At 34.6% G+C, this 72089-nt stretch overlaps 1 protein-coding gene and 2 long non-coding RNA genes across 3 annotated transcripts; 2 read left to right on the top strand and 1 right to left on the bottom strand.

Annotated features, from left to right (window-relative positions):
* Window positions 1-13041: 13041 nt before the first annotated feature.
* Window positions 13042-15876, bottom strand: LOC120084902 (small ribosomal subunit protein uS13z/uS13y/uS13x). The gene is made up of 4 exons (XM_039040712.2): window positions 15683-15876; window positions 15372-15532; window positions 13554-13742; window positions 13042-13368 (listed from the first exon to the last, which is right to left on the bottom strand). The coding sequence occupies exons 1-4, from the start codon at window positions 15683-15685 to the stop codon at window positions 13263-13265; spliced, it is 459 nt and encodes a 152-aa protein (XP_038896640.1). The 5' UTR covers window positions 15686-15876; the 3' UTR covers window positions 13042-13262.
* Window positions 15877-18300: 2424 nt separating this feature from the next.
* LOC120087297 (uncharacterized) lies at window positions 18301-65853 on the top strand. Its single transcript, XR_005484470.2, has 2 exons — window positions 18301-18520; window positions 65398-65853. It is a non-coding gene; the product is annotated as an uncharacterized LOC120087297 (long non-coding RNA).
* On the top strand, window positions 27902-36265 carry LOC150033836 (uncharacterized). The gene is made up of 2 exons (XR_016532541.1): window positions 27902-35509; window positions 35720-36265. It is a non-coding gene; the product is annotated as an uncharacterized LOC150033836 (long non-coding RNA).
* Window positions 65854-72089: the final 6236 nt, after the last annotated feature.

Below are 72089 nucleotides of genomic sequence, written 5' to 3'. Positions count from 1 at the left end.
ACGTCTTTCCATTCCTTAGGTTTCATTATCTTTCGTTACCGATGACCCTAGTAATGATAGAAATCAAACTATAATTGTAACTCTACCTATTTGTCACTCAAATAAAGAATTTTTTCATTACGAATCCCAACATAGATGGAAAAAACATACAACTCATGCATTGAAAAGACTAATCCTATTAGATTTGGTGTCCTAAATCTCATATATCTTGTAGTTTGTAAAAATAAATTATTTAATAAAATAAGAGGTATTTTATTAAAATTTAGATTGTATTAATTCAATCCAATAAACTAAGATCCAGGGTTATTTTATATAACTTAAAACATGTATGTGGTCGACATACAGGTAGATCATGTTTAAGTAATAACCTAAATGGTCTGTAGTAGATGGATAAGGCTAGGTACCTTATCCTGGTGACACTACAAATACAACCCATTTTGTAGCTATTACAATTGTTGTAAAGTGCTACAAATGATCTGATCATTCGTGTGGAGACATGTGAGCAGGAGTATTCTATACAAAGAGTTTTTATAAGATCAGATCACGAAATGAATACTCTCTCTATATAACACCGTTACTAGAAGAGACTTACATTTCATTAGGATGACCATAGATGACTTGGCATTAATCCTGAGTGAGTTATGAACTCCTGTTTATGAGGGCAATCCTCTGATTTGTACAAGTGAGAGTGGTCATGTTAGCCAACTCAACAAGCCTACAATTTTAGGGATTTGTCCGAGTAGGGAGCTAGGAACTCAACTACGCAAGATGGAATTTACTCCTTCTAGACCTTAGGGAAAGTAGATAAATTGCTCCTTTAATAGCTGGTTCTGAGTCTTGAACAATGAGGCCTCGACCTCTCACTGGCTCGAGAGATGTCAATTTATAGTTGGACTATAAACTGTTTGTTCATTAGAGAAATCAATGGTACTTAAGAAGTTAGATGTAACTATAGGGGTAAAACGATAATTTGGCCCAACTGTAACTATAAGCTGTCGGAATGTATCAACACGAAGCGGAAGTAACGAGGATCATTAAGCACTCTAATTCATTAATTTTGGCAGAATATAAAGCATGCTCTTGCAGAAATAAATGGGTTTCAAGTCATACCTTTGTAGTCATATTGAAATCTCGATTTTCAGCTGCAAATCTCTCCAAATCTCATTGTAGACCACCACAAGATCTTTCTCAATATTCTCTTGGTACTCTAGATTGAATTGTGGGACACAAAATAAGCTTGAATCAAGGGAACTTGGAAGATAACTCACAACAGCAACCCACTTGAAGAACTCCTTCAACCGAATTTTTAAGCAAAAATTCTATCGATTGCATACCCCAAATTCACTCCAATCTTCTCAATATATTGCAAACCATCATGCAAGAAAGATAGCTGCATGAGATGTAGCTCATGCTTGGAGTTGAAGCTTAAAGATGGTAGTTATGGATGAGCTACTTGAAGATGATAATGGAAAAACCATTTTTCCATTTTGTATATTTTTCTATTTTGAAAATCCAAATTTGATTTTAGAAAAACAGTTTGATTTCAAAAATCAAAATTATTAATTTCATAAATTAATTTTTCTAATAAAATTAATAAATAATTATTTAGACAATTTAAATAATTCTAATTAATTTGATATCAAATATTAAATTAATTTTACACAAATCCACCTTCATAGGAGGTTGGATTACAATGGTGGGCAAGGATTTATCAAGTCCACTATAGGTATGCCAAGATGACGACAAATATAGTAGAATGCCTCAATGGAATGTTGAAAGATGCCCGAGAACTTCCAATAACAAAGCTATTAGAGCATATCTGGGAGTGGCTACAAAGTTGGTTCTATATTCGACGTACACACGCAATGGCATGCACAAACATTGTAACTGATTACGCAATGAGTATTCTTAAGGAATCAGAATTGACGTCTAGAACATATCGTGTTTCTCTGATGGATATGCATAATTAATGTGGACGATGGATATTTGGGGGGGTTGGTTGATCTTCGTTCACGGACATGTACGTGTACGGAGTTTAATTTCCTCGAGATCCCATACTCCCATACAATATCTACAACGACCCTGAGAAACATTAATGTTCAAACATTATGTGCAAAATGGTTTATGGTTGAGTGTGTGTTTGCTGCTTAAGCCGGACCAATCTTCCCAGTCAGACACAGTTAAGAATGGGTTAGAGATTTTGAACCAATTCTACCACCGCAAAAGGTAGTAAATGTAGGTCGACGTCAAACCATCAGGATACCTTCAATTGGAGAGGAGCCACGACAAATATACAGGTGTACACAATGTGGTCAGACAAGACATAAGAAGAAAACGTGCAGACAAATGTTGATAACACCTGGTACTGGCCCATCTAGACTAAACAATATGTAATTTTTGCTTTCGCTTCAATTTTTTTATACAACACCAATTATACTATACAATATGTAATTTTAGCACCAATTATATTCTGTAGAACACCAATTATACTGTACAATATGTAATTTTAGCACAAATTTATCTAAACGATCGCTTATTTATTTATTTGCTTAGTTAAATGTACAACACCAATTGTATTCTACAAATTTAGCATGAATTTATCTAAACGAAAACTAAACGATTGTGTAACAGTTAGCTAAAAAATCGCTTAGAATTATCTAAACGATCGCATAACAAAACCTAAATGATTGCTTAGTATTATCTAAACTATCGCTTAACAAAACCTAAATGATCTCTTAGTATTAGCCAAACGATCGCTTCATAAATTACTACACGATCGCGTAATGGATATCTAAATGATCGCGTAACAGTTAGCTAAACGATCGCTTAGTATTATCTAAATGATCGCATAACAAAACCTAAACGATCGCATAATATTAGCCAAACGATCGCATAATGGATATCTAAACGATCGCGGAACAGTTAGCTAAACGATCGCTTAGTATTCTTTAAACGATCATTTAATAAAAACTATAGTGGATAGCTAAACGATCGCTTAGTATTCTCTACATGATCGTGTAACATTTAGCTAAATGATCTCTTAGTAATATCTATTTGATCACTTAGTAATATCTCTTTGATCGCTTAGTAATATCTCTCTGATCGCTTAGTAATATGTCTCCAATCGCTTAGTTATTTATCCGATCGTTTAGTAATATCTCTCTGATCGCTTAGTAATATTTATTTGATCGCTTAAAGTATTAGTAGAGATGCATTCACCATGCGGTTTGAAGGCTTTTTAAAAACTGAGGGTAATTTTAAAATTTCACATGGGCAAAAGGTCAGTGGTAGAAAAGTTTTTAGGAAGAGATTATTGGTAGAAAAGTTTTTGGGTTTCGAGTCATTTCGTGAAATTTTTCCCAGTAGCAGCTGACTTCCAATTTGGTTCTACCCATGGAAAAAAAGGGCTAAAAGAGCGAGGGGGCCTGCACGTGTGAGGACGAGGGATTTCCTTTTTTTTTTTTTTTTGTCTTCTTTCTTTTAGTTACAGTATATATATATATATATATATATCATTGACATCCCTTTACTTCTCCTACAAAATTAAATCTCAAATTTCCAAATCTTATCAATCCAATCCATATATTAAACCTTTCACCATTAAAATTTCATATTTCTCTTATCAATAATTAACTATTTTCTCAAATTTGGTTTCAAAATCCAAAATTAAAGAACCATAAAATCCAAACAATTTAAGATAAGCAAATTAAATTCACCTGAGATTTGGGATGTTACATTTTTCCCTCCTTTAAAAACTTTTGTTCTCAGAAGGTCTAATCTTGAACGAGCTCTAGGTACTCTGTCCTCATCTCATCCTCTCATTCCCAAGTTGTCTCTGCAAACTATGTATTTTTCCATAGAGCTTTTACTAATGTCATCTCCCAATTGCGCAAAGTTTTCACTTCTCTTGCAAGAATCTGCTTAGTCTTTGCTTCATAACTTTGGTTCTCATGCAAATACAAGGACTCAAAGTCCACCATATGAAATTGATTTAACAGCCACCTATTTGACATAGGAACAAAGAAAACACTGTAAACTGTAAAAAGTGACACTAACAATATATCCTAAAGCCCACTTGCTCTAATATTTCAAATGGCTCAATGAAAATATAGGCTTAGCTCCCTTTCTTTCCAAACCCAAAACACCCTTCATATGTACTACTTTTAAGAACACTTAAACCACTTACTTCAAACTCCAAGTCTCTGCATCTCATACCAACGTAACTTTTATGATTGCTTCGTGTTGTTTGCATTTTGGTTTTATTCTTTTGGATAGGATCATTGGTACTATATACTAACTCAGGTCCCAACAATTTCTGCTCCCCAACTTCATCCCACTAAACAGGAAACCTTCAACTCTTCCATAAAAAGCCTCAAAATGGCATCATGCCAAAACCACTTTGATAACTATTAGGGGTCGTTTGGTTTAAGGTTTTATATATGCCTAGGAATTAAGGATGCCTGGGAATAATAAGCCTGAGAATAAGATTGATGGGAATGAATGATGACTGTGCTTGGTTGTACATGGGAATGTTATCAAGATTTTATGGGAATAATTTTTTTGGTACTTAATTTGTAAAATTAATCATGAAAACTCTCTAAAATTTTAATAGATTTATTGATAAACAACAAATTCAATTCAAAATTTTGAGAAAATTAATTATTTAACAATCAAATAATAATATTAATTAAATTATTAATTACAAGTATTTGTAAAATGAAAAATTTACAATTAAAGCTACTTGATTACATAACTTGATAGGATCGATTTGATGAATCTATATAATTATGATGTATTAATTAAAGAAACAACAAATGATATTATATTTATCCTAATGATCATTAACTAACTATAAATATAACTAATTAGTTAATTGATTGATAATATTATTGCTTCAGTTCTTGACAATTTATTGAAAAATAAGAATAGGTATATATGTGTGTATATATAAACTAGTTTATTAAACTAAAATAAAAATTATAAATGTTAAATTTTTGTAATATATATATATATATATATATTAATTTATTTATTAAATAGTAGTAGTTAAATTCATACACAATAATTTTAAATTTAATATAATTTTATAAAATATAAATTTAATTTTCATATAATAAATAATTTAAATTAATCAGTTTTAATAATATATAAAAATAAAAGAATAAATAAATGTATTAAAAGAGAAGAGAGTAGGAATGAAGACAACTCACCTTTTTGGATGGGTGTCATTCAAGGGTATAAATGATGCATGGAAAAAGCATATTCTCATGCCTAAAGCTTCAAAACTTGTACCAAACAAGGGGATGGGTATCCCTTGCCCATATCCACACTTATTTTCATTCTAATTCCCTCAATTCAAACACCCCCTTAATGTACTCAAACTCCATAGGATACAAGTGAAAGTCCCTACTTCCTACCAAACTAACGCCACAACTACATAACATACCTCCTAGAATTTGGTTCAAATACTCTACTTGACCATCAGTCTATGGGTGAAAACCATTATAAAACTTAAGCTACTAACAATCGTCAGTACTTTAACACATTCACTCAAAAAACTGTCATACTGGCATATAGAGATTTCCATACATGTGACCATGCAATCACCAATACTAACATATGATGTAATCTCTAGATACCTAGTAGAGCGAATCTAGTCAACTAAAAATGGTTTGTACTCTAGTAGGGTCGACTGTAGTGCCTTCTTAATAGCTACATGCCTGAGGAACAACTTTGTCCAATTAAGTCTCGTACTCGTTAGAAACTCGACATGAGGCTTCCTATGGCTAAAGACTATTGGGGAAAAAAAACCTTGCTTGGGACAATCCATCTGTTACTCTTTAGTCCGAAAACAATCGGTTAAGCCCTGGATTCTTCCTACCCTTCTCCCAATTCGAAATCAAGGTAAATAAGATAAGGGATAGAAACAATGGCAATCAACAAACTCTTCAACTCTTTATTTATCAACTTATCAACAATCCTCTCGGTCCAGAATTATAGAGGAAATAAGAAATAAAACTAAACAAGAGAGCAATTAAAAATACTCAATGGAAAAACTAGAAATGCAGAACAGTATTCTCCAGCCTCAAATTCGAGAGGTGTTGGACCCCCTCCTGAAGGACGAAACGTCTTTCACCCAAAATCTTCTCTGCCTCTTCCTCTCTTTCTTTTTCTATTTGTTTAGCCCCCTGTGGTCCCACCCCCAACGAATTTCTCAACAGATTTTCCCTTTTCCCCCATATTTTCATACTTCACTATCCCTCTAACTAACTCTTGTGATGTTTTTCCCTTTTTGTCCCTCCTCTTGTATGTGAATATAATGGGAAGTTTTACATTACCGCTCCTCTCAAAATGCACCTTGTCCTCAAGGTGGAAGGATGGAAATTGTTGCTTGATATTCATTACCGACTCCCAAGTGGCCTCAATATCCGAAAGGCCCTTCCATCTAATAAGCCATTCTTGTATGTTTAGTTCTCCATTCCACCTTACTCCAAGCACCACTTCAGGGGCAACCTGTAGCTCAAATTTTTCAGTTAGCATAGGAGGTAATGGCTGTATATATTACGACTTACCCAATTTTTTCTTAAGTTGAGACACATAAAATACATCATGTATAACTGCCTCTGGTGGCAAATTCAGTCGATATGCCACTTCTTCTATCTTTTCAGTTATTTGATACGGACCATAGAACCTTGGAGATAATTTCTCAATTTTCCTTTTTTCTAGAGACCTTTGTCTGTAGGGTCTTAGTTTGAGGAAAACTTCATCTCCTACCTCAAATTTCAGCTCACGTCTATGTTGGTCAGCCTGCTTCTTCATTCTATTTTGTGCAATTTCCATATTCTTCTTAAGTGCATTCAAAGCCAAATCATTTCTTGATTTTATTTCCCCATAATGGATCAACAGCAGGGGAGTCCTTCCATAGATAGCTTGGAATGGGGTGGTCCTTATTGACGCATGAAAGGTGGTGTTATACCAATACTCTGCCCAAGCCAGCCATTTATTCCATCTATTAGGTTGCTCATTGCAGAAACACCTTAAGTAAGTCTCCAAGCACCGATTTACTCGCTCAGTTTGTCCATCAGTTTGAGGATGGAAGTTCATACTTCTCCTTAATTTAGTTCCCAAAGTTGCAAAGACTTCTCTCCAGAAATCACTCAAAAAGATCTTATCCTTATCCGTGGTAATCGACTTGGGAATGCCATGAAGCTTGATAATCTCTTGTATGAAGATTTCTGCTACTTGCTTTGCTGAAAATGGATGCTTTAGAGGAATAAAATGCCCACATTTGCTCAATCTATCAACCACTACTAAGATGGAATCAAAGCCCCCTGCCCTAGGAAGGCCTTCAACAAAATCCATGGTCCACTCTTCCAAGGTTAGCTCGGGAATAGGTAACGATTGTAGTAGTTCTGCAGGGATTAGAGATTCTGTTTTGTTTCTTTGGCAAATATCACAACCTGCCACATATTGTTTGATATCACTCTTCATTCCCAGCCAATATAACTCCCCACTCATGTGTTTGTAGGTCCTTAAGAACCTCGAATGCCCTCCAAGTATGGAATCATGGTAAGTGTGCAGTAAGGAGGGAATCAAAGTCGATTGTTTAGGAATTACTAACCTTCCCTTATAGAGTAGCCTTCCATTTGTCCATTTGTAGTTAGGTTTGCCCTTCGGATTATCTTTCAATAAGGCAATGATTTGTTGTAGTTTCTCATATTCCCCCACCTCCTTTAGTATGAGTTCCACATCTACCACGGCTGATGAGTACAAGCTAATAAGTTCAGACGGTAATTGTACTCTAGACAGGGCATCTGCTGCCTTGTTCATCAATCCAGGCTGGTAAAGTATTTCAAAATCATATCCAAGAAGCTTGGTTAACCATCGTTGAAATTGTGGTTGTACTTCCCTCTGTTCCACCAAGAATTTCAAGGCTTTTTTTATCTGAAATCACAGTGAATCTTCCTCCTAACAAGTAATGACGCCACCTTTGGACAGCCAACACGACTGCCATTAATTCCCTTTCATATATGGACTTGTTTTGAGCACGCTGTGAGAGCTTTAGGCTGAAAAAGGCTATTGGTTTGTTTCCTTGAGTCAAAACAACCCCCACCCCTATTGCCGAGGCATCTGTTTCTATAATGAAAGGTTGGTTGAAGTCTGGTAATGCTAGAACCGGACAAGACACCATCTGCTGCTTCAAGTCTTCAAATGCTTGAGTGGCAGCCTCATCCCATTTGAAACTATTTTTCTTAGCAAACATGTTAGTAGGGCTGCCTTGATACTGTAACCTTGCACAAAACGCTGGTAATATCCGGTTAAACCCAAGAAACCCCTCAATTCAGAACATTTGTGGGGCATGGCCAGTTGACCATAGCTTGGATCTTTTCCCCCATCAGCTTCAACCCCTTGGTGTGATATCCAGTGCCCCAAATATTGAATCTTTTCCCGGCAGAACACACATTTCTTTTGGTTAGCAAAGAGTTGGTTGTCTCTTAGAATGTTGAACACCAACCCTAAGTGAGTCTCATGAGTGGAAACATCTAGACTATAAACCAAAATATCATCAAAAAACACAAGTATAAAGCGACGTAGAAATGGTTTAAAAACTTGGTTCATAAGTGATTGGAAAGTTGCAGGTGCATTTGTGAGCCTAAAAGGCATGACTAAGAATTCGTAATGCCCTTCGTGGGTTCTAAATACTGTCTTCTCGATGTCTTCCTCTCTCATGCAGATTTGGTGGTAACCTGATTTTAAATCAAGCTTGGAGAATACAACAGCCAGGTGTAACTCATCAAGTAACTCCTCAATGACCGGAATAGGAAATTTATCAGCTATTGTAGCTTGATTCAGCCTTCTTTAGTCTACACAAAATCGCCAACCCCCATCCTTCTTCTTCACCAGCAAAACCGGGCTTGAATAAGTACTTCTACTAGGTCTAATGAAACCAGCTTGCAACATTTCATGAACTAGTTTCTCTATCTCCTCCTTCTGCACATATCCATACTTGTAGGGCCTGACATTGATTGGATTGGTACCATCCTTAATGGTTATTTGGTGGTCGACTGCCCTTCCAGGGGGAAATGAAGAAGGTAAGCTGAAAACATCTTGGTTTTGATCTAATAATTCTTAAATTATGACAGGTAATGCTGGTTGGCCTTCTTCCTTCCTTCCTTCCTCCGTGCCATCAAGGTCTTCAAACTCAAGATGCTGGAAATCTACCAAGAAGCCCATATCATCATCATTCCACTGCTTACTCAGCATTTTAAAAGAAACTTCAACCTTAGTGAGGGAGGGATCCCCTTTCAACATGATAGGTGCTCCATTCGACCAAAAAGCCATTGTTAATGAATGCCAGTAGATTCCCATGAACTCGGTGGTATATAGCCATGGCATTCCAAGAACCACATTCATCCTTCCTAACTCCATAGCCAAGAAATCAGCCTTCACCATTAAATTTGGGAGTGTGAGCTCTACCCCCCTGCAAATACATTTTCCCTCAATTTCACTTCCATTTCCTATCACCACCCCGAACCTTTTCTGTTGTTCCAATGGTAATTCCAGCTCCCTTACCGTTTCTTGATGGATAAAGTTGTGAGTAACTCCCGAGTCAATGAGGACTACCACTTCCTTGCCTCTGATTTTTCCCTTGAGTTTCATTGTTCCCTTTGCTGAGAAACCAAGTAAGAAGTTCAATGATAGTTCAACCTTCTCTTACACTTCCACATTCTTCAATTCAACTAGTTCTTCTCCTTCGACTAACTCTTTTTCCTCCATTTCCTCCTTTTCATTAGCTATAAATAACATTAGTTGTCTATTTTCCTTGAACTTACAGCGGTGTCCCAGTGCGTACTTTTCATTACAACGGAAGTCAATTCGTTCTCTGAACTCAAGGTCATTTAGTCTCTTCATTGGGGCCTCCTTCTTGATGGGAGGATTTTGTTTTGCAGGAATGGGAACTAACGACTTCACAGGCAATGCAATTTGTTTCATGGTTGGTTTGTCCATAGGCCTCCCCTGACTTTTATCACTTAATTCCCCTTTGTCATTTTGGCCCATCTTCTAGTTCAGCCCATTTCGGCCCAACTCCTTCAAGGCCAGCCTGAGTGCGATGTTCCGGTCATTCACTAACTGGGCTTCCTTCATACACTCGTCAAGAGTTTTGGGATTCCGACTAACCACCTCAGCTTGCAGCTCCGGTTCCAATCCGTTCAAGAATGCATCCTTCAGTACTTCATCTGATAAGTCCGTCAATGGCGCAGAATAGTTGACGAATTTCTTCACATATTCTTGGTATGAACCTTCTTGACAGATTTTTAATAACCTCATGCATAAGCTTCCTTCTCCAACCCTCCGGTAGGGCTCAAACAACCTGCGTTTTAGCTCTTCCCAGGTAGTAATGGCTCTCCGGTTGTTACTCCACCGGAACCAATCGACTTCATCAGGGGCGAAGCTAATCATAGCAACCTTCACCTTCTCAGCATCAGAGAGCTCATGAATTTCAAAGAAATTCTCTGCTCGATAGACCCACGATTCCGGATTGTCACCTGTAAACAAGGGCATTTCCAAACGTTTATACTTACCTTTGTCCAAGCTGCCTCCACTGGAAGTATGAGAAGATTCAGCTTCCTCTGCCTTCCCTTTCGATTTGAGATTACTCCCTTCGGTTAGTATCGACTCTTCCTTCTTTCGAGCCACGTTGTTCTCTCTCACCTCCTCGGTCAGCTTCTCCAGGTTCTTGCACAAGCCAAACAAAAGATCCTTCAGCCCTACCATTTCCTTCTCCGTAGCCTCAATTCTCTCTTCCAATTGTTTTTGTGCCATGGCGCGCGTTTTCCCCAAGGTAGCGGCTCTGATACCAAAGTGTTAAGCCCCGGATTCTTCCTACCCTTCTCCCAATTCGAAATCAAGGTAAATAAGATAAGGGATAGAAACAATGGCAATCAACAAACTCTTCCACCCTTTATTTATCAACTTATCAGCAATCCTCTCAATCCAGAATTACAGAGGAAATAAGAAATAAAACTAAACAAGAGAGCAATTAAAAATACTCAATGGAAAAACTAGAAATGCAGAACGGTATCCTCCAGCCTCAAATTCGAGAGGTGCTGGACCCCCTCCTAAAGGATGAAACGTCTTTCACCCAAAATCTTCTCCACCTCTTCCTCTCTTTCTCTTCCTATTTGTTTAGCCCCCTGTGGTCCCACCCCCAACGGATTTCTCAACAGATTTTCCCTTTTCCCCCATATTTTCATACTCCACTATCCCTCTAACTAACTCTTGTGGTGTTTTTCCCTTTTTGTCCCTCCTCTTCCCTCCTCTTGTATGTGAATATAATGGGAGGTTTTACACAATCACATATCACTATTTCGACCTTGCTACAAATGAGAAATCCCTCTAATAGTGAGGTTCCTAAATTCCCTGGATACTAGAGCATCAGTCAATTAAAACATATTAGTATAAACTCACAATAACTGTAACTGATCTGACATCATTTTTTTATAAAAAAAGATGCAAACCTTCCTAATTCGTACATCTATCTTGAGAATGTCCATAATCCTTAGAGTTAATTAACTCGTTGTCCATACAAGAGAAAACTTATCATCCCTCTCATAATGTCTCAAGCCCAGGATTTGGATCAGGATTTGAAATTCGGATTCGGCAACTGATGGCCCCTCACCTGCATCCCTGCGACCTGGCTACACTACCATACTCAACTCGTAAAAGTTGACACATAAATGCATGGATTTCATCTCTCTTCTTAACAAAATCGGTGTGCTCCAAGGCGAAATATTAAGGCATATGAAGAAGTTTGCTGAATAGTTCATGTTTCTATGACTTGAGCTACTCCATCCCATCTATAGCAACTTTTTGCTATCAACTTAGCTATGTTATTAAGTCTATCTCTTGTGTCAATGGTGATCCTAGAAGATCTAACTTTCTTACTTTAACATTTGTTCAACTTTCCGTCTACTTCAAGCCAAAGCATTTTCCTTTTTCCATTAAATTAATAGCTTTGCTAGTTTATGTTTTCAACTTGCACACCAAGTCGAAATCTCTTGAGTTTTGCTAGCACTTTCCATGATTTACCTTTTTACTGGTAAAACTTCAACTTTTCTACTTCAATAGTTTTCCAAAAAACTATTATCACTAACAATTCTACTTTAGATTCTCTCTCTTAACCTTTTATTTTGGAAGAAAATTCACATGTTAAAGTTGAACTTCACAATCAACCCTTTAAGTAGCTTCCCTTTTTTTATAAAGTTTTTAGTTTTAGATTAGTTTGAGTGATTTTTTAAGATGGACGCGGGAATGTTAAAAGATGTTAAATATTAGGATAATTATCATGGTGGTACTTTTAGGACTAATAATTAAGTGTATAAACCTCCTATTAACCACACTCTCACTAATGTAGCTCTTATGTCACCCTAATTTAAACTCATTTATGTTAACTCCCTTTTAATCTAATACAAAACCACTTAATTCTTGTTTGCTAGTTGACTGTCAAGTCTGTCATGTAAAAGATGAATCCACCACACTTATGACCTTAATCCGTTAAGCTATTTGAGAACATATCAAATATGATGTCTAATTAGCTATTTACAAGACAACTAAATTAAGGTTCAAAACACCTTTTAAAATTGAGATTACAAGAATTAAGTTCGATAACCTATTGAAAAATTGTTTAGACTTCACCAATTAGATTAGGCAACCTTGAAATTTGAAATTTTGAACTTATAATTAGACCTGTTTATTTTTAAAAAAAGAATTACCTCTTTACATATAAATTTTTCTTCATTTTCTAATCTGTGCCTTTAGCAACCAATTTCATGTTGCTCCCTAAAACAGTATCATTGGCGCCTGAACTTACCTAGAGTTTATAAATTCAATTAATTTAAAAAACAAACAAACAAACAAACATTTTTCTGAAAATCAACAAAATGAAGACGATTATCAACCCAATTAATTAAATTGCACCCTGGTTTCAAGCAAAACCTGATTGCGCCAAACAAGATTTCTATAAATAAAATCTTTCGACACTTTTTCACACCAAAAAGATCAATATGGATGGATTCATAAGCTTTACTATTTGTCATTCTCAACCTTCCTTTTCTAGCCTAAAAGACAATAGCAAAAAGGGGGAAAACTTAAACAAAAATACCACATCCTGAAATAAAAATTCCAAAAAGAAAGTACAGCTCAAATGTTCAACTAGAAGGCCAAAGAACTTGATTTGCCCAACCACAACATACTTGACTCGATCAACGCTTCTTGGAGACACCAACAGTTTTCCCTCGGCGACCAGTGGTCTTAGTGTGCTGACCACGGACTCGGAGGCCCCAGTAATGCCTTAGACCTCGGTGGTTCCTGCATTCAACATGCCGAAGATTAATCAGTGAACTACGAATTTTCGTAATGCAACGTGTGGTGTTCGATATCCAGAATTATTCCAAGAAAAAAAATATATATCAGCCATTAGCAGAAACGCTTCAAGAATATTATTAGAGTCAACATAATGCATAGAATGATATGACACCAAAAACAGATGTTACCTAATCTTCTTCAACCGCTCCAAATCATCTCTCAACTTCATGTCCAATGCATTTGAAACTACTTGAGAATACTTCCCGTCCTTGTAGTCTTTCTGCCGATTCAAAAACCAGTCGGGAATTTTAAATTGTCGTGGATTGGCAACAACCACCATGAGATTGTCCAACTCAGCAGCAGTTAGTTCACCAGCCCTGTTTTGCAAAAATAACAAATGAAAACAAAGATGTAAATTAGACAAGCCATATGAGTTTTTCCCCAAACCCTGAATTGTAACATCCTCTAAGATGATAATAAAAGGAACAATTATTCAAAACCAAATTCATTTGAGGTCAATAAACAAATAACAAAGAACAGATTAAAATCTACTAGGTTAGATGTGCTAAAAAAACATACTCCAAAACCATGTACTTTCTAAATGAACTACTCCAGCAAGCAACAAATGAGAGTTAATTGCTCCTACCCCGGTCTCTCATGAGAAATTACAAATACCAACAATACAGTTGCACCAGTATCTCTCATACTAAAAGAAAACCCTAAGGCTAAGCTACAAATCTAATTTCTTCAAAGTCTTTGTGAAGGATTATCATCAAATAAATGGTTCAAATTCAAATTGTCTAGTACTTATCAGTTTTTGACAAATTTCTAGAGGAGTTGATAAAGATCATCATAAAAACAGGATCTTAACAAATAGGTGTTTCAGTTGCCTGCAAAAGTCGATGTTGAAGAGGAAGAATTGTGTTTGGCCTCAGTCATGGACTCATGAATTCCTGATTATTGGCAATATCCATCAAGTCTTCACTAAGATTTTGGCCTCATTTCATTCAGTGCACTAGAGGCACTTGGTTTATTTCTCAGTTTGCAGTAATCTTTAAGACAATATTTATATTAAGCTGTATTTAGGTGCTCAGTCCCTATGATCATTCAGCGTGGGGTTAGCGAGTTTGTATTTGGGTTACTGTCAGTTTTGTTATTAGAAGAAACACATTTACTCTCATGAAAGCTACACATCAAAATAGAATTGCAGGGATATTTGCATATAGAAATATATGTCAATAAATCATATCAAAGAAGGAAGAAACAAAGCTGCAGCAGATAACTCCAGCAACCGGAAATTTAGGTGCAGTTCATATTTCTGTTCCTTTTTCTTCCTCTTATAACTTAAATCAGATTATAGTCTTTTTTCGTCAACAAGACCCAGTTGTCAGAAAAGTTAACTAATATTTTGACATCCTTATCCTGGCAAAGGTTTTTCCTAAGTGAAGACTCATGATTGAAGGTCCTGTACTCCACCTGTTGTTTTCATTGTATTTTTTCTTGTTCTTCCCAACAATAACCTACATACTACTTTCATATTTCAGCTGCAGACATGAATCAACTTCTAGAAAAACCCTAAATCTTACAATAATATTGACCAAAAGAGGACGTTAGAAATACTGCAGAAAACATGTTCTACAGTAGTTGACGTGATCATGCAGAAAAATACCATACCAGTATACTAAAGTGTTACTGTTGTAACACAAATAAGCTCCTTCAAATATTTTAAAATTTTCAACGATTCAACCAAAAGGAATACCCTGTTAAATTCCCACATCTTCCCAAATATCTCACACACAACTTGAGTTTTCTTATGTAGAACTTAAAGCTTAAATTTATTAACAAATACTAAGGAACGGGTACACTAAACCAGTAGCAGGCAGAAAGAAAAACAACGGACAAAACCCATTTAACAAATCTAATGGTCGAATTTTTCCATCAAACTAGATAGACGACAAACGGCAAAAAGGGGAAATTAAAAAAGGGAAAGATAAAGCAATGGGTACCTCTTGTTCATGTCGACATCAGCCTTCTTGCAGACGATGTTAGCAAAACGCCTTCCAATACCTTTAATTGAAGTGAGAGCAAACATAATCTTCTGCTTCCCATCCACGTTGGTGTTGAGAACACGCAGAATGTGCTGAAAATCCTCGTTTGCTACCAGCGACTAGATGCAAAATAAAAATAAAAAATCCCCAAATCAACAAAAATCGATTATTCGGAGAAGAATATGAAACCCTAACGAATAAATTAGGGTATTCAAGAACCGAAAATAGAAGAACAAGTGGGAGAACAGGAAAGAAGAAAGTGCAGTTACCATGGCGAATGTAGATATAGAAGCAAGGAGTTGGTAGAATTCCCGGCGGCAGCAAAGGCAGGAGAAAACCAGAGGAGATCGTTGGGTAGTGAGTAGAGAAGGATTTTATATATTGTCAATCAGATTCTAGGGTTTCCGACTATACCAAATTGACCATTATACCCTCCTCAAACCTTAATTTTCTCTTCGTTGTGTGGACAATTTTAGAGAAACAAAAGTACTAAAGTTTATAGGTATGTTTTCGAAAATTTGTTTAGAAGGATAAAACTACTAAAAAAAAACTTATAAATATTGGAAAAATGTCACTTTCTATCGACATTTATTAGTGTTTATCACTATTAATAATAATATTTTATTATATTTATAAATATTTTGATTCATTTTACAAAGTATCAATTTTTTTTTTTACAATAACTTTGAGGTTAATCGTACAAATATTATGTCATATAGCGGTTGACTTATATCAATTTTAACCATTTATAGGAAATTGTATTCTATAATGATATTAATTCACAATTTATATAATGAATTAGTGTGTGTTTACGCGTTACTGAGTGTGATGAAATGAGTTGAATGGTTTATTGGTGGTGTTTAATTCTTTATACTTATTTGTTTTTTATTTTATTTGGTAATAGAACTTTTATTTAACAAAATTTAATATCTAAACGAGTAAAACTGTATAATTTAAGAAAATAGTAATTATTTTAAATTTTGCTAATCTAATTAAAATTTTAATTTGGTTGTAGATTTATTCTCAGAATTATATTGATATGAACATTTCTAACATATATTATTTTTTGTTTAAAAAATAACAACAATCTCATTTTGCATTCTTAAATTATATCGAGAAGTATACGTATGGTTTAAAAAAAAAGTATCATTTGTAAACGTGTCTGGTTTTGGCTACAAACAAAAGTTAGAGCGAACAAGAGCGAGATCAAACATGAGTGGAGCAAGATGGAGAGCGAGAGAAGAATTGATTGATGAAATTGCAAATCAACTAGAACTCGTACTTAAGATTGGAAGCCCAAACTTCATGGTTTTTTATGGGTTTGTTAATGGTGTTCAAATCGTGCATGACCATAACCTCATTCTTGTGATGTGATCCAAAAATTAAATTAGTAGTTAGTGTTGATGTGGAATTTGGATGGTAAAGATGTCAGGTTTTATGCCCTAAATGCATAGTTTTAAAGAAATAAACTATTTATTGATTATTTTTAAAATAATTTGTTATTTTATTTTGTATTTTAGAGTTGTATAACTCTATCCAATAGAGAAAAATCCAAGGTTATTTATATGAGGCTTGAACAGTATATAGTTGACACATAATAGATTATGTTTAAGTAATAACCTAAAGGGTCTATAGTATATGGATAAGGTTCAGTGTCTTATCCTAGTAACACTATGAATACGGCTCACTTTATAGATGTTACAAACAAAGACTAGACTACAAAATAATTAATCTCTCTTTATAAATTCGTTAATTGAAGAGATTAATATTTTATAAAATGATTATAAGTAACTCAATCTTAATCCTAAGTGAATTATAAACTCTTGTATGTGAGGGCTCATCCTTAATTTGATTTGCATGGGTGAAAGTGGCCTAAGTCGTCGACTCAAATATGCCTATCATTTTGGGGACTTGACCGAATAAAGAGCTAGGAACGTAATTTCACAATATGGAATTCACTCATTCCCATATAAAGTAAGTAGATGAGTAATTCTCTTAAATGCTGACTCTAGAACTTGAACAATGGGGATGCACCCTCTCATTGGCTCGAGAAGAACTTGGTTTATGATTGGACCACAAACAAATTGTTCATTAGAGGATCAGTGGTACTTAAGGATATAGGGGTAATTACAAGGGTAAAACAGACATTTGATCCAGTTGTAATTACAAACGACTCAGGAAGGATTGACTTACGTGTAACGATTATATCCAGGGACGCACATATGTCCTATAGTGCACAAGAGTGCAATTATAGATCTATAGTGGTTTACCATATAGTTAATGAATGTTAGTTAATTAATTAAAGAGTTTAAGTAATATCTCGGATCATTAGAGCTTATAATATGTAGGTCCATTATGTCCCCTTGCTATCCACAACGAATTAACAATAACTAGAGCTTTGAAAGAATAATTTGAAGTGTTCAAATTAGTTTAGGAAAACATATATTAATTGTATATGATATGGAATTTATATAGATACATTATTAAGCTAATAATGAATAGGATTCAAATTTAAACTATATAATATGGGAGGTTATATATATATATATTATTCAAATCATAAATTAATATGAATGAGATTTATATTAAGATTATAAACTAAAAATTAGTATGAATGAGATTCATTTTAAAACTATATGTTAAAAAATAAATATGCATTTGAATATGATTCAAATATTTATTTAATTAAATATGATATATTTAATAAAATAAATATGTAAATATAAGATATTTAATTTGATTTAAATAATTAATTAATTAACTTATTTAATCAATTGATTAATTAATGAAAATAATTAACTCCCACCAAGGGAGTGGGGTAATGGGAAGTTATCTCTTTCCTTCTTAGTTAAATACAGAAGCTTTTGCTCTGTGTAGGAGTGTTGAAGTATATATATATATATATTTCTCCTTTTACTCTGCACCACAAGAAAAAGATAAGAGAATTGTTATTTGCATCTTCAAATTCTTCCTCTCAATTCCGTAACCCTTTCAAAAGAACACACTAATGGATTCTTGCCCAGAGTCATAGTCAAGGAGAAGACTTTTTTGGAGGAGATTCGAATAGGAAAGTACTACTGAAAATTGATGGAAGAGAGTCTTCAAAGGTAATTTTTCTTTACTTTTAATTCATGCTTAGCCTAAATAATTCACACATGATGATGTCTATAATTTAGTTCATTTTTTATGTATTTTCTTTTATCTAAACAAAAATCAAAACATAAAAGGCGATCAAACGCTTCCACTGGAACTTAATCTCTTCAAAAAAGATAGAAGAAGGAGTAGTTTAGTGTAAGGATTGAAAAGGAAGAAAATGGTGGATTCATGGAAAATGTCAGGATGAAGAGAAAAATTCATATAGAGTTTGAAAAATCTTGGTTTTTTTGGTACTCAAATTGAGAGAGAGTTGTGTGTTCCTAGTTTTCTTGGAAAAGAGAGAGTAAAGAGAGAGTGAGTTTGGTTGAAAAAATTGGTACGAAAGAGGGGAAGAGTGAAAGCGAGAAAGGGAGAGGGGAAGTGTGAGAATGGAAGGAGAAGCAAGAGGGAGAGTAGGGTTGGCAAAATTCTCCGCGAGATCGGGTCCCCATGGGGTCCCACCCCGATCGGGACGGGGAATCCCCGATTTGATCGGAGACAGGGCGGGGATGGGAGGTATCCCTGCCTCAATTAGATTTTTAAATATATATATATATATATATATTAGGTATTTAACTTTTTGCATTTAGCCTAGTTTTTAATTTAGCCCAATTTAAGCCTAATTAAAGTGTCCAAACCTAAACCAAAGAGAATTTTAGGGAAAAAATAGAAAGAAAAAAAAAAGAAAAAGAAAAGAAAAGTCCCCATGAGGAATCGAAAGGGAAAACGGGGGACCCGTTTCCCCGATGGAGGCAGGGATGGGGAAAAATCCTCCAACGGGAACGGGAATGGGGAACCCACCCTCGTCTCACCCTGACCCCATTGCCAACCTTAAGGGAGAGGTCAAATAATGATAAATAATTAAAAAAAAAAAACCAATTGAGAGAGAAAGGGTAACCATTGTAAAGTTAACAAAAATATATGGTGTGTGTCCCAAGTAATCTATAATCATAATATAAGAATATCACCCATCTTGGGATGAATCAGATCATGTGATTTGGTATATTTAAAAATAATGGTGAGAATCGGTCAGATGGATTAGTTTTCCATGAAAATCGACCCCAAAATCAACCATATTGGTTTTTAAAAAAATGATATCGAGCTTCCTACACCCTAAGACTAAACTGAACACCCGTCAATCTAGCGGGGCAGTCAATTTCAGCGCAAACCGACCAGCTCGTTTTTTTTTTTTTTTTTTTTTTTTGCTACTTTTAGATTCAACAGTTTTGCGATTTGTGTGATTTTTTAATATTATTTCATAATTTGGGAGTCTTAAATTCAATTTTAAAGTTACTTGGCAAAATTAATTAATAGCACATAGTTAGTTGGCAAAATTAATTAATAGCACATAAAATTGACTGACTCGGTTACTCAATATACTTGCTACTCCACTTTTGTTTTAATTCCTTCTTTCCCCTTATTTTAGTTAGTTTAATCAAATATTCAAACAAGTATCCATGGAATAATACTTGAACTAAACTAGTCATACAAATTATAAAATCCCAACATAATTAATAATTAATAGAGAGTTCCAAAGCAAAGCTCCAAAATAATTCATAATTAATAAGTAGTGTTCACTATCTAATTAATGTCTTGATAACATAATCCATATAGATTTGAAAGTTCCAAAACAAATAAACATAATTCATCTAGGTTTAAACATAATACAAAATTTTCCTATCCCATATTTTCGACGTCGTTTTCTCCATCCATGAAATAGCTCAAAATCTTATAAAATTAGAATTTAATAAAATCATAATTTGAAAAGAAGAAATAAAAAATAAATTGAATACCTTCTTCAAATTCTAAATCTTGTTCCAAGTCTTCATTTTGAAGGTCAAGATTGATTGCGTTTGAATTTAACCAATTATGAGTACATATAAGAGCCGTCACCATTCTTGGAGCCAATGAGCAATGATTTGAATTTACCACACGTCCTCTAGTACTAAAAACTGACTCAGACACTATAATAAATATTGTAATAGCCAAAATGTCTCTAACAATATGTCTAAGAATCACAAATTGATGCTCAATCTGCTTCCAGCAATAAAGAATATCAAAACTACTATTAGCACACTCCTCAAGGAATTCCAACAAGTATACATCAATCTTTAACTCTCCACCAAAAGTTGTAGTCTCAACAGTTCGAAACTCATATTGTTGGTGTTGACAATCAACAAGCGGAAGCAATTTAGATCTTAAACACTCTAATTTCATCAATTTTAGCAATCAAGTAAGCATGTACGTATTGAAGAAATAGGGCTTTTAGAATTCATACCTTTGAAGAATCCTCCACAATTCAATAACTCCTTGCTCGAATTTTCTCTTCAGTGGCTTGTAGACTACCACTTGATTTTTCTTACTATCCTCTAAAGCTATTGGATTGTAGGATCCAAAATGAGTTAGAATTTTTAAGAGAATAATGGAGGATTTCAGTTTTTGTGTAGCATTGAAAAGGAACCTTTATTCTTCATAATTCCAGCATGCAACCACACTCCATTCTCCAAACTTCATCTATTTTAATACTTCCCTACATGCAATCATATTGCATAAGGAATTGCCGCAAAGCAATCAAAATTGTAAGTGGTATTTTGAGGTGGAATAAGAGGTGTTCAATGTAAAAAAAAAAAAAAAAAAAAAAAAAAAAAACCCACTAAATATGTTTTTTTTTTTTTCATTTTAAATTGATTTAAAATCAATTTTCAAATTTGAAATTTTAATTTCAGATTAATGGATTCTTTACTAAAATCAATTTAAAATCCAATTTAAAAAAAAAAATTGGAAAATTTTATAAAATTATTTTAACCAAAATTAGTTCCAATAATTAATTTTTAATAAAATTAATTCCTAATAATTAATAAAACCATTTAATCAAAAATTGATATCAAATATCAAAGTATTAAACCACCAATTCCTAATACATGAATCCCCATTTATATAATTAATATTTAAATCACATTTAAGTATTTTTCAATTCTCTAATTTCGTTTAATTCGATAATTAAACGTCTAATTATATCACATATAATTAATAATTCCCTTAATTCGAATTTGAGCATTTCAAATTTTCTCATCACTTTATTCTAAGGTCTAATCTATTTGTGAGCTAATAGGGGGCCTAATGGACCTACAAATCATGAGCTCCAACGATCTAAGATTAATTGGCTAGACTCTTTAAACCGAATTAATCAATATTTGTTAACTACTGGGTCACTTCACTAAAGCCCAATAGTTGCATTCCCCTCACTGTAGATATATTTCTGTCTATTCGATATAACCATAATCAGTAAGTCAACCCTTTACAGGTTATTCGTAATAACGGTTGGGTCAAAAGCTGTTTTACCCCTAAGATTATATCTTACTCCTTAAGTTTCACTGACCCTCTAATGAATAATTGGTTTGTGATCCTATCATCAAACCGAGTCTATCTCGAGCCAATGAGAGGGTGAGCCCCTTGTTCAAGACCCAGAGTCAGCACTTAAGGGAACAACCTCTCTACTATCCCTAAAAGCGGGTAGGAGTGAATTCTATCTTGTACCCTATGTCCCCAACTATCTACCCAATTTTACCCCTAAAATGGGGAATTTATTGAGCCGACGATGTTGAGCCAACTACCGCCCATGAAAAACTAAGGATAATTTAGAATAAACAGGAGTTTATAGTTAACTCAGGATTAAGGTTAAGTTACCTAGGTCTTCGCTTTGAAATTGCCAGTCTTATACAACAAATAACATTATAAAGTAAGAGTGACATATTTATTGGCCCAGTCTTATACAAACTCTTTGCACAGAACGCCTTCACTTGTATGTCTCCACATGAACAATTCAGGATCACATCATTTGTACTAAATATAAAGTGGGCCGCATCTGATAGTATTTCCAGAATAAGGTACCCAGTCTTATCTGTATATCATTTTGGCCATCTACTCGAACTTGATCCACTCTTATGTCTTCACATAAAGTTCAAGTACTCATGTAATAGCCATGGATCTTAGTTTTTTGGATTTAGGTTCTTTCTAAAATTAAATGAGCAATTTATACATTCAATAACAACTTTGTTGAATAAACCTCAATAACAACTTTATTGATAACAAAATAAGTTTAATTGTTTACAAACCACAAGTTTTAGGATATAAAACCCAACAAATCCCACTTGGACTAAAACTTCATTGGGTTTACATATATACAAATATATACAAATATATACAATGTCGAGTATGAGAGAATAGATACAATAAACTAGGGCATCGGATACCCATTAGTTCTCCAGATTTATCTGTCTCTAGTCCTAGTCTGATTAGGTGGTCGTGAGGACCTTTGTAAATGAACCAGCTAAATTGTCTTCTGAGGCTATCTGCATGACGATCATGTCTCATCGATGTACGATCTCCCTGATGAGATGGTACTTGCACTCGATGTGTTTCCCACGCTTATGGCTTCTCGGTTCTTTGGAATTTGCAAGTGTTCCATTGTTATCACAATAGAATGTGATTGACAGATGTATATTTGGAACTACTTCTAAATCGGTCAAGAACTTTCTAAGCCATACTGCTTTCTTGGCTACTTTACATGCAGCTATATACTCCGCTTCCATAGTAGAGTCAGCAATACAGCTTTGCTTTATGTTCCTCCATATTATAGCTCCTCCATTTAGAGTGAATACTGATCCCGAAGTTGATTTCCTAGAATCCACATCGTTTTGAAAATCAGAATCAATGTATCCAATAAAGATCAAATCCTTAGCACCATACACGAGCATATAGTCTCCCATTCTCTGAAGATACTTGAGAATGTTCTTAACAATAGTCCAATGATCATATCCAGGATTGGACTGATATCTGCTGACTATTCCAACTACATAGCATATGTCTGGGCGTATACACAATATGACATACATCAAACTTCCAACTGCTAATGCATAGGGAATTCGTTTCATAACCTCAACCTCTTGAGGTGTCTTAGGACATTGTTCCTTAGATAAATGAATTCCATGCCTTAAAGGTAACATACCTCTCTTGGAATTTTGTATTTTATATCTAAATAACATCTTGTCTATATAAGATGCCTAAGATAATGCTAGTGTTCTGTTCTTGTGATTTCAAACTATATGGATTCATCTCCCAAATCTTTCATTTCGAATAGCAAAACTAACCATCTCTTAACGTCAGCTAGGAATTCTACTTTATTTCCAATAAGTAGAATATCATTAACATATAAAACTAGAAAAGCTACAGTCATGTTGACAATCTTCTTGGAAACACTAGATTCGTTAACGTTCTGTTCAAAGCCACAAGATTTGACTGTAGTGTCAAATCTCATATTTCAGGATCGAGATGATTGTTTCAACCCATAAACGGATCTTTTAAGCTTGCAAACCTTTTGCTCTTGATCCTATTCTATAAACCCCTCTGGTTGAGACATATAGATACTCTTTTCAAGATAGTCATTCAGAAATATTGTCTTGGCATCCATTTACCATATTTCATAATCATAAAAAGCAACAATGGATAAGAGTATTCTAATGGACTTGATCATAGCAATTGAAGAGAAGGTTTCTTCATAGTCCACCCCCTCTCCTTGGGTAAACCCTTTTGTCATGAGTCTAGCCTTGTAGGTTTGTACTTTACTGGCTTGGTCTTGTTTTCTCTTATAGATCCATTTGCAACTAATAGGTTTTACCTCTTCTGGTTGATCTATAAGTTTTTAGACTGAATTGAAGTACATGGACTCCATTTCGAGGTCCATGGCTTTTATCCATTAGTCTCTATACATATATTCCATTGCTTGTTTAAAGGTTAATGGATCCTCTAAGCCATCATCAAGTATGATGACTTGAGTTTCTTTCAAACCCATGTAACGGTCAGGTTGTTGAACAACCCTCCCACTATGTCGAGGCCTCTCAACTGTTGAAAACGGTGTGAAAACCAGTTTCATCAACAACTCTTGTTGAAGGAACCACTTGATCAACAACCTTTGTTGATTTGTTTGTAGCTTCTGTGGATATTTCATTTAATACTAGCTTACTGCGAGGTTGATGATTTTTTATGTGGTCTTCCTCTAAGAATATTGCATTTATCGATACAAATACTTTGTCATCTTGAAGATCATAAAATAGACCATCTTTTGTCTCTTTGGGGTGGCCTACAAATAGGCATATTTTTTAATGGTGTTCTAGTTTCTTTCAGTTCTGTACTAGTACATGTGTTGGACATTCCCAAATCTTGAAGTGCGTAAACTACCTTTACACCCTCGTCATAACTCTTAAGGTGTTTCTAAAACACTTTTCGAGGGAACCATGTTCAAAATATATACAACAATCTCTACTGCATGTCCCCAAAATGAATTAGGCAACTGAGCATAACTCATCATTGAACGAACCATATCCAATAGGATTCTATTTCTCCCTTCCACTACACCATTATGTTGAGGTATTTTAAGTGGTATGAGTTGAGATTGAATTCTGTGTTCTATCAAATAATCCTGGAATTTTAGGTCCATATACTCGCCACCTCAATCTGATCGAAGTGTTTTAATATTTTTACCTAATTGGTGCTCAACCTCTGCTTTATATTCCTTGAACTTTTCAAGGGTTTCGGACTTATGATGCATAGGTAAATATAGTCATATCTAGAATAATCATCAATAAAGTTGATGAAATATTCATATCCTTCTCGTACTTTGACATTCATCAGACCACAGAGGTCTGAACGTACGAACTCTAAAGGTTCTTTGGCTATAAGACCTTTTCCTGCAAAAGATATTTTGGTCATTTTACCCTCAAGACAAGACTCACAAGGTGGTAGAGAGTTGTTTTCTAACTGGTTTAGGAGTTCACTCTTAACCAATCTCCCAATTCTATTGAGATTAATGTGACCAAATCTTAAGTCCCAAAGATAAGCATTAGGAGAAATTTTTCATTTCTTATTTTGAGTTTCAGCTGTTTTAAACATCTCTATATTCAAAACAACTTTTACCTCAGTTGGTTTTAAAACATATAAGTTATTTTCCAGTTTTGCAGAACATATTTTAATACCTTTTGAAATAATGAACACTTCATTATCTTCAAAAGAGACTTTATACTTTTGTTCTAGCAAACATGAGATAGATATTAAATTCCTCCTCATGGCATGAATGTAATAAACATTTTCAAGTAAAATGAATCTATCTTCAATAAATAACTTTATATCTCCCACTGCTTTAGCTGAGACAACCTTCCCAGTCTCTACCTTAAAGATTATTTCGACTTCTGCAATCTGTCTCCAGGAACTAGTTTCCTGAGCAAAAGCGCAAATATGATTAGCGGTACCTGAATCTAATATCCAATTTATCATTTTTCACTAAACACATCTCAATGACAAACAAATCATATTTACTTTGTTGTGCTTTCTTAATTTTCTCATGTATGACATTCGTGTTTATTACTTCTAACGTATCTAGAACTTGTTCATTAACAGAGGTTCTATCCTTTATGTTATGGTAATAAACTTCTTCGAGAATATCGTTCTTGAAAAATTGTCCAAACAATGTCCGTAACGAATCCATGAATTTTTTAGCAGAAACCATGTTCTCGAATTTCTTAGCTAGTATATCGGATATATTTACTAAGATATGGATTTGAGCCTTTTCATTTTCCTTAATCCATTTGTCATATGCATTCCAAACTCTTTGGTTTGCAGATTACATGGGAGATGGAGAAAATTCCTTTGTTAAAACAAACTTTAAATCATCATCTGCTAGTATCGCATTTATATTTTATTTCCATGTTGAAAAATTAATACCGTTAAATTTATCAAAAAGCGAGTAATTTAGAAGATTTTGACATGTTGAAAGATAAACAAATTCTAATAAGTAAATTGCTTTTAAATCCAATTAAATTTTAGCAAAAGTAATAATGTACCCAAATTTCATTATTTATTTACAACAATACTTTAGTATGTCATAATAGATGCTACTAAGGGGCAGTCAAATACTCCTTCATTGAAGCAAGACATTCTTGACTAAATACTAATTCTAAAATCACTCTTATTCCTATAATCATTTAGTTACCGTTTTTGGTCAAAAGCTTTCTAACACTTAGTAACTCTTGTAAGTGTAACCCTCCATTTTCAGACCTCAGAGATCGGCCCTAACGATGCTTCCGAATTAGAGACTCAAGGTTGGGAATGAACCTAAGAAATCCTATCCATTTCTGGAATTTGATTTGTTTTGAATCCCATGTTACAACCCTCTGGGAAAAACGACTAGTTTATGTTGCTAAAAATGACAAGCAGGCGCAATATAGAAATCTCACGGTCCAAACTAATAGAAGAGATCACAGGATATGTTCACACACAACCTTCACCCACTTACTATGAACTACTTCCCCTTTTCACCTTGTTATTGACCCATGTAAACACTTTCCAAATGGAGGTCACTTTCAGGGTGACACGAAGCCGAGCATGAATCTCACGGTGTGAACTCTTAGGGACATGAGAGCTAAGAATAACATATCGTATATATTATTAATCTCCTAGTGAAGTGTTCTATTTATTTTGGGTAAATATTTACTTAGGTATATTCCGACTAATAAACAACCTAAGTCTAGGTGTTTATCTAAGTATAACGTTTATATTTGGATTTAACCTACGATGTCTAAGTGATAAACCATTTTATTACCTCACACCACTCATGCATGCTCATAAAACTAGGTTAACAACGCTCAAGAATCATCTAAAATCCCCAGGTAGCAGGTGTTTTTTAAACCGTCATCTTAAGTACCTTCAACCTTAGACAAGATTTTAGCCCGAGTGACTTTGTAACTAAAGTTTTACAAGATAACCACCTATTTTAACTATTTAAAACAAGTTGTTATTTGTTAACCCTAGGTGAGCATGCATCTTATCTTTGTTATGGATTTTAAATGTCTAATCCACTTTTATAACAAATTATAGAACTATAGACATGCTTTTCATCCATAACATACATCAAGCATTTCATAATTTAATATAACACTTTTTATTAAAACACGAAACCCTAATACATGCAAACTATATATTATAACCATTTATAACATACTTTCAATGCATGTCGCATGCGTCCTATGCTTGGATTTTAAATGTACAAGGCATACAATATGCACATACAAGATTTATTTAATTATAACATACATTTATAATGCACAAATAATTAAACACACCAATATGGACCAATTTTTGGCATTTTAACAAACAAACAGACTAAAATATTACAATAATAATTAAAAACAGCCTAAAAAAGCCTATGGATCACACCAACTGACCCGAATCGGACTTGAACTGGACTTCCAAGGCTCCAAAATGGGTTGAACTGGTCTAAAACTAGCTGAACCAAACCTCCTTGACCCGAACTGACTGAATCGGTCCAATTGAACTGCAGGCCTGTTCGTGCGTGTGTGTTCTGGGCTGAAAGAAGCACAGCCTTGCAACACTTCTAGGTGTTTCTCCTTTTTGCTGGGTTATTTGAATAAAGTGTTGCAATGCTCTAACGGCAGCATTGCAACGCTGCTTGGTAGAAGCTTCAAATTTCCAAATCTACTATTGAGCTTGGTTTTAGGTTCTTTCCAAAACAAAATAAGCAATTCATATATTCAATAACAACTTTATTGAATAAACCTTAATAACAACTTTATTGATAATAAAATAAATTTAATTGTTTACAAACCACGAGTTTTTAGGAAATAAAACCCAACACATATATGTAGCCATAATTCTTTTCCACTCCCACTTTCACTTTATCTCCAAATCCACATCCATAATGGTATCCAAAAGAGTTGGAAAATTACAACCACGAATATGAGGATCACTAGTGGATTCACATGAACTAGCACCAACATTACAACTAGCACCCGTATTAACAGCAACACTAGCACTACAAATAGCACTACAACTAGCACAACTACCACTAGTTTGTCCATTGTTGTATCCGTGAAAAAGATGCCTCATAATATTTTCGACTATTCTTAGCTTGGTCTTGGTAATGTCTAGCCCAAAAAGGTCATTCCAACAATAAGTTAGGCACTTCATCTTATAACAAGGATCTAACTCCACAACAATGCATAAGAGTATATTGTTATTCCTCTCATCATTACACAGATACTTGTTAAATTTTACCTTCATATTATTAGCCATAGTAAAAAGTATTTTAGTTTCACTATTAGCATTCACTTGTATGCAATTTTGAATTTTATATATCTCGTGAGAAACCAAATTTGAAGTTGTAAACAAAGATCCAAGAACTTTCAATGTGACAGTGTAAAATACTTTAAAAATATTATCAACATCCTAGCATTTACCCAATCATCTTTAATGAGTGACGAATCATTCTTATAAGCACCTTCATCATCCTCTAATCTGTCAAATGCTCTTGCAAACTTAATAGCTGCCTTGAGCATCATATACATAGAGTTCTATCTAGTGAGATCGTCAAGACATACAATATTGTTGTAGGATATTCTTTCATTTTCAGAACACTTTTTAAATTTATCCTACGTGTAGGGAAAGATCTCAAATATTTAACAACATTTCGAATTCTACTAATGCTCTCATTATGCTCCTCAAAAGCATCATATACAACAAGGTTTAATATGTGTGCAATAGTCCCCTGCCTTGCATGTGCGCATTGGTGACATTTGAAGTTATAAACAAAGATCTAAAAACTTTCAATGTGACAGTGTAAAACACTTTAAAAAACATTATCAACATCCTAGCATTTACCCAATCATCTTTAATGAGTGATGAATCATTCTTATAAGCATCTTCATCATCCTCTAATCTGTCAAATGCTCTTGCAAACTTAATAGCTGCCTTAAGCATCATACGTAGAGTTCTATCTAGTGAGAACGTCAAGACATACGATATTATTGTAGGATATTCTTTCATTTTTAGAACACTTTTTAAATTTATCCTACGTGCAGGGAAAGATCTCAAATATTTAACAATATTTCGAATTCTATTAATCCTCTCATTATGCTCCTCAAAAGCATCATATACAATAAGGTTTAATATGTGTGCAATGCTCCCCTGCCTTGTGTGCCGCATTGGTGACATTCCATTAAAAGTTGTAGCGTTGCAATGCTCTTAGGTACCATTGCAACGCTACCCTGCATCCATACGTTCTACTTTTTAGCATTGTGTTAGAGCATTGAGTGAGCATTGCGATGCTCTAGTCTGGGAAATTTTTGTCATTTCTTGTCCTTTGAAGTACGGATGCTCAAATCACCTCAAAATTGCTTCAAATTAACCCCGTTTGACTCCAATTGCTCGGTTCAACCTCTTCGACATTCAATACCTACAAAATAAGATAATTAACATTAAAAACCCATTAACGATCCTAAATTAAGTTAGGAATTATAGCTCTTATTGAGAGCTATCAAACACCCCAACTTAATTCTTGCTCATCCCGAGCAAGGTAAAACGAAATATAGACATGAAACATGTGATGCAAATGAATGACTCTAACCTTAAGCCTAAAGATAACAAACTCTTCACAAAGATAGTGTTATTCAAACACATGAACTAAATCAAGAATTTTAAAACTAATTCTCTATCCCCTACGTGTGTGTGTGTGCGCGCTTAATCAATTCTATCTAGGTCTTTACTGGCTCGAGAAGGTTTTATACAACCTTTAACTCATTTTCCTCCACTCTGGCTTGAAGGATCAAGTATTAAGCTTCCTAGACCCAAAGTGGCAATGTAAAACTTAAGGGAAGCAAACTTTTATTATACTTTTTTTCCTTTTTTTACACAAAAGGGGAACGCTTATCCAGACTACGCTACCTTTGTTTGGCTTGCCTAAACGGGCTACGTGAAAGACATCCAACTATGAGCAACGTATCATTTAAAGATGTCGAAACTTACTCATTCTTCAAGGGCACTTGAGCTCAAAGGGAAACTACGGGTGTCATAATCGCTCTAGGTTAATCACACCCCTAAGAAAGAGGAGTAATCCTCTTCAAAAATATCATACAAACTTACTTTTTCTCTACAACATGCTTGACTTTATTTAGCATACAACAAGCTTTTACTTTACAAAACAAGAGTTGGCAAAAACCTAAGCATGCATTACTATGTTGAACTTCAGTTACTTAACAAATATCACTTAGGCCTTTCAAGGGAAAACAAACATATGGACCAAATAACCCAATCTTAAGCATTCAATACCACAAATAAGACAGCTATGTGCTCAAAATATGCAAGGGAATCAAAGAAATTTTTTTAATTTGGTCCAAAATCATGCATACATTTTGTAAATCCTAAACAACTGAAGCTTGACCACAAAGTCCGAGCTCAGGTGCTCAAGGACTTACCAAACATGCATATCTAACCACTACCCCCAACTTAAAATGATAAATTGTCCCCAATATATCTCTAATCTAAACCTAATGAAAATAAAGACAAGGGAATAGAAAACCTCCCCTGTAGGTGTTTTTGTGCACGGTCTTTGAGGTATGGTAGGAAGGCTCGCCTCTCAAAAGATGTTTCTTTCTTCTTTAGGGATCAAAGAGAGGAACCTACAAAACAAAATAAAAAAGAAAGCTAATCTAGAAAGAAAATAAAGAAAGTAGTAATTTTTTTTTCACCTAGCTCCATCTAGGAAGGGCAAATTTTTAACGTCAGTTTCTCGACGTGACCTGTCCCCTGTCAAGGTAGAAAAAAATTCTCGTATTTCTCCGGTCCCTTCTTAGATGAGTCAATATAATCTGGTAAGGCTATAAGGCTCTTCGTCTTTTGAAGAAACCAGATAGGTCGAATTTGGTATTTTTAATTTTAGGCAAAAAAATGCAAAAAGAAAAAACCAAAAGACTCAAATGACCCTAAAGAGTCAAAATAAAGAAAAGACTCAACAGAATATGACTCGAATCAACTAACTCACAAGGAAAAGATGGGTAATATTAAAAAATGTAAGAAATGTCAGGAGAAAGAACAGATCGAGGCTTGGAAGCCTCTAACTCTTTTACCTGAGACTCCTCGAAGTGGAGTACAGGCTTAAACTTAACCTTACTAACTTGTTTCTGACATGGCATGGGATAAACATCTTCTTCATCACTAAAAGGGTAGAATTTCTCCATGAACTCAATCTCAGTGGTATGAACAATGGGGAGCTCTAAACTGTTCTCTGATGTTTGTATGGAATTTGCAAGCTGGGGAACAATACCTACCTCAACCAGTATGGGGGCTTGAGTCTCTAGGTGAGACTCAATAGAATCCTATACACACTGAGAAGAACGATCAATAAGTTCACGCATTATAAAACCCAAAGTAACCTTGACCAGTGTTATGAGGACCGTGATGATCGACTTCACTGCTCACCTTGGTAGTCTTAGAAGATTGCAACAAGGACTCCTCAAGTCTTCCAACTGATTTAGTGATTTGAGCAATGAGGTCACTCATACTCTGAAACTCAGCTCGAGCTTCTAATCCGGAAAGGAAGCTATCCTGCTGGAAACTTCGAGAATTCTTGTTGCCTAAAGAAGGATTCCTGCACAAACTCACCAAAGCTGTTAGAAAGTTCTCTAACCAAATCTTCTAATGACATACCTAAATTGGCAGAATAAGTACACATCGACGTCAAGCATGGGCTAAGAATCTCCTAAAGGGAACAATAATCATGGTCAGGACCACGGGAAAGCTAAGGACATGCTTCGAATGGATGACCTTGAAATGAACATATTTGACATGTCTCAAGCTTTTGCAATTTCCTAGTAGCCAAAACTTGAACAAGAGATCTTAGTTTAGATATTTGATTTCTAAGCTCATTAAATTCTCTTACCTCTTGTTCTCTACATTGAGCCGCTTGCTTCACACGAAGCGCATAGTAGATATTCATATCATCTGCCATGATAAAACAAGTGGACACAAGAAAAGAAAAATATTTTTGGGTTTTTAAAGTTTACAAGTCAAATTCAACTAAAAGAGATTAATTTGCTTGCCTTCTCGACAACAGCACCATTTTATTTGAATTCAAAAATCAATGTCGTTGATTTGACTCCAAACCAAAACAAAAATATTTTTATATCACCCTAAACTTACTTCTTATACTAACAAGTAGCATAAGTGGCAAGTACGGGGTCGAAGCACAAGGAGGCTAGGATTTAATATTCTCTTAAGCTAAATTTAATTATGAAAAGCAGTAAAAACGGGGGTTTGGATTTGTATAAAATGAAAACATGCAAGGAGTTAAAATGTAAGGGATAAATGTAAACTAGGATTGATCTATCTAGTTTATAGATCCATTCAATGCAATTCATATCCTCGATTTCTGAAGCTTAAACATGCAACTGATTCATGTATGCACAATTACTCGCTCGATGCAATCTAACTAGCCTCTACAAAGACGGACAACTAGCAAGTTCAATTAAGGTCGGAAAGGTCATACCCCAACTAATCTATATGTTTATAAATTCTATTGGATTTGATAACGATCATATAGAACTAAAAGCACATGCAATACAATTTAGGATTCAATTATGTCGATTAATTTTCAGGAAATCCATGTTCAATTAGCCAATTTTATCTTCAAACCTAGCAATTCATGCATCCTAGGAATAGCCATCAAATGCAGAATTAACTAACGCTACTTAATTGATTTTAGCTAGACATTCAGGTAAGAACATGACATAACTAAAAACCAATTAGCCATACGCGATTATGCATGAACAGTCAACCTCAAAATCATGCTTTTAGAAATTATAATGGATTTGAAGAAGACAATTCAACATGCAATTTATTTAAGAACTCGAAATTCTCAAGAAATTAACAAAGAATTAAAACTCCAAAAACTAGATAGAAAATAGTTACCTCGAGCAATCCATAAACAAAATCGAAGAGGAAGATCTAATCCATCGTTTACAATCCAAAAAGGATCTTATCATTTACTCTTTGCTTTAGTCTTTTATCTCATGGATTGGTCTCTCTCTTCTCTTAAGAAAGTCCGTTTCCCATATTTTGTCATGGCTCTATCTCTTTTTTGTGAGTTTGGTTTTACGTCATGAGCTAGAGCTCGATCAACTAAATTTTGTAGAGGTGGTGTTTTGTGATGATTCGTCTTATTCTATAAACAATTACACCAACAACATAGACTTTTATGTTCCTCAAATCCCTGTGGACATTCCCCCGGTCTCTTTAATAGGACGCTATACCCAAACAATGAGAAAATAAAAATCTAACCTACATATACAAAAAATATAAAAAAGAGGAAAGAATTAGTAGCCATTCATCGAGCTTCATCAGATTTTGCATCCTCCCCCTACCTAATTCCGAAAGAATACTTTTATACAATAAGCACAACATTGCAACGCTAAGAAGAGCGTTGCAACGCTCTTGCCGACAGCAACCCTCGAGCGTTGGAGTGGCGTTGCAACTTTGGTGCGATGTTGCCTTATGTGCGCATTGGTGACATTCTGTTAAAAGTTGTAGCATTGCAATGCTCTTGGGTAGTGTTGCAATGCCACATGTATCCATGCGTTCTTCCTTTTAGCGTTGTGTTAGAGCATAGAGCAAGTGTTGCGATGCTCTGGTCAGAGGCATTTTGGTCATTTCTCCTCCTTTGAAGCCCATATGTTCAAATCACCTCCAAATTGCTTCAAATTAACCATGTTTGACTTCAATTGCTCGGTTCTACCTCTTCAGGTTCAATACCTACAACATAGGATAATTACCATTAAAAATCCATTAAAGAATCTAAATTAAGCTAGAAGTTATAACTCTTTTTCAGAGCTATCACAAAGCTTCATAAGAACTCTGTAAATTAAATGATTCACATACAAATTGTGAAAGACCATCCCTAACACCTTCTTTAGGTTTGAAAGCTAAAGTCTTTTGAGATGGAGCTCTCTTCCTTTAGTAAGCATATTTCTTATAATTATCTAAGTCATTAATCATCGTCCCAATACCATTATGCTTTAAATAACATACATAAATAGCTCCACGATATTTACACTAGCATAAGGGTCATCAGAATCACCTTTCAACTGCTTAAAATGTTCCCAACTATGGATGTTTTCACGTTCTTATGCTTTTTTATTGGATTCTCATTGACTTCCTCTTCATGTTCATACACATTAATGGTAGCTTCATTTATCTTCTCTGTTGTATTGATAGCTTTCTCTTTTTTTTTTCATACTCATCCTGCAAATAAACCATAATATAAACTTCTAAATAAAAATTTAAAAAAACAACTGAAAAATATGGAAAAATTAAAGCTTGAGAAATTGGGAAAAGAGGAGACTAAGAAGAGAAGCGAGGGCATGAGTAGCATAGACTAACCCAATCATGTAGAAGACACACCAGAGTAAGGGCTAGTGGAAGAATTGGAAGAGGAAAAGGCAACAATGGTGGAACCTGAGCACACATTGAGAGAGTTAACAGCGCCATACACAATTCAACAACTTTTATACATAAAATTATAGGTACTTTTGAGTTGAAAAATGATTTAATCCATTTACTGCCAAGTTTTCATGGGCGTGCATGTGAAGACCCACATAAACATTTAAAGAAATTCCACATTGTCTATGTTGGAATGAGTCTACATGGAGTAATAGAAGAGCAGATAAATATGAGAGCATTTTCTTTCCGCAGAAGGACAATGCTAAAGACTGGCTATATTACCTACCGCCAAGGAACATTACAATTTGGGTGAAGATGAATAAACAATTTTGTTAGCTTTTAAAAAAGAACTAATTTCATGTTTTTAATCTCACTTGCATGTTAAGATTAATGTGTTTAAATATCTATTTTTGCGGGTTCTCGAGCAAATCTTGCATTCAAAGCTTTGCTTGTTGTTTGAGGTTTATTTTGAGATATTGAGAGTGATATCCAGCACTTAAAGCTTCAAAGGACGTGAAATGCGTTGGGTTTAGCAAGCAATAAGCGGAAGCAAACAGAATCATTAAGCGTTCTAATTCATCAATTTTAGCACCTAAGCAAGCATGTTCATAACAGAAAATAGGGTTTGATGATATATCTTTGAAGAACTCTTCTTCAACTTCGAATTCAACTTGATTCTTGACTCCAAAAAGCTTTTAAAACACTTGATCTTCTCTACTATTCTCTATGACCTTAGATTGAGTGGTGGATGTTAGGTTTTGAAAAGAACATGTTTTCTATGTTAATTCCCTTAAATCTACTTCAATTCTTTGCTTAAAATGTATATTTTATAGGTAAAATCAAATCTCGACAACACTGGAACATCACAACGAACATGGAGCTAAATCAAGCAAAAAATGGACCAAAAGAAGAGCAATTACCAATTACCACACTACCCGTCAAAAGAATCAAATTTACACACTTCAGCAATGCTCGAAGTGTCGCAACACTCCCTCCACAACACAGCTTAATGCTAGCTCGATGCTGAAGGACAAAATGCATCATTTTGCTACAAAATAGGGCAGCATCGTAATGCTCTACGCAGCGTTGCAACACTCCAAAGAATGACGAAAAAATAAAAAAGCGCATGCGCATGCCTGCACAAACCAGTGTTGGACCTGCAAATTCATAGCGTTGCAACGCTATGACCCTCGTCAGTACAAAAAGCTTCAGTTTCAAACTTCACAGGAGAGAAGAATTTCATTTTTTTAGAGAGATTTCGATTTCTACTAACACAAAAAGCTATTCTTTGTAAATTTTAGAGAGATTTTTTCAAAATTACTTCATTCTTTGTACCAATTGTGTAATTCTCAATGGATTTCTTGAAAAATTTACATCTCCACGAGTACGTAAGTCTTTTTCTTGGGGAATTATGTAGATTATCATTTTCTTGAGATTTTTCTTTGAGATTTTTCATGCAATTACTTGTTCTTGAATGTTCTTGCTGAGATTTTGAATACAATTGATTAAAAATGAATTGATAACTCAATTTTAATTGATTTTTGTATGCAAAGTTACATGGTTCTATAACAAAATTATTACTAGGTTGCAAGAATTTGTAATCTTGATAGAAACTTGGACTTCTTTTCCTATTTTCTTGAAAAAACCTACTAATTCAGAACATTCATACAATCAATCTTGAATTTTCAGTCTTTCAATTTCAAGAATTTTCATAGTTAAAAAAATTCATGAGTCTAATGCAATTTAGGGACTAATTGTAGAATGTCTTTAGGAAGCAAGTAAGAACTAAATTAGAGTTAATTGTTTAATTGACTAATTAGGGTATTAGGATACTCCCTTAATGAACTATGGAACAACTTAATTGCATGAATTTTATTAAGTCCATGATAGAATTTGCTAAATCTACAAAAATCCCCAAGATTCATTTTTCCATTGAAATTTATTACATAATCTCTCTCATTTTTCTCATTACTAAAATTTTCCTATCAATTCTTGCCTTACTTCGATTTTAGTTAGTTTCTTTAAAAACAAACCCCCCCAATTGTTATCTTTTCAAATTCAAGGTTCAATTTTGCCAACTAATAGAGGTTCTCTGTGGATCGATTTCGTGCTTCCACTATTACTACATGTTAGTATTAGTAGTTGCGCGTGTTTTATAAATTTTATTTATTTTGGGTTAGATAGAATTAACGATACCTATTTTTAGCACTGAATAATGGAATCCAAAATGAGCTGAAATTTGAGGAAATTTTGAGGAAACTTTAAATTAAATGTCAATACTTACAGAGAACCCTTCTCTCTCAAATTTATGGAATTGCATGAATGAATTTCTCAGCCAATTGAACTGAATTTTGTTAAAAAGTTCCATGCAATCAGATTGCTTCTCCATTTGACACTAAAACAAGTTGAATTTGAGTGGGAATTGAATGTATAAAGTGGGAAAAACCCACTAAATTGGGGGTTTTTCAAATTTTTAAATTTAAATCCAATTTTCTTTAATTAAGTTTTTAGAAAATTTAAATTAAAACTAAAATTTAATTTAATATTTGAATTTCTAAAAATTTAAATTTCTAAATTTAAATAAAATTAATTCAAATAATTAAATTTAAATAAACTTAATTTAAATAACTAATTAAAATAATTTAATATCCAATATTAAATTAATAAAACACCAAGTCCACTATCATAAATCTCTATTCATGTAATTAATATTTAAATCAAATCTAAATATTATCTAATTCTCGAATTTTGTTTAATTCATTAATTAAATGTGTAATTATATCGTATATAATTACTGAATCCCTCAATTTGAATTTGAACGTTCCAAATTCTCTCATCACGCTATTCTAAGATTTAATCTATTTGTGAGCTAGTAGGGGGACCTAATGGACTTATGGATCATGGGCTTCAACAATAAGAGATTAACTAGTTAAACTCGTTAACCCGAATTAACCAACATTCGTTAACTACCGAGTCTCCACTAAAGCCTAGTAGTTGCGCTCCGCTCACTGTAAATATATTTGTATCTACTCGATATAATCATAATCGGTAAGTCAACCTTTCACAGGTTATTCATAATAACGACTGGGTCAAAAAGCTATTTTATCCCCGACATTATATCTCGTTCCTTAAGTCTCGTTGAACCTCTAATGAATAATTGGTTTGTGATCCAATCACTAAAACGAGTCCCTCTCTGGTCAATGAGAGGATGGGGCCCCATGTTCAAGACTCAAAATCAAAACTTAAGAGAACAACCTCTCTACTATCTCTAAAAGTGGATAGGAGTGAATTTCTTCTTGCAACCTATGTCCCCAACTATCTATCCGGTCTTACCTAGGGTTGACAACGGGGTCAGGGCGGGGGAATCTCCATCCCCATCCCCGAGGGGGTATTTCCCCCTTTTTTTAATATATATATATATATATATTAAAAAGAATTAACTAGGGACGGGGTTGGAGACGAGGACGAGGTGGGGATACCTTCCCCGTCCCTAACTAGGGACCCAGTTATAATCCCTGGTTTGACCTCCATCCCTGGTCGAGGCGGGGACCCGACTCCGCAAGGATTTTTGCCAACCCTAGTCTTACCCCTAAAATAGAAGGCTTATTGAGCCGACGTTGTTGAGCCAACCCACATCCCCATGCAAATCTAAGTATAATCTCAAATAAATTAGGGTTCATAGTTAGCTTAGGATTAAGGTTATCTAGGTCATCGCTTTAAAATAGTCAGTCTTAAACAGTAAACAATGTTATAAAGTAAGAGTAACTTACTTCTTGGTCCGATCTCATACAAACTCTTTACATAAGACGCCCCCACTCGCATGTCTCCACATGAACGAATCAAAATCACTTCATTTGTAGCACTTTACAACAATTGCAACATCTACAAAGTGGGCTGCATTCGATAGTGTCTCCGAAATAAGGGCACAACTTTATCCATATACTATAGACCATTCTGGCTATTTAATCGAACTCGACCCATTCTTATGTCTCCACATAAAGTTCAAGTACTCATGTAATAGCCATGGATCTTAGTTTATTAGATTTAGGTTATTTGTAAAATGAAATGAGTAATTCATGCATTCAATAACAACTTTATTGAATTACACTTCAATAACATCTATATTGATTAACAGAATAAGTTTATTATTTACAAACCACGAGTTTTAGAACATAAAACCAACAAATTCTCACTTGGACTAAAACTCCACTTGTAAATCACATATGTATACATAATGTTGAATTTTTGAGTTTTTAGAGAGAAATACAACAAACTAGGGCATCACATACCCATAGTTTGCCTTTACTGAGTATCATATACCTATGGGTTTTTCTCCATGTTGCCCTATATTATACAAAACATAATCCTAAACTCACTAGGTGACCCTCAAACACTTTAACCGAGAGGACCTCTGTAAACACATCAGTATACGATATACTTCTAATTAATTAACAAATAGGGAATGCATCTTATAACCTCAACTTCTTGATTCTTGACGCCATCACCAACTATTGGTGACTAGAGTTTCTACTAAACCCATGTTATGGCTAGGATGTCACACAACCCTTCTACTACATCGAGGCACTCTCAACTCTTTGAGAAAGATGCATCTTACCAGTCTTAACAAATCTTGTTTCATGGTCAACTTAATCAAAAACTCTTGTTGATTTTCTATAACTACTATGGAAACTTGATACAATATTTTATGATCTCTCATGTATACTTAGTCAATTAAAGTAACATTTGTCGATACAAATACTTAATTTTCTTATGGGTTGAACAAGTATACTATTTTTGGATAGCCTATGGATAGGCATACTATTTTGAATGATGTTCCAATTCCTTAGGGTTTGACACCAACAAATGTGCTGGTTTTTCCTAAATTCTGAAATATGTAAACATCCTTTACTTGTCATAAACACTTTTAATGGAATGATGTTCAAAATAGTATAACAATCATTACTATATACTCCTAAAACAATTTAGGCAATTGAGCATAACTCATCTTTCAACCGAACCATGTCTAACAAGGTTCTATTTTTCTTCCCGATACACCGTTCTGCTAAGGCGCCAGGTGTAGAGAGTTGTGACTAGATTCCCTGTTCTATTAAATAGTCCTGGAAATCTCAAATTTTATGTACTCTCCACCTCGATATGATCGAAGTGTCTTAATTGTTTTACCTAACAAGTTTTCATATACCTTGAACTTTTTAAGTGTTTTAAACTTATGATCAAGTTAGGTAAATGTAACAGTACTTTGACATTCATCGAACCATATAGGTCTGAATGTGCAAACCCTAAGGGTTCTTTGGCTCTAAGACCTTTTATTATAAAAGATCTTTTGGTCATCTTATCTTCAAAACAAGACACATATAGTGTTAAAAGGTTGTCTTCTAACTAATTTAGATGACCACTTTTAGCCATTTTCTTAATCCTATTAAGACTTATTTGATCAAATTTTAATTCCCAAAGATAAGTACTTGAAGAAACCTATGCCTTTTGTTTTTCAACCGTGCTAAATATCTAAATGTTTGAAATGGCCTTCGCTTTGTTCAGTTATAATATAGAAGTTGTTTCATAGTAGAACATATAAAAATACTTCTTTTGCTAATGAACACTTCATTTATGTCAAAATGATACTTTTAAACAATTGTTCTTATAAATGATAGATATAAAACTTTTCAGTTCATAAACAAGAACTACATTATCTAATATAATGGATTTATCTTTTGATAACAACTTCGGGAACTCCCACTAATTTTTCTAAGATAGCCTCCTTTGTTGACAACCATAAGAGTTATCTCTTCTTCTGCAAGCATTCTTTAGAAACTAATTTCTTGTTTTTTCTTTTTTCGTTTTCTTTTCTACAAGGTACTTCGGGCAGTTTCTATTCCAGTTCCCGTCTTCGTTGTAGTAGAAATACTTTCCTTTGTCTGCAACTTTAGCCTTACCTTTGCGGTCAGTAGGAGCCTTTCTTTTCCCCTTACACTTTTTCATCTGAACACTTTTGTTCTTGGAAGAAGAAGAATCAGACTTTATCTTAGATGACGATCATCTTTTGTCTGCAATGAAAACATTTACTGTCATACCCCACTCCAGATTACCCTCTTAACCTGGATGGAGTGGTGATTGCAGCAGTTACCAACCCTTTTGCCGGCACTTATTGCCTATCTAACCTATTAAGTTTTCTCAAACCTTGAATACATACATTTCATTAATATACTAAACAAATTAACTCAGAACCTAATACATTTACATTACAGGGTTTCATAGCATTATTCATACATGCATATTACAACTTATTGAGCCCCATCTAAAATACTAGTCCTTATCTGATAGACATAAGTGTACTAACTAATACAGGTCTTCAATTAAGCTTCCTTTAGCCTAACTCTTTGAGTGGCAGAGCAGCAGCAGAGAAGTCTTTTGGGAACTGATCGCTACCTGAAAGGAAAACATTTGAAAACATGAGCTAGAATGCCCAGTGAGTGACTAATATTTAAAGCATAACTTTCGTACATAAATTTTGATATTAAAACTGAAAGCTTTAACTGAAAACATAAACTTGGCAACTATTATTCATGTCATCATCATTAACATCACATAGCACTTTTTCATGCTTTGCTGGACTATGTCTTAGTCTATTAGTCTAGAGTGGCTCTTTTGCTCACTCTTTATCATTCTTTACTACATTACTACTTAACTGGGAAGGAACCCTTTTGTTCACTTCCTAAAAACATAATTTCAACCTTAGTTGAGAGAGAACCTTTACTCAATTCCTCAACATCAATCCGTAGCTAGTGTGGAGTGATCTCAACACTACCAATGACAACTTTTCTTTCGTGTGATTCTAGTTTAAGTATCGTCATACCTTAGGTACTACTGCTCAAATATCTTCTTCGTGTCCTTCAGTATTGAGCTATTCAAATTCTAAGACAAAGCTTCAGTATCTTCTCATCTAGTCCTTCAGTACTAAGCTATTCAAATCTAAGACTGAGCTTCAGTACCTTCTCATCTAGTCCTTCAGTACTGAGCTATTCATACTGAACTTGCATATTTTTATCTCTTAGTGACTTAGTTGCCTCAAAGTATTCTATACTAACGCATCCTCATGTTCATTGAAAAGCATAGTATAAACATAACATTAATGTGAGATGCGTTGCTTGGTAACTATTTAAGAATAGTTATCATAAATAGCTTTCAGTAAACATGCATTACTAGACATTCATAAGCATTAGCAATTTACTTAAAACATTTAAAGCATTTAGAGTCACTCACAGTCTTGGCAATCCTCTTCATGTAAATGCTCACAGTGCATTGAACACTTAGCCAAATTCTTAGGCCTTAACTTGACTAAGCAACAACTTCATTACCATGCATCCATGCCTTGCTTTAGGCGTTCAAGCCTCCTATGCGACCATGCTTTCAGCCCACGCCTACTGTCCATCACATGGCTCATCACATAGCAACCTTTGCACCCATTGTTTAGCTCATGCGCCCATCTCATGGCATATTAATGCATGCCCCATGCGTTCGTCTGGTCGCGCCCATGGACAATCACATAGCAACCTTACCTTAATACCCTGTGCTCCTGCCTGTAGGATCCAATGCCCACACAGCACTTGTGCTTACGGCTTCAATATGCGTTGCATGGTCTAATGCTTCTTAGCGCGTCCTTGCATCAATTCAGCCTCCAACGCATGCGCTCAACATCATCGTTAAGCCCTTAAAGCTGCTTGCTTGTTTAACCTAAGCAGCTGCCTGCTTGTTCAAGATTCCAAATTTAACTTACAATTTTAATAACCAATTTTTCAGGCCTTTTCTCACATAATTTCCTTCTACAAACATTCCCTAAAATGTCTAGCAAGCTTAACTTAAAATTTCAGCAAAGAATTTCTTATAGTTGAGCTGAAATCCTCAGATCATCAAGATTGGCCCAACTTACCCAAGAATTCAACCTTCAGACGGATTCTTCATTCTCTAGATCGATTTCGCTAGAATCTCCTTCCGGCATTTCAACCTCAAAACTAGACATACTGAGGGTTTGAACGGCTCTAGAATTACTTCATTGCACGAACGAATTTCTCAAACCCTTTCTTTGAAATCAAGCTTCTTTTTTAAACTAACAGCTGTATGTTCTCCTTTTAACATCAAGTTGCCACCTCATCCTTAAAGGATAATATCAAATCTGAGTATGACAACTAGCTTAGCTGATCATTCACTAAGATGATCCTTCCTCTTGGTTATCGATGCAAGGGTCAGCTTCTAAGCCAATGCTTTCAACCATATGGCTGCATGCCTCATCCACACAATGCATAGCCTAATCTGGCTAACGCATAGCTCCCTTAGAGGCTATGTTGACTAGTTCAGTTGAGCTCGACAACGCTCCTTGCGGTCTATTTTTTAGCTCGTCCACAATTTGTCCTAGTTGAATTTCGAGATTTCGAATGGATGTTGCTTGATTCTGAAGCACTGATTCGTTTTTCTCAATGTACCGCTTCAATAAGCTCTCTAAGGGCGAAGATTGCGGTGTTTGCAAGTTGCTAGCTTGACTATGCGTTGGACCGTTGTTTTGCGGGAAAAATTCGAGTGGCCCTCCTTTTTGCACCACTGGTTGAAAGCTTTGTTGTTGATTTTTCACGCAAAATTTGGGCACTCGGGGTGGTACGTATCGGAATAGGGATTATTCTTTATGAAGCATACTGACGCGGGTTTACTGGGCATTCTTTTATCGAATGAACATCTCCATAGATGACACAACTTGCGGTCGTTTGAGCAATTGCGCTGACCTGCCCTTTCTTCACTCCCATGCTATTAATTGCGATGCCTTGTATCAAACTCATCATCGCAGTCATTTGATTCTGTAGGGATGTGATGGCCCCATTGTTTGCGTTACTATCTTTAATTCTTAATCTTTGATCACTTTCCCACCAATCCTCGTGATTTTTGAAAATGCAATCAAGTATACTCTTGGCCTTTCATATATTTTGTCTAGCAGACCACCAGCTGTTATCGCACTAGCAGCAGTTTACGAAGCAGGGTTCAGTCCTTGGTAAAAAATCTCCATTTGCAGGTAGTCTGATAAGCCATTATGTGGGCAGTCTCTTACCAGCCGCTTAAACGTCGCCCAAGCATCGCTGAGTGATTCGTCATCTTCTTGTTCACAATTTGTTATTAATTTCCTTCTCCTGGCATTCTCGGTTGGTGGGAAATACTTCTTCATAAGCTTTTTGATGACTTATTCCCACGAGGTTATCTCTCCCGGTTTGAGAGAATATGCTCATTTCTTGCCTGATCATAGAAAGAAAATGGAAACAGAGTTAGACGAACTTCTTTGGTAGAGATATTCGGGAATACAAAAGTGTTTCAGATTTCTATGAAGCTCCAGAGGTGGGCGTGCGTCTTTGCCACGCCTCCCTCCAAACTGACCTGCAACCTGGATCATCTGCAACATTACCGGCTTCATTTCAAACCTCTATCCATCTAATGCTGGCCTCATGATTTATGGAGAGAAATCATAGAGGTTGGGCGACGCATAGTCCCGAATGGGTCTATTGTGGTCATTCGCCAGAAGGATGGGGTTGGCCATTATATTGTTTGCGTTTGTGGCCCTTTCTTCCGGTTGTTCCGCTATTCTTGGGGTTCTCTCTTGTTGTTGGTGGTTTGTCTCTTATTCTGCGTCAAAATGTTCTCTCAATCTCCAGGCCGTAATTTGTCAGAGATTGAGAGCTGCAAAAAAATCAGAAAAATTACCGTTAGCACACTGATTTACCGAAGTCCCCGACCACGGCGCCAAAAACTTGATGCGTTATTTTATGAGGTGGAGATATGGAATGAAATGCAGTGATGGAATTGCGTTGAGCAACAAGTTTTCTCAGTGGAATCCAAGTATAAACCCCACTGAGCTGGTAAGTCTAGGGTCGAACTCAGGGACTTGGGAAAACGGTATGCGATGGTAATTTTCAGAAAGACTTTGCGGTAACCGGTAACTCAAATAGTTAATTGGTTTGTTGTTTGCGGTAATAAAAATAAACAAATGCGGCGGAGTTTCGAAAGGAGTTGATAAAGCAGAAGATGCGATGAGTATACGGTGAACGGGTTGAAAAGGGTTTGGCTAACACTTCCTAGGATGCGTTCATGCTATGCGACCATGCAACACACATACAATAGTAAACCATCTCTCGATGCGAATGCTACGACTTCTAATGCTAGAACACATGCGATATATGCGATAAGTCTATAAGACCTACACATAAGCCTCTATTCTTATCCATGCGATGACAAAATGACACACACACAAATAAGGCGACCACATAATATCATAATCTATCTCTAGGGTGCATGCGATACAAGTTGGCAAATAGAGCTTATCTCTAAGTCCCTATCTCTTGTATATGCATATCTAATCTTGCTCTCTCGAGTCTAGATTCTAACCTACCTCTCTCAAGTCTTAGGTTCTTTCTTCATACTCTCTCGCAAGTAGCTCTAAAGTGATGTGGGGCACAACATAAAACAAGATAATCGCATGCGATGAAGATCCTAGGTCATGTTAGCTTAGTTCTTCTCAACCCATTCGATAAGTTTAGCTACTCATGCATGCTAAGAGAGTGAACAGATGTAGAATAAGAACTTCCATCATATAAATATAAAGTTGAAATACACATTAACAATGTAAGAAGAGAATAAAGAGCCTGGTAGCAATCTCTTGCTTCCCAGGCTTTTACACTGTCTTTTCTACTCTTGTTCAAAAGATAGTCTCGCTCTCGCAAAAGTCGACCTGCTCTCTGCATTCTATGCCTCCTGGTTCTCTCTCGAGTTGCCCTGAGTGATCTTCCGGCGTCTCTTTCCTTCTCTCGCTCTGCCTTAAAATAAAAAGGAAAATATGGACAAGGCTATTCTAACTATTAAGAAAATTATCTAAGTATCTGAACTTGCTGAACTAGCTGAACCGAACCCCTTTTCTGAAAGATGCCTTCGGTATTTATAGAGCTTCAGGGTGAAAGGAGGTTTTTCTCTTATGATTGCACAGATGGGATAGCTTTAATTCTCTGATTGATGCGCCGAATATTTGTCACCGAAAAGCTGAGTGTATTGTTATCGTTAGCGGCTTGTCAATTTAATTCGGATTCGACCGTCATCAGCTTTCTTCCCATCATGATTAATTATGCTTTTCATCTAGATGCGCCGATCAAGTTACGTCGGCTCTATACGGCAATCCATCTTAAGCAGATGTTTGCGAGCACAAATCCCCGCAAAGCCTTGCGGTAATGCTGCACTCGACCATTAATTTCTTGTGATCGCGTTTTCCGCCCTGCGTTGACGCATATTCTGCATAAAAATATCAAAGCGAACTGTTCTTATGCGATGAACGCATGCGACCACAATGTTATGAACTTAATGCTTTTTGGACACAATCTAACATATTTTATCAATGCAAACCTTCATTGTTTAATAACTTAGCATTGTAATAACATGAATTTCTGTCCGTTATCACACACACAACCTCATGCGTCCACATTTCTCCATCAACGCATGCCTACACTTGGCTTCCATACTTAGTCAAATTTTCACTTGTTATACTATCTAAACTCACTCATGACTAAGTATTTCTAACACTTAGAATTTTCTTCCTCCATCTTCCTACTTTCTTTACCTTCTTTCATAACTTTACTTAACACGCTTGTTACTCACTCATGTAGGAAAAATGGAGTACAGGGTTTACACTTACCTCTGCTTTCTATCTCTTAGTTTTTGAGAGGTATTAATAAGTCTATAACTCATTTAGAAGAGTGGTCAAGTTATATTCTATCTTGTTCATCATTGCATTTGTGCGAAATTGTAAGAAGCTCTTCATAAGAGATTCTAGAATAAAAAAGACCTGAATTTTCTCGTCTATGACAGCTCCATTTACTTCTGCCACGTTGAAATGGATCATCATGTCCAGGACATATTCTCTAACAAAGCCCCCTTCTTTCATACGACGGTTATAAATGTACTTGATGGCATCATGTCTAAGGGAGAAGTACGATTGTCCAAACCATTGGGGTTGATGCTCTAAATCTCGTAGGGTCTTATAATTTATAATTGTAATGTACAAACATTTTATTTATGTAATAAAATATGTGTTGTTTTGTTTCAAAATTAGTTGCATTAACCACAAAGTAATAAACTAACATCCAAAGTTATCTTGTAGCTTAAACATGTATGTAGAGACATACGGGTGGATCATGTTTAAATGATAACCTAAATGGTTTGTAGTAGATGGATAAGGTTGGATACTTTATCCTGGTGATACTATGAGTATGGCCCACTTTATAGATGTTACAATTGTTATAAAGTGTTACACATGATTTGATCTTGATAATTCATGTGGAGACATGTGAGCGAGAATATTCTATACAATGGAGTTTGTATAAGATACGACCACGAAATGTTTAGTCTCATTATATAATGTCGTTCATAATAGAAACTTACATTTCACAAGGATGACCATAAGTAGCATGACCTGAATCCTGAGTAAGTTATGAACTCCTACCTATGAAGACCATCCTTTGATTTGTACGGGTGAGAGTGGTCAAATCGTCGACTCAACAAGCCTACCATTTTGGGGATTCGTCTGACTGAGGAACTGGGAACACAACTACATAAGAAAGAATTCACTCATTTCCCAATGTCGGAGCTTGAACAATGTGGCGCCACACCCTCTCCCATCTCGAGAAGGGTTTGATCATAATTGGACTATGATTTATTATTTGTTAGAAGGATCAGTGGTACTTAAGGAGTAAGATGTATCTACAGGAGCAAAACAATAATTTTGCCCTAGTTGTACTTATGAGCAATTTGTGAAGGGTCATCATACTATTGATTACTTATATCCAATGGATGCAGAAATATATCTGTAGTGCGAAAAGTGCGTCTGTCGGTCTTTAGTGGAGCGCCCGACAGTTAATGGATGGTGAATAATTAAAGAGTTTAATTAATTATTCACGTACCATTAGAGCTTCAAGCTACAGGTCTATAAGGTCTCCTCGGTAGCTCAACGGGATTAAATGAGCAATAAGTTTTTGGATTAATTTAAATTAATTGAGGGAATTAATTATATATGATATAATTAATTAAATTTTAAATTATATGTGATATAATTACTATAATGTATTTGATACATTATAATATTAACTATTCATGAGAGGAAATAAATATTTAAATATGATTCAAATATTATTTTTATGAATTGGATTCATATTGTTAAATTTAATGTAAATCTGATTTATATTAAATGTCATTAGTGAGAGAAAAGAAACTATAAGTTATATTGTATAAGATACAATATGAAAACTATAGATTATATGTTATATTTGATATAACATATAGTTTAATATATATTATATGATAAGGTGGTAGTCATATTAATATATATTAAATTAATTGATTAATTATATATTTATTTATTTTTAAATTAATTAATGGGAGGGAGTTGTAACTCCTTTCTCCCCCTCCCCCAACTTTTCTCTCCATTTCATGTAAGTGGGAAAAGATGATTTTCTTCTTCTTTTTGATCATCCTACAAAAACAAAGAGTAGTTCTGTGAGTGAGAAAAGGAAAAATTCATTGTTCGTCTCTTCCTTTCAATTCTCCCTTCCTTCGCCAAAATCACCAGAGCACCACACACTCTTGGATTCTCACCTGAGATTATCGAGATTGCGTACTTCGTAGTGTCCGATTGGAGATCAGGGTTTCAAATTGAAGAAACATCTTCAAAGGTAAAAGTTTTTGAAACCAAAATTTATTTTTCTGCAATTTCATATTATATACATGTTGTATTGTTTGAATTAAATGTATAATTATTTTTTTTCGTAAAATCGAATTTTGTAAAGTTGGATTTGGGACGATCCGTTGCTTCCGCTCAAGGACCCTTCGATGGGATCCTTCACAAACATCCCCTGCAGAGATTCCATAATCTTTTTTGTGGTATGCATGCTATCAGGTGTTTCTTCGCCAAAACATCAGATATACTGGTAAGAATATAGGCTCGGGCTTTTTCATTTGCCCTTGTCCACTTGTCATCTGCTTTTCAAATAGTTTGGTTTGCATTTGAGTCGGGGTTATGAGGACACTCCTCAGTTAAAACGAATCTCAGATCATTTATTACCAGTATTGTATTTAGGTTTTATTTCCATGTAGCGTAATTGTCCCCAATAAGTTTCTCAGAAGCCTGTAGCTATATTAATGAGCTAGTCATCTCTGAAAGTATAAACAAATTCTATTAATGAATTGCTTTTAAATCAAATCATGTTTTAGCAAAGTAACAATGTACCCAAATTTCATTATTTTATTTGTAACAATACTTTAGTGAGTCAGAATAGATGCTACCGAGGGGTAGTCAAATACTTCTTCACTCAAGCAAGACATTTTTTACTAAATACTAATTCCAGAATAACTCATATTATTCCTATAGTTATTTAGTAACCATTTTTGGTAAAAAAACTTACTAACACTTTGTAATTCTCATAAGTGTAACCCTCAATTTCCAGACCTCAGAGGTTGGCCCTAATGATGCTACTGAATTTGAGATTCAAGGTTGGGAATCGAACTAAGAAATCCTATCCACTTCTGGAGTTTAAGTTGATCTGAATCCCATGTTACAACCCACCGAGGGGATAGCCATCGTAAAATGACCAACCATCGTATATGTTGTTAATCTCCTATTGAAGTGTTCCATTTGTTTTGGGTAAATTTTTACTAAGGTTTTATCACAACCCCTTCCCAGATTACCCTTTTATTCTAGAAGAGGATATGATCGTGGTAGTTACTAGCCCTACTACCAGCACTCACCACCCAAGCCTTCTAATCTAAATACTAACTTATTCATCTGACTAGTAATATATGCAAACAACTAACCACTCTTAAGGTTCTACAAAGGTTACATAAATACATGCATACAGCCAAGACATTACTTTTATAGGAAAAAAAAATATTCACTGGTGGCCCAAACATTCTTATAGAAGCCCTAGTCCCTCACAAAACATGTGTACATAAACAGATCATCAACCTAAGTCTTTTGATAAGCCGAGTCTTTCGGTGGCAAGCAGCAGTAGGATCAACCTTGAGGAAACTGACTGCTACCTGAAAAAGGAAAACACAAAAATTTTATGAGTTAAAAGCTCAGTGAGTGACTATAAAATCGTAAAGCAATAAGCGTAGCATCACTATAAACATGAAAATATGCCAATGAGTAAACTCAAGCAAATGTCTCTACATGTTGCTGTAAACCATTCTCAAACATCATTAAACATTATTATTCCTAGTTGAGAACGAGCCTAAACGCTCTAGCTCCCAAATGTTTATTACCGACCAAGAGACCCATACTTCGATCTCTCATTTATAACTGCCTACGTGCACGTGGCCACACTAAGTACCATCATATTTTAGATACTTCCGCTCAGATACCTTCTCAAATTTGTCCTTCAGTATCGAGCTACTATGACATATGTCCTTTGGTATCAAATTGGCCAGATACCTTCTCAAATGTCCTTCGGTATCAAATTGGCTAGGTACCTTTTCAAATCTCCTTCGGTACCTAATTGGTTAGATACCTTCTCAACGTCCTTTGGTATCAAATATGTATTTTGTAACATCAACTTAAGTTCCATTGCCTAGTATTTACACAAGAGTTGTTCCATTGTCACTCATTTACACAAGAACTCATTCTCTCATAACCTTCCTCTAGGAAGCATATATCAAAATCAGAACATAGCTTTTGTAATGGTTACACGGTATACCTTGGCCTATGCTACAAACATACAAGTCAAGAAACATGCATTAAGTTATTCTCCAACCATTTGTTGCTTGAGGAAGTATAAATACATCATTAATGTCACTGTGCTTTACTTGATCATATGTGCATGAGTATTAGAAATCTTAAGTTTACTTAGTCACTCATAGTTCTTCAGGCTCTTATTGGTTTATACGCTTCCCCTAGCTCTTCTTGGCCTAAAAAGATATAATTCTCGATTAAACTACTTAGAATTCCTAATAAAATACCTCAAATAATTCATTTATTAAAGGAACTTCCATCAATACAGACAGCTTTACTAGCAAGATCCCTCTGAGCAAAGTCAGCGAGATCCCCCTGACTAATGCTAGCGAGATCCCCCTGACTGATGCTAGCGAGATCCTCTAGAGTGATGCTAGCAAGATCCTCTAGAGCGATGCCAGCAAGATCCTCTAGAGCGATGCCAGCGAGATCGTCTAGAGCGATACCAGCGAGATCCTCTAGAGTGAGATCAAGCTTTTCCTATGAAATTCTTAGCGATACTCACCTCAATTCCTAGCGATATTTCTTCTAGAGCGAGATCCTCCTTACAAAATCAGCGAGATTTACTTTATAAGCGAGATCCTCATGCCCAAATCTCGCTATAATTCTCCACGATGAACTGCTTACTTGCTCTTCATAAGCAGCTGTCTGCTTATGCACCAATCCCCTATTATAACATCAAAAATTCATAACTTAAAATCCATAGCTCTTTTCTGAAACTTCCTTCTACAAACTTGTTTAAATTTAATGAACTTCCTTACCTTAAAATTTCAGCCCAGAATTTCTTATAGTTTGGCTTGAAACTTCCAAATTTAACCTCGGGCCCTGATTAATCTGTGGTTCTGCCTCTTCTGCAAATTCTCCACTTTTGTTCTTCTCCTCTTGCAATCTTTCTCTAGCAGGACAACCTTGAAAACTAGATTCTGCCAGCTTTCAAATCGCATCGAATTCGCTAGATCTTCTCTTATCAATTGCCAAAACCATGCTTTTGAAATTTCACTTCCTCTTTTAATCTTTCTGCCGCTTCTTGAATTCAAGGAGTAGATTGCCACATCACCCCTCACTTAGTGCCTCCAGCTAGACTAATGATTGAGTTTCTTCATTAAATATATTTTCCTTCCCTTCCTTCATAATCTCTATAAACAACATGAATTTCTACTTAATAAATATTTAATATAACATCCCTTTGGCTAAACATGCTTATCTAAGGAACCTAAGTTTGGGGTTTACAATCATCTCCCCCTTAAAAGAAATTTCATCCTCGAAATTTACCTGATATATCATTTGAAAAGTTGAGGGTATCTCTTCCTCATTTTCTCTTCAGGTTCCCAGGTTGCTTCCTCGATCCTATGATTATGCCATAACACCTTCACCAAAGGAATCGTCTTATTTCTGAGTACCTGATCTTTCCAGTCCAAAATCTTGATGGCCTCTTCCTCATAAGATAAATCTTCTTTGACCTGTACCGGTTGTGTTGCTAGTATGTACATAGGATCAGACACGTATTTCCTTAGCATCGACACATGAAATACGTGGTGAATACAAGCTAGCTTCATCAGCAACTGCAACCTATAAGCTGCTGGACCAACTCATTCCACAATTTCATATGGTCCAATGTATCGTGGACTTAACTTCCCTTTCCTCCCAAACCGAAGAATTCCTTTCCATGGAGATAGCCAGAGAAATACCTGTTCTCCAACTTTAAATTCTAGTTTTCTTCTTCGTTTATCGGCGTAGCTCTTCTGTCTATTGCAAGCCGCTTTAAGATGATCCCTGATAAGTTTCACATTCTCCGTTGTTTTTTGAACTAATTCTAGACCCAATAATTGTCGTTCTCCGACTTCGTTCCAGCATACTAGAGTCCTGCAAGGTCAGCCGTACAATGCTTCATAGGGAGCCATTTCGATACTAGAATGGTAGCTATTGTTGTAGGCAAATTCAATCAATGGTCGGTGTGTATCCCAACTTCCTTTGAATTGTAGTACATAAGCTCTTAACATGTCTTCCAGTGTCTGTATAGTTCTTTCCGAGTGTCCATCTGTTTGCAGATGAAAAGTCATACTGAAATGCAATTTAGTGCCCATAGCCTTCTGTAAACTAGGCCAAAATTTTGAAGTGAACCTCGAGTCCCGATCCGACACTATCGACACTGAAGCTCCATATTGACTGATTATCCTATCCACATAAATCTTAGCTAGACGGTCTAGTGTAAAAGTAACTTTTACTGGTATGAACTTGGCCGTCTTAGTTAGTCTATCGACTATTACCCAAATGTCATCAAATTCTGAGGGTGTCTTAGGCAAACAAAATAGAAAGTCCATTGTCACATGCTCCCACTTCCACTCAAGCACTGGAAGTGGATTGAGTAATCCTGCTGGTCTTTGTCTCTCAGGTTTGACTTGTTGGCAGACTATACATCGGTCCACATATTCTGCTATATTTCTCTTCATCCCAGGCCACCAGTAAGATTTCTTCAAAGTTCTATACATCTTGGTGCTACCTGGATGCATGGCATAAGCGAAACTATGTGCTTCCTCTAGAATGGCTTGTTTAAGCTGTAGCTTGTTAGGCACACACATTCTCCCCTCCTTTTCTAGTACACTATCTGTTCTTAGTTGAAAGTCAACCCTGATGCCCTTACTCACATCATCAGCAATCTTTTGAAAATCACGGTCTTCTAATTGATCCCGCTTAAGGTTTTCTACTAAGGTCGGCCTTATCTGAAAAGTAGCTATCATTCCTCCTGACGGTTCCACTGATAAGGCGGTTCTGGAATTCCTAAACTCTTGCAATAGGATTCCTCTTATTAAACCAATAATGGTCTTGGGTCCCGAGGATTTCCTACTTAGTGCATCTGCCACAACATTAGCCTTACCAGGGTGGTACTCGATGGAACAACCCCCTCCCAGATTACCTTTTTATTCTAGAAGAGGATATGACCATGGTAGTTACTAGCCCTACTGCCAGCACTCACCACCCAAGCCTTCTAATCTAAATACTAACTTATTCATCTGACTAGTAATATATGCAAACAACTAACCTCTCTTAAGGTTCTACAAAGGTTACATAAATACATGCATACAGCCAAGACATTACTTTTATAGGATAAAAAAAAATATTCACAGGTGGCCTAAACATTCCTACAGAAGCCCTAGTCCCTCACAAAACATGTGTACATAAACAGATCATCAACCTAAGTCTTTTGATAAGCCGAGTCTTTCGGTGGCAAGCAGCAGCAGGATTAACCTTGAGGAAACTGACCGCTACTTGAAAAGGGAAAACACAAAAATTTTGTGAGTTAAAAGCTCAGTGAGTGACTATAGAATCGTAAAGCAACAAGCATAGCATCACTATAAACATGTAAATATGCCAATGAGTAAACTCAAGCAAATGTCTCTACATGTTGCTGTAAACCATTCTCAAACATCATTAAACAATATTATTCCTAGTTGAGAACGAGCCTAAACGCTCTAGCTCCCAAATGTTTATTACCGACCAAGAGACCCATACTTCGGTCCCTCATTCATAACTGCTTATGTGCACGTGGCCACACTAAGTACCATCATATTTTAGGTACTTTCACTCAGATACCTTCTCAAATGTCCTTCGATATCAAATTGGCCAGGTACCTTCTCAAATGTCCTTCGGTACCTAATTGGTTAGATACCTTCTCAACGTCCTTCGGTATTAAATGTGTATTTTGTAACATCAACTTAAGTTCCATTGCCTAGTATTTACATAAGAGCTGTTCCATTGTCACTCATTTACAGAGAACTCATTCTCTTATAAACTACTTAGAATTCCTAATAAAATACCTTAAATAATTCATTTATTAAAGGAACTTCCATCAATACAGACAGCTTTACTAGCGAGATCCCCCTGAGCGAAGTCAGCGAGATCCCTCTAAGCGATGCTAGCGAGATCCTCTAGAGCGATGCCAGCGAGATCCTTTAGAGCGAGATTAAGCTTTTCCTGTGAAATTCTTAGCGATACTCACCTCAATTCCTAGCGAGATTTCCCCTAGAGCGAGATCCTCCTTACAAAATCAGTGAGATTTCCTTTATAAGCGAGATCCTCATGCTCAAATCTCGCTATAATTCTCCACGATGAACTGCTTGCTTGCTCTTCACAAGCAGCTGTCTGCTTATGCACCAATCCCCTATTATAATTTCAAAAATTCATAACTCAAAATCCATAGCACTTTTCAAGAAACTTCCTTCTACAAACTTGTTTAGATTTGAGTTAACTTTCTTACCTTAAAATTTCAGCCTAGAATTCCTTATAGTTTCGCTTGGAACTTCCAAACTTCACCTTGAGCCTTGATTAATCCGTGGTTCTGCCTCTTCTGTAAATTCTCCACTTTTGTTCTTCTTCTCTTGCAATATTTCTTCAGCAGGACAACCTTAAAAACTAGATTCTCCCAGCTTTCAAATAGCACCAAATTCGCTAGATCTTCTCTTGTCAATTGCCAAAACCATGTTTTGAAGTTTCACTTCCTCTTTTAATCTTTCTGCCGCTTCCTGAATTCAAGGAGTAGATTGCCACATCACCCCTCACTTAGTGCCTCCAGCCAGACTAATGATTGAGTTTCTTCATTAAATATATTTTCCTTCTCTTCCTTCATAATCCCTATAAATAACATGAATTTCTACTAAATAAATATTTAATATAACATCCCTTTGGCTAAACATGCTTATCTAAGGAACCTAAGTTCGGGGTTTACAGGTTTATTCTGGCTAACAGAACAACGTAAGTCTAGGTGATTATCCATGTATAACGTTTATATTTGAATTTAACATACGATGTTTAGGTGATAAACCAATTTTACGACCTCACATCGCTCACGCATGATCATAAAGCAAAATTAATGACGCTCAATTATTCGGTTATAATCCCCAGATAGGAGGTATTCCATAAACCGTCTGTTGAGTTTTATGCCTTAAAACTCGTAGATAGTGAATGTAATTAAATGACCGTAACTAATAAATAGTTATTAATGTTTTTCTCAATAAGTGTTATTGATGTTTTATTTAATTTTGTCTTATTAACCCTAAAATTCAATAAATTAACATCCTAGGTTGTCTTATGAGTCTTGAACTGTATGTAGAGACATATAGGGATCAATGTTCAAGATACAACCTAAAGGGTCTATAATATAGGGATAAGGTTGGACACCTTATCCTGGTAACACTATGGATATGGCCTACTTTGTATTTGATACAAATGTAGTGATCAAACGCGTTCGTGTAGGAGACACGCGAGTGAGGGTATCCTGGACAATGAGTTTGCACAAGACCGAACTACGAAATAATAACCACTAGATGTAACTCCGTTGACTAGTTAGGTTTCTATTTTAATAGGATTATCTAAGCAACTTAGTCTTACTCTTGAATATATTATGAACTCCTATTCATGAGGGATTATCCTTTGATTTGTATGGGTGAGAGTGGCCAGTTCACCGACTCAATATGCCTATCATTTTGGGGATAAGATCGAGTGGGTAACTGGGAACATAATCATACAAGATAGATTTCACTCCTTTTTTACTTCAAAGTAAGTAGATTAGTGTTCCCTTAAATGGTGTCTCCAAGACTTGAACAAAGGGCCCTACCCTCTCACTGGCCCGAGAAGGGTTTTTGTTTAATGGTTGGACCATAAACAGGTTGTTCATTAAAGGAGCACTGGTACTGAAGGATGTAGAAGTAACCCAGAAGTAAAGCGGTAATTTGACCCAGCTGGTGTTATGAACACTCGTGAAAGACTAACTTGTTATTGATCTATATCTCTAGACAAAAAAAAAAAACATATTTGTAGTGAGAAGAGTGTAGCTGTAGGTCTTTAGTGGAGTATACCCATAGTTAATGAATATTGATTAATTTGGTTAATGAGTTTAGCCAATTAATCTCACATCGTTAGAGCTTCAGATCTATAGGTCCATTAGGTCCCCTTCCTAACTTATAAAGGGTATTGAGGTGATTTGTCATTAAATTAAATTTGAAATGTTCAAATTCAGAATTGGAATTTTTTTAATATATGTTGATACATTTTAATATAAAGTTTAAATTTAGACTTTAGTATTAATTTTGGATATGATTCAAAATTAATAAATGAGATAACAAAATATTTGAAAGGAGTTCAAATATTAATCTAATATGAATAAGATTCATATTGAAAACTATAAATTAAAAATAATGTGCATTAAAATTATAGGTTAAGTGAGAGAAGTTTTTTTTAATATGATTCAAATGGAAAATTAAATTAAATATGTGATATTTAATTGGATGGTTAATTAATTGAAGAATAATTAATTAATTAATTAATTTTGAATTTAATTAAACTGATTAAATCAAAACTAAAGTTAAAATTAATGCATATAGTGCATTAAAACTATAGGTTATGTGATAAGGAACCATTTAAATATGATTTAAATGGTTATTCGTTTTTATTTATTTAGTTAAATTAAATAAATAGTTTTATTTAATTTTAATTAAATAAAAATCTAACTCCCTACGTAGGGGAGTGACTAGAGACGTGGGATCCTCACTTCTCTCTCATTCTCTCTATATTAAAAAAAAAAAAAAAAAAAGAGAGAGAGATACAGAGGAGAGCATTTTTTTTTTTAATCTCTCTCCTTTTTTTCTTTTTTCTTTTTTCTTTTCTTTTTTTGTAGAAGCAAAAAACTCTCTGCCCAAACTTCTCCCAATTTCTAAAGAGAATCCCACAATTCTCAAATCCTCAATTTCCCTACAAGAATAGGGAGGACTCTAAGTGATGGTGCCAATTTCCAATTCATACGGAAGAATTCCACAAATTCCCAAAAGCTTTGTTAGGTAGGGTTTCTTTTCTTTGTAGGTTTTATTTCTAGTTGCATGCTTAATCGATTTGGATTTGTATTTTTTATTCCAAAAAAAAAAAAGATTTTAAGTGGCATTTTGAAATACGTTTTGGGTTTTGTATGTTATGGCTTCCGTTGTGCCTTAGAGTTTTCATCTCTACACCGTCAATTTAAATACCTCCAGTCTTAGACAGGATTACAAACCGGTTGAGTTTGTAACCAAATTTTATAAGATAATGACCTATTTTAACTATTTAAAATAAATTATTATTTGTTAACCCTAGGTGGGCATGCATCTTATCTTTGTTATGGATTTTAAATGTCTAATCCAATTTTATAACAATTATAAAATAATAGACATGTTGATCATCCATAACATTCATCAAGCATTTCGAGATTTAATATAAAACTTTATATTAAATACTTGAACCCTAAACATGCATACTATATATTATAACTCTTTATAACTTACATTTTGTGAAGTTCGAACCCTATTTTCCCTACTTAAGTATGATAATTAGTATGTTAATTAGAATTAAGTATAAGTTAATGTAATGTTTGTAGGGAAAAGCTTGAGGATGATGAAGAAGAAGTAAAAGTTCTAAGTATTGACAAACAAGGTTCTTAGGTAGCAAGGTATTAATGACACTTAGTAAGGAAATTTTGGTTATGTGTGGAAGCTAGATGTGCCATGCATTGGAAGTCCATGCATGGAAGGTTCTTGAGGTGTGCGACAGCCATGTTCCTAAAAGGTTAGTTGAGCGCATGATGGGCGTGTTGCATGGAGAAAAGGACTAAGTGTTGGTCGTGAGTTACCATACGATGGGTGTGGGCAATGTGCCAACCAAAGCCCATGTAAGGTTAAAGGGGCAAGGATGCGCGTGACATGGCAAGAGCGACTAGGCGATGGGGTTGTAATATGCATTGGCTAGGTGAGGCTGCATGCATTGATCAGATGAGTTACGTGTGCAGGCAGGACCATGGTATGGTCACCAACTCAAGTGATGTGTGCAAGAGACACCAAGGTATGCGTTGAAGTTCTGCCATGTGTTGGTAAACGTTTGAAGATTGGGCTTTGTGTTGAGTGCATTGGTTAAAAGGGTGTGCGTTCCGATGTGCCATGCGATAGTTAGAGGATGTTGAACCATGCATTGGTTTAAGAGGTGATCACAGCTTAATCACCAACTTGAGTGTGCCAGCTATCAAGGTTAGGAGAACTAAACCCACTTAGTAAATGAGTTATCAGCCTAAGGATGATTTGTGGGCATGTAGTCTCAACTATAGAAAGGAAGGCCTCAGTTCAAAGGGCCGGTTTAAGCAAATTACTCATGTTATTGAGGTGATTTCAGAGCTGTTTGAACGAGGGTGGAGTATAGTTGAAGTTCCAGGGCTACCGAAAGGAATTTCCAAAGGAATCAAGGTGAAAACTGAAGAAATCCTCCAGAAGGTCAGGCTCTCGGATGAATCTAGGCCAGTGGTGAAGATTGAAGGTTTCCAGCTAAACCAAGAGGAATTTAGTGCTCAAATTTGAAGGTAAGAAAGCTAAGATGTTTTTACGCAAGTTTGTAGAAGGAATTTTTTCTAAGAAAAGGCCTGGAAAATTAATTATTTGAGCTCAAATTTTAATCTAGAATTTTGGTTAAACAAGCAGGCAGCTACAATCATTGAAGGGCAGGTTGCAGGTGCGCGCGAAGGGCAGATTGAACGCAAGGCATGTGCTGGGCTACGCGCAAGGATGCATTAGTATGCGTAGACCGTGTAGGCATGTGTTAAAGCCGTAAGCGCAAGGAGGCACTATGTAGGCGAGAAGTTGTGCAAGCAGGCACGCGAGGCGCTGAATGCAAGGTTGTGTTGGGAATGTGTTGGCGTATGGCTAAGTGAACTCATGGGGCATGCGTTAGTGCATGAGCTGATGATTGTTGGCTGCATAGGCTAGTACCATGACCAAGGATTTTCTAAGTGTTGAACGTATAAGGAAGGTATGTGTTGAGCTGAAATGTGACACTTTAAGTTAAATGTTAAGCTTATTTAGGTGAGTTGGTCTCACATAAGGATTAAAGGCAATGGCTAAACATGGTTATCATTTTCATAGGGTTAATGACAATAGGAAAGGCTTATCAACCCTAGGAGGAACGTCCAAGGCTGTGAGTGACAAAACTAATGTTTTCCCAATGTTTTAGTACACATGCTTTACTGAAATGTTTCGACTCATGCTTGCTTATGTTTAAAGAATGTTTGAGATAGTTTCCAAGCAAACTAGTTTTCATGAACCTATTGACACATGCTAGTTTAAAGAAGTTTATGAAAGCATGATTTAAGTATTTCTATACTTAATTTTCAGGAAGCATGCATTGGAAGTTTTATGCTTTATAGTAAAGATGTTTAAGCATATGATTTATATTGCTTATTATGTTTTACTTCAAAGTATGAGTTTTATGATGATTACTAAAACCTGATACTAAAAGACATTGTGAAGGTATCTGGGCAGTAGTACCTAAGGTATGAGGTACTTAGTTATTACCATGTACACATAAGTAGAGTTGATGTTGGTTGTGTTGAGAATACTCCAAACCAACTAAGGCTTGACGTTGAGGGATTGAGAAAAAAGGCTCTCTCTCAACTAAGGATCATGCTAAGCTATGTTATGCTTTAAAAGTTTTAAGTATGAGTTTGCTCGACAGTTTTTAGTTTTAAGCATGATGTTTATGATTTATTAGTCACTCACTGGGCTAGTAGCTCACTCGTTTTAAATGTTTTCTCATTCCTAGGTAGTGGTCAGTTCTCAGAGGTTAACTGCACTGCTGCTCTACCATTTAAAGACTCCAGTTTAAAGAAAAGTTTTAGGTGTTTACTTGTAAATGTCTATACATAAGTGTTGTTCATGTTAGGGACAAGGGCCAAGTGTTGGGACTCACTGAACTTTGTATCTGTTAATGATATAAATGTTTTGTGTGCTTAATCTTGGTAGTGACATCTGAGATTAAGTATGTATATCTGAGATTAAGTATCTTAAACTGTTATTTATGTATTCCAGGGATTTCTAAGCAGGTTAAGAATGTAGGTAACACAACAAGTGCCATAAAAGGGTTGGTAACTACTATCATCACATTCTCTTCTAGATTAAGAGGGTAATCTGGGAAGGGGTGTGACACTTTCAACGCATGCTACATGCTTCCTATGGTAGGATTTTAAATCCATGTGGCATACTATATGCACATATAAGATTTATTTAATTATAACATACATTCACAATGCATAAATAATTGAACACACACTGATATGGACCAGTTTTGGCATTTTAATCAAACAATTAGCCTAAATTATTACAATAATAAACAAAGTCGGCTTCCAATAGCTTTTAAACTTCATGAACCGACTTGATCCAGACTCAAACCACTCGGATTGGATCTTCGAAGCACCAAAAGAGGTTGAACCGACCAAAAGAGACTTAACTAGACCTCAAAGACCTGAACCAGCCGAACCAGTTCACTTGAACCGTCGGTCAGGATGAGCACATTCTTTCTGAGTTGGGATGAATAACATCGCAATGCTTCATCCCAGCGTTGCAATGCCATAGGTTGAACTCTTCAATTTAGGGCAATTTGATGAGCAACGTTGTAACTCTACCTGGTAATAGCTTCATAGCATGTTTTCTTCAATTGACCATTCTTGCTTCTTTCTTCAATTACAACCTAATTGCAACTCTATTGACTCTAACAAATTTACAGACTCTTAATCACATATTAAGGTCTATAAACAAATAGCCAATTATAACAATTAACACTTAATTGAAGAGAATTTAAATGCCAAAACTGAAATTATCTATATCAACAACCATTTTCATATAACCTATAAAAATCACCCACCAAGCTAAAATTAACATGAATTGAGTGTTTAAACCTGATGCTGATACCAATTGTTAGATTTAGCAAGCAATAAGCGGAAACAGACAGAATCATTAAACACTCTAATTCATCAATTTTAGCACCTAAGAAAGCATGTTCATAACAAAAAATAGGGTTTGATTATATACCTTTGAAGAACTCTTCTTCAACTTCGAATTCAACTTGATTCTTGACTCCAAAAAGCTTCAGACCACCACTTGATCTTCTTTACTATTCTCTAGGACCTTAGATTGGGTGGTGGAGCCCAAAATGAGCTAAAATTTGAGGGAATTTCAGACTGAATGTCAAGACTTAGAGAGAACTCGTCTCTCACAAATTTCTGGAATTGTATGAATGAATTTCTTAGCCAATTGAACTTAATTTTGTTAAAAAGTTCCATGCAATCAGATTGCTTCTCCACTAGACACCAAAACAAGTTGAATTTGAGTGGGAATTGAGTGTCTAAAGTGGGAAAAACCCACTAAATTGGGTTTTTCCATTCTTTTAATTTAGATCCAATTTTCTTTAATTAAATTTTCAGAATATTTAAATTAAAACTAAAATTGAATTTAATATTTGAATTCTCCAAAAACTCTAATTTCTAATTTTAAATAAAATTAATTCAAAGAATCAATTTTAAATCTAATTAATTAAATAATTTAATTAATTAAATAATTTAATTAATTAAAATAATTTAATATCCAATATTAAATTAATATAACACCAATTCCACTATCATGAATCTCTATTCATGTAATTAATATTTAAATCAAATTTAAATATTATCCAATTCTCTAATTTTGTTTAATTCGTCAATTAAACTTGTAATTATAACATATATAATTATTGATTCCCTCAATTTGAATTTGAACGTTTCAAATTCTCTCATCATGTTATTCTAAGGTTTAATCCGTTTGTGAGTTAGTAGGGAGACCTAATGGACTTATAGATCATGGGCTTCAACGATCAAAGATTAATCAACTATACTCTTTAACCCAGATTAACCAAAATTCGTTAACTACCGAGTCACTCTACTAAAACCTAGTAGTTGTACTCTCCTCACTGTAAATATATTTGTATCCACTCGATATAACCATAATCAGTAAGTCAATCCTTCACAAGTTGCTCGTAATATCGGTTGGGTCAAAAAGCTATTTTACCCTCGAGATTACATCTTGTTTTTTAAGTCCCAGTGGTTCTCTAATGAATAATTAGTTTGTGATCCAATCACTAAACTGAGTCCCTTTCGGGCCAATGAGAGGGTGGAGCCCCTTGTTCAAGACCCGAAGTCAACACTTAAGGGAATAACCTCTCTACTATCTCTAAAAGCGGGTAGGAGTGAATTTTATCTTGCACTCTATGTGCCCAGTTATCTACCAAGTCTTACCCCTGAAATAGGAGGCTTATTGAGTTGGCGTCGTTGAGCCAACCCTCACCCATGCAAATTTAAGGATAATCCCGAATAAACAAGAGTTCATAATTAGCTTAGGATTAAGGTCAAGTTACCCAGGTTATCGCTTTGAAATAGTCAGTCTTAAACAGTAAACAATGTTATTGTTGGATTGTATGTCCTAAAACTCACAGTTTGTAAAATTAAACATTTTTTATTATTAATAAAGATGTTATTTGTCATTTATTCAATAAAGTTGTTATTGAATTTGTAAATTTCACTTCTAAAGACTAAATCCAATAAACTAAAATTCATGGCTATTATATGAATACTTGAACTTTATGTGGAGACATAAAGATGAATCAAGTTCGAGTAAATAGCCAAAACGGTCTATAGTATATGAATAAGGTTGGGAGCCTTATTCTAGTAACGCTATCGGATACGGTCTACTTTGTAGTTGTTACAATTTGTTGTAAGGTGCTACAAATGAAGTGATCCTGATTTGTTCATGTATTGACTTGAGGAGTAGGGATGTCCTATACAATGAGTTTGCATAAGATCGGACCATGAAATAAGTCACTCTTACTTTATAACGTTGCTTACTGTTTAAGATTGACTATTTCGCTTAGATGACCTAGGTAATTTGATCTTAATACTGAGTTAACTATGAACTCTTGTTTATTCAGGATTATCTATAAATTTGCATAGGTGAGGGTTGGCTAAATAGCGCCGGCTCAATAAGCCTCCCATATTTGGAGTAAGGCCGGGTAGATAGCTGGGGACATAGGGTGCAAGATAGAATTCATGCCTACCCAATTTAGGGATAAGGGGAAGATTGTTCTCTTAAGTGCTGAATTCAGGTCTTGAACAAGGGGTCTCACTCTCTCATTGACCTGAGAGAGATCTGGTTTAGTGATTGGATCAAAAATCAATTGTTCATTAGAGGATGAATGGAACTTAAGGAACAAGATGTAGTTTGGGGGTAAAACAACATTTGACCCAACTGTTATTACGAACAACCTGTGAATAGTCGACTTACTGATTATGGTTAAATCAAGTGGACACAAATATATCTAAAGTGGGGAGAGTGCAACTATTGAGCTATAGTTGTATGGCTCGGTAGTTAATGAATATTGATTAATTCAATCTAAAGAGTTTTAGCCAATTAATCTCAAATCGTTGGAGCTTATGATCTGTAGGTCCATAAGGTCCCTCTACTAGCTCGTAAAACATGAACATCTTGAATTAGTAAATTGAGTAAATTTGAAATGATTTCAATTTGAAGTGTTTAAATTGAATTTAGGGTTTCAATTTGAAATGTTCAAATTGTAAATTAGGATTTGAATTTGAATTGGTCAATTTCAAATTTGGGTTTGTATAATTATATTTGATATAATTAACGTTTAATTTATTGAAATTAAACGAAATTGAAGAGTTTATAATATTTAAATATTAAATACATGAATAAGATTCATGTTCAAAATTAGGTGTTTGATTAATTTAATATTTGATATTAAATTATTATTTAATTAAATTAAAATGAATTTAATTTTTCAACTTTAATTCAGTTTTAGAAATTGAAGTTTAAAATTGATTTAATTTTGAAATTAATCAAATTGAAAATTGAAAAATAAAGATTGATATTGAACTTTTCCATTTTTTAGGAAAACTTGAGTTGGATTCACTTAATTTTAACATCTAGCCCATTAACAAGCAAGAAGGAGGTGTCAATCAGCATTAGAGATGTTTAGTTGCATGTATCTAATACATAAAACACCTCAATTTGATTTGAGAGGAAGAGATTTTTTGGTTGAAAAACTGGTTTTCCGCAGAGAATTGTTTTTTTCCTCAAAAACCCTCTCTAATCCCTTCACATTTCACTTCAATCTTGAGTTCTACTACTCAAATTCAAGGTTGAGAATAGTAGAGAATATCTCTTGGTGGTTCACTGAGGTTTTGAAGCTGAGAATTTGAAGAGAGCAACTTGGATTTGGAGGATTCTACAAAAGTATGATGTTCTTGAAACCCTTTCTAAGTTAAATTTGGTTTTGCATACTTTTAGGACTCAAATTAAATGTAATTAGAGTGCTCATTGATTCTGATTGCTTCTGTTGCATGCTTCTATATCCTATCAGTTATAGAGTAAGATTAACTTATTTCTTGGTCCGATCTTATATAAACTCTTTACATAGGACACCCCCACTCGCATGTTTTCACATGAATGAATCAGAATCACTTCATTTGTAGCACTTTACAATAATTGCAACATCTATAAAGTGGGTTGCATCTGATAGTGTCCCCAGAATAAGGTACCCAGCCTTATCCGTATACTATAGACCATTTTGGCTATTTACTCCAACTTGATCCACTCTTATGCCTCCACTTCAAGTACTCATGTAATAGTCATTGATCTTAGTTTATTGGATTTAGGTTATTTGTAAAATGAAATGAGCAATTCATGTATTTAATAACAACTTTATTGAATTACACTTCAATAACATCTATATTGATTAACAAAATAAGTTTATTGTTTACAAACCATGAGTTTTAGGACACAAAACCCAATAAAATGACTATTTTGCCCTCAGGGAGCTGGCGTAGTGGCGCCAAAAGGTAGAATGCCCCGTTTTGGTACAGCGCCACAATGCTCCGGATATTGACAAAAAATGGGAAGGTCACACACATGACCATGTGATGGGCACCGCGGTGCCTCGCCCTATGCGAGGCCCAGCGCTTCGACAAGGGGTGTCAATGCCGTGACACTGCCTCACTTTTTATAAAAAGAAATTTTTCTTTCAGGGTTTGATGATGGTTGAAGGCATGGAGGCTGAGGAATTCTTCAAAATTTCTCTTTCTCTTCGTATTTCTATCATCTTTAGGTTAGATTTTTAATTTCTTTTGGGTGTAATCAAAGATTTATAGCTCCCCCTCTTCCTCTTGTCTATGAGATGTTAAGCTAAGGTTTGCTAGTTTTTTAGAGCAAGTTCTATGTTGTTTTGTGAGATTTCTTAATGAATTATCTATGCATTTTGGTTTGTGTTTTCTTTGAATCTTGTTTAACTTCTAGATGCATGTCTATGTATGACTATCCCTGCATAGATGCGTGTCGCCTTTTTAATTGATTTAGGCTTGTTTGATGTATTTCGTTGTTCATTTGGCTTGAATAATTTAAAATAGCAATAGTTGAATCATGTGTTTCATTGCTGGCCTTAGAATACATTCTTTAACTGGTTCAAAGATAAATTTGATTAATTAATTAAACTACCTAATTAGTTAATCACAAAATGGAACCTTTAATCTTAATGCTCATATTCTTAGTCTTAGATGGACGCTTTCGAACCCAATAGAACTAAAGGATATAGTTTAAATAGGGTTTAGGCTTTAATTTATAATTATGGTGCTTACTTTGTTTAATCCAATGATTTGGCCACTTGTAGCGTTGATGAGTTTGGTTAGGCAGAGTAAGTCGTTGTGCACACATGAATCAAGTGCATGTTTAATCAATAGAATTTGAAGATCAAAATTGCATAGGATACCGGTTGATGGGATCAAAATGCACGGCGAAAATGTCTGTGCTTATGTTTTGAATTACGAAACATACAGAGAACTTCAAACATATTTAACTAAGAATGTTTTATTGTGAAGAAATTCAATGAGAAAAAAAATCCTTTGAAGACAACTCTTCAATCTTCTCCAATTATTTACTAAGATTCACGAACTCTTCAATCTTCTTGGATCTCGAATAAGACACCACCACCAAATCTTCCCCACTATTCTTTGACGAGGAATAGATTTGTGGAAACCTTTTTGGAAGATTAAGAACACAAATCTATAAAGAAACCTTTTCTTTGTGAGTTATGAGTGATGAGAGATTAAGAGAATTTTGAGAGAATTCTTTAGTGAAATTCAGACAACAAGAAGAACAACTTCTTTTTTCTTGATAATATATAACACTTATGTATTATTTATTTATTTATTTATTTATTTTGTGTTTACTCCCTAGTAACTATAGAGGAGTTCATTTTTAGTTAAACTAAATCATATTTAATTTAATAAATATAAATTAATCTAATTAATTAATATTGATCAATTAAATATCATATATTTAATTAATGTTACATTTAAACCATATTCAAATGTATTTTTCTCTCATATACTATAGTTTTAATATGAATCTCATTCATATTAAATTTAGCATATAGTTTTAATATGTATCCCATTCAAATTAAATTTAACCATAGTTATAATATGAATCTCATTCATATTATTTAATATTTGAATCATATTCAAATAAAATATTCTCTCATATTACATAGTTTAATTTTAAATCTTATTCGAAATTAACTACATGATATAATGTATCTATGTTTATTGTATTAATTGTATCATATACATTAATTTAAATTCCCCTATAATTCGAATAGTTCAATTCTTTCAAAAATAAATATTTCTTATTTTATCCTTAGTGAATTAACAGAGGGATCTAACGAACCTACATATTAGAAGCTCCAATGATTTGAGATTAGTTAATTAAAATCTTTACTATGACTCACTTTATAAAGTCCACAGTTGCACTCTTCACACTGTAGAATATTTTTGTAGCCATGGACATAACCAATTATCAATAATTCAACTCTTCAAGAATTGCTCGTGATTACGGTTGGGTCAAATTACCATTTTACCCCTATAATTACCACTTACTTCTTAAGTACCATTGATCTCTCTAATGAACAATTAGTTTATAGTCCAACTATAAATTAAATTCCTCTTGGGGCAGTGAGAGAGTGAGACCTCATTGTTCAAGACTTAGAATTAGTCTTTAAGGGAGCAATTCATCTACTTACCCTAAAGACGGGAAGAAGTGAGTTTCATCTTGTGTAGCTATGTTCTCAACTCCCGACTCGGACAAATCCCCAAAGTGGTAGGCTTATTGAGTTGGCGAATCGAACCACTCTCCCCCATACAGATCAAATGACTGCTTTTATAGGCAAGAGTTCATAACTCACTCAGAATTGAGGTCGAGTTACCTATGGTCATCTTATGAAATGTTAATCTCTTCAGTCAACGGTGTTATAAAGAGAGATTAATCATTTCGCGGTCTGGTCTTATATAGACTCTTTGTCTAAGATACTCCTACTCTCATGTCACCACATGAACGATTTGGATCAAATCATTTGTAACACTTACAACTTTTGTAACATTTACAAAGTGGGCCATATCCATAGTGTCACCGAGATAAGACACCAAATCTTATCCATATGCTATAGACCATTTAGGTTATTACTTGAATATGATCCACCTGTATGTCTACCATATACTGTTCAAGTTACATAAAATAACCTTGGATCTTTCCTTAATGGATAATTGCATATATAAAATAATCAATCATTATTTCAATTAACTTGTTAACTATGAGGCTTTAAGGCATATATCCCAACAATCTCCCACTTGCACTAAAGTCGGTGAGAGATAAGTTGATGAGACATATATCCTAGGGCATACTCTATACCAAACATGCTCTCCCACTTGCCTTAGTGCACTAGAGACATGTTTCTTAGTCCTAGACATACTAAGAGATCCTCTCACACTTTAGCCTAGAGAATCCTGTTATATAATTCAAATTGTTATGTTAAGAACTACCATTTGGTCACCACCATGATGTTTCTCTCAATCTATTTTTATTCCTACAACTTTGGTACACAAATATCCTCATACTTAATCTTTGCACCACACTATCTCATAAAGTGGATAGATTTTTTCATATCTGAAACAACTTTCAAATATTGAAGGATATACCATGGCTATGCAAATTATTGCTTTACAAGCAAAAATATCGCCTTGTAATCTAATTTACAACACTTAGGATATAACATGGATTTCTCTAAACCTCGTATGAGATAGTGTATCTCGTGAAGGATCAAATCTTGGACTTTATACAACAACGTTTCATTATTCATAAGTTTTAATTTTCAAACTTAATGGTCCTACTATTGATTTAACAATATAACTAAAAAATTGTGTATTAAATGTTAATTAAGTCTAACGTAAGAATTACACCCCCTCAACATTTGGAGTGTCTTAAGAAATTTTTCTTTAGATATATCATCTTCACTTTAAAATGATACACTATCATTTGGCTAAAGTTATTGCATTGAACACTCAACAACAACTTTGTAAATGTAATATGCATGAAATAAACTTAACATCATATTCTCAACATCCCTATGTGGACATTTAATATACAATATCACTTCAAATCAACTAATTGAAATTGGTTAAATAATCAAATTTTCATACTGTTTTTTACTTTTCATAATGAGTAAATAACAATATAAAACAGATAAATACTCACATTTCATTTTCTTGTCTGTAGAAGAACATTGTCATTGTTCAAAGTCATGGGTTATGATACTATATCAAACCCTTATACTCAAAGATCCTAATTGTGAAATTCATTTATTAAATTAACATCATAATTTTGCAAACCTTTTGCAATTCAATCTTTGAAATTTTTCTTGATTTGTGTAGATGCATTGAATTTCTTTTCATAAAAGAATTAATTCATTTTTACATATTTCATATGCAATGATGAATCAAAAAATGCATAAAGACTCTATTAAAGCAACAAATGAGAAAATTGACTCACAATCTAATATTCTATGGGTTTTACCCCATCAAGAAAATCTACAAAAATAGGCTGAGATTAAGTACACATACTTTATCTAAGTTTTATGATTTTGACATAATGTCTTTTGTTAACACCCTTCAATTCTTGTCATCTAGTATGATAACTTTGACTTCCAATAAGTCATAGTAAAGGTTGAGTCATCTCATAACTCTCCCACTACTTTTAAGATTTATAAGTTTTCATCTTGTTATCTAATATGACAATGTAGACTTCAAGTAAGCCTTTGTAAAGTTGAGTTATCTCATAACTTTTCCACTACGATGAAGACTTACTTGGTTGGCAATTAGAATTTGACTATCAAATGAAAATAAATGGTTAACAACACTTGTTAACTAAGTGGTTTTACTTGGAACTAGTTCATCAACACAACTTAACCTTTTTACAGGTTTGTAACATTTTATTTGACATTCCTAATAAAACCAATATTTGTCACACAAATACATTTTTTTATTTTGGACTGTACAAAATATCATTTTATAACTCCTTAAGGACTACCTATATTTAGATATATTTTTGAACATTTGGTTTGCCAAACGTATTTGTTAAGCGTTCGTTTTGACTATAGTATCTCAACATACGCAAATACTGAAATGTTGTAAACTAATTTTACAACACTTTCATAATCCAAAATTGTTTCTTAAACATTTTTAGAGGAAATAATATTCAAAATTGCAATCTCTATTGCATGTACTTAATGGAGTTTGACATCAATTTAACTTTAAAAATATTAAAAATATGTTTAACAAAATACTCCATATGTACGAAGTTTAATAAGACCACATTTCTCATGTTGTAGCAAAATTTAATCCAAATTGTACCTAGTACTTGAAGTTGAGATATAATCTCATTTCTATCAGTTAGGCATAATACAGTAATCTTTTTGTACCAATCATTATGATTTGATCTTAATACCACAATAGACTTGCCAAAATGACTTAAACTTTAATCTAATTTCTTTGAACATTAAAAAAAAACTTAATTTGCATTAAATTAAGATACTTTTCTTCCTAAATACTCATCAATCATATTAATGACATGTTTACAATGTCAAACTTACTCTTTAAGTCACTAGACCACTTAGGTCAAAAGGCAAAAGTCCAACGAATTCTTTGGTCAAGTAGCCTTATCTAATAAGGTTCAATGACAGTTTTGCATGAAAAGCAATATTTTTGACAGATAATAGTAATTGAACTCTAACTCTTAGAGAATTATATGTAACTGTCATTTAAATGCCAAAGACAAGTATACTTTTAGGAGAAAATAATTTGTCTTTCTTTCTGGACTCATTAATCCTTACTATCCCTCGCTTTGGTATTTAGATGTGTTAACTTTAAACACACAGAAAAATGTATTTATTTTAAATTGAATATATTTTCAAACAACTTTTGAAAACATGCCTTATCACTAAAAACCATTCATATATGAATTATTTAGTAATAAAGTCTAAAGAAATTGAATTTTTCTTATGGCAATAAAAACATCATATTCAGCATAAATAAACGACATTTTAATGTCTCCTACTACTTTAATTGAAATGAACTTTATGTTGTCAACTGTCGAAGGCATTCTCCTGCTTTAAGTATTTGCCAAGAAACATAATTTAATTATAACGAAGAAAAATTTTATGATACTGAATTTTTATTCAACTATCAAGATGTAAATCTTTATTCTCCACTAAGAACTTAGTAAATCAAATTTACTTTATTCTTATTTTTCTTCTTTTTTGAGGTATTTCTAAAATTCCTCATCATGTGACATCCCAAGCTAATTTGAAAACTTTTTCCTTATTGGCTCTAGTCACAAATTTTTTTTTTAGACTTAGATAATACTCAACTTTTGAGGTCATTTAGCTTCCAATGACTCTAACATAGAATATGTTTTTGTCATGATTGTGTCTTTTAATCCAGACACATCATGTGTTAGCTAGATGATAAAAGGATAAAAATAAGTTATCTTTTCATTTATAATTCATGAACACTTCGTGAATTGGCAACAACCTTTTGAGAACATTTCCCAATTGAAAGGCAAATTTAAAATTACATTGCATTAGGTGTTACTGACATTTTTCCAAGCAACTTATTTATCAAAACTTCTCACTTATATCGGTAATTAAAACTCCTAAGAAAAAATTAACTAACTTTGAAATATATAAAACATGTTATTATACTATATTTATTCTTTTATCCATTACAATTCATCATAGAAATTAAAAAGAACCCAATAGTTTTAATATGAATCTTATTCATATTAACTTAAAATTTCTATTACTATGATACTTCAGTGATCTAGAATAAAAGTCACTAATATCTAATCCTAACTTATTAGGATTAGGAAAGATCCATCTCATCCTTATCATAAAAGTAAAAGGTAAACTCTATCTTATTCTCCATATAATATCATTATAACTCTATGTGAGGGAACTAATTGAATATGGGATCTAGATTTTAATCTAGAACTTATATTTCTGACTTCATCTCTATTCTTAAATTCTCTTACTGACTTAAGCATTGGAGTTATCTTTCTTTGTTATGTATGTCCTTTCTTCCTCAAATTACGTTATTGTCACATGAAGGTCAAATGCTTTTTCCTGAT

This window comes from Benincasa hispida, chromosome 9 (assembly GCF_027475165.1).
Source record: "Benincasa hispida cultivar pf3 chromosome 9, pf3_genome.v1.1, whole genome shotgun sequence".
Lineage (NCBI taxonomy): Eukaryota > Viridiplantae > Streptophyta > Magnoliopsida > Cucurbitales > Cucurbitaceae > Benincasa > Benincasa hispida.
The sequence above is the reverse complement of the archived record's forward strand: the minus strand, read 5'-3'. Positions and strand labels throughout refer to the sequence as shown.

What these genes read in the sequence shown, in the direction of transcription:
- LOC120084902 (XM_039040712.2), bottom strand. An exon ending in GATGTCGACATGAACAAGAG is followed by an intron (nt 13,743 to 15,371) that starts GTACCCATTGCT and finishes TTTGCAAAACAG; the next exon opens with GGCTGGTGAACTAACTGCTG. An exon ending in GAGCGGTTGAAGAAGATTAG is followed by an intron (nt 13,369 to 13,553) that starts GTAACATCTGTT and finishes TGTTGAATGCAG; the next exon opens with GAACCACCGAGGTCTAAGGC.